This window comes from Mizuhopecten yessoensis, unplaced genomic scaffold (assembly GCF_002113885.1).
Source record: "Mizuhopecten yessoensis strain PY_sf001 unplaced genomic scaffold, ASM211388v2 scaffold10985, whole genome shotgun sequence".
In the NCBI taxonomy this organism is placed as follows: Eukaryota; Metazoa; Mollusca; class Bivalvia; order Pectinida; family Pectinidae; genus Mizuhopecten; species Mizuhopecten yessoensis.
The window spans coordinates 1774828-1841626 of NW_018408820.1; the positions used below are offsets into that span (position 1 = coordinate 1774828).

At 35.7% G+C, this 66799-nt stretch overlaps 4 protein-coding genes and 1 long non-coding RNA gene across 5 annotated transcripts in view; 3 read left to right on the forward strand and 2 right to left on the reverse strand.

The window, feature by feature from the left end:
- LOC110464338 overlaps positions 1-4286 on the reverse strand; it is a 5635-nt gene extending 1349 nt beyond the window's left edge. The window contains exons 1-3 of the mRNA XM_021519517.1: positions 4193-4286; positions 1124-1600; positions 1-117 (exon numbers count right to left, since the gene is read on the reverse strand). The exon at positions 1-117 is cut by the window's left edge and continues 1349 nt beyond it. Coding sequence (XP_021375192.1) covers positions 1-117; positions 1124-1598 — 592 coding nt within the window. The 5' untranslated portion in view covers positions 1599-1600; positions 4193-4286. The remainder of the gene's footprint in view (positions 118-1123; positions 1601-4192) is intronic.
- A 2534-nt stretch (positions 4287-6820) lies between these two features.
- LOC110464360 lies at positions 6821-9736 on the forward strand. The gene is made up of 3 exons (XR_002464491.1): positions 6821-6924; positions 7969-8059; positions 9484-9736. It is a non-coding gene; the product is annotated as an uncharacterized LOC110464360 (long non-coding RNA).
- A 3532-nt stretch (positions 9737-13268) lies between these two features.
- On the forward strand, positions 13269-19959 carry LOC110464346 (wolframin-like). Its single transcript, XM_021519524.1, has 5 exons — positions 13269-13412; positions 14629-14844; positions 15924-16127; positions 17035-17174; positions 18104-19959. Exons 1-5 carry the CDS (start codon positions 13406-13408, stop codon positions 19874-19876), a joined length of 2340 nt encoding a protein of 779 aa, XP_021375199.1. The 5' UTR covers positions 13269-13405; the 3' UTR covers positions 19877-19959.
- A 2192-nt stretch (positions 19960-22151) lies between these two features.
- On the forward strand, positions 22152-33343 carry LOC110464351 (wolframin-like). Its single transcript, XM_021519533.1, has 5 exons — positions 22152-22228; positions 27903-28109; positions 29657-29860; positions 30816-30955; positions 31250-33343. The coding sequence occupies exons 1-5, from the start codon at positions 22162-22164 to the stop codon at positions 33008-33010; spliced, it is 2379 nt and encodes a 792-aa protein (XP_021375208.1). The 5' UTR covers positions 22152-22161; the 3' UTR covers positions 33011-33343.
- An 8147-nt stretch (positions 33344-41490) lies between these two features.
- LOC110464309 (lactoperoxidase-like) lies at positions 41491-59451 on the reverse strand. Its single transcript, XM_021519458.1, has 14 exons — positions 59285-59451; positions 56602-56778; positions 55222-55336; positions 54029-54243; positions 53352-53528; positions 51755-51803; positions 50407-50513; positions 49269-49370; positions 48568-48666; positions 46589-47075; positions 45671-45883; positions 44311-44477; positions 42359-42461; positions 41491-41889 (listed from the first exon to the last, which is right to left on the reverse strand). The coding sequence occupies exons 2-14, from the start codon at positions 56774-56776 to the stop codon at positions 41829-41831; spliced, it is 2070 nt and encodes a 689-aa protein (XP_021375133.1). The 5' UTR covers positions 56777-56778; positions 59285-59451; the 3' UTR covers positions 41491-41828.
- Positions 59452-66799: the final 7348 nt, after the last annotated feature.

Genomic DNA, 66799 nt, shown 5'->3' on the forward strand with positions numbered 1-66799 from the left:
GGCCTATATCATGCTTGCGTACATCGTGCTCTTGTTCTTCCGAACTTATGGCTAAGTTCAAATGTTCACGTTTACTGGCAATGGTGGGTGGGATTGTTTGCGGTGCACCATTCGTACCTGAAAAAGATCAACAGTATCAAATTACATAGAATTGTTCATTTTACAAGTCTTAACCACTTATACCACCCACAACCCCATCTCAAGAGATATTCTAGTATGTTAATTAATAATCCTTTTTTGTAACGTGAATGAAAAATAAGACCATAACTGCCAAATCTGTCTAGAATTTAACACCCGGAAGTATTAATTATTAGTAGGTGACAACCTAGCTATATGATCAATTCCACTATTTAATGGCAAATGTATAATTAAGCCGGTTATTTTCGCTGGGATGATATATTTGCTAATTCAAGGGGTCATGCACTTGATCGAAAAAATAATGAATATCTGTTATATTAACTGCAATACTACCATAACGGTATCGATAATACCAAGCATATAAATAGGCTCTCAAACGGTCGAGAAGCTGGCAAGTAAGATTCTGTAAAAGATTGGATGCTTTGTAACTCGTGTACTGAACGTTGAAATCAGTTCTAAGTTAGGTACCTGTGATACATGTATGTATATAAATAAAATGAAATCAGTTAAGTAGTATATATACCGGTTATGATGGTTCTTTTACTGAACATCAGGGGAATGTTTAAATTTTGACATCGACGCCAATATTTTATAAACCATACATTCATTAGATTGTGACAGTGCCCTGAGAATACGTATTACTGTCACCCGAGGCAAATTTATTTTATTATACCGAAAAAAACATGGTGGCTAATTGAACCGAACACGCATCTTCTTTGTGTTTTCACTATTTTGCACTGTCACATATCCACTGCCACTCTTTGCTAGGGCGTTTGGAAGCGCCTTTCCATTGACTCAATATTAAATCTTTGACAGTTTGGAATGAACAATTTGTCTCCACCAATCAGATTACAGCATTTACACTAGAGTTATAATCAAAGATAATGTCACATCTCTAGATAACAGAAGGTAACCCTGTAAAAACACGAAGAAATAAATTTCATAAATCATGCAAAACTGACCTGCCTTTACAGTGTACTCGTACCTTTACTTTGTGGTGTTGGCTCGTTATTACTGGATATTGGTACATTTCCTTCACTATGTGATGATGAGGATCCACTTGGATGCATGGAGGATGCTGTCCTGGCCTCTTTTCCATTTTGTCTTTCCTGTTCTGCGGAACCGGCTGCTGACGAGATCTTCCTTTTTCTGTTTGACTGATCAGATATGGATGGGTTGATCCGATCAGTTAATGGCAGATCTACTGGGGACTGAACAAAGCTTGGTGAATTGATCATTTCCTGTTCGGTCATCAGCTGATCTACGATCATCTGAGTAGACAACTGTAAAGTAGATGGATGGCATTCTGAGTTCTGACCAGACATTGACTGACCGGAAGTGGGATCAGCCTGATCAGATATGGCCTGAAAAGCTTGACCAGTATTTGATTGGTCAGCTGGTTCTTTAGTGGAATCGTAGTGTGACCCTTCATATATTTTTGGCTTCGTTTTCTTCCTCATACCTGTAATAAATAATGACATCCGTGATATACATATACCGGAAAATTTCGCCCTTCGCCCATAAATCCATTTTCGCCCAGTGTTAATTTAGTCCTTTACATTTAATTACTATTTTTATTATGCTGTTTACTTATATGTACAGTATATTGGATGTAGTGATAATAAATTCGCCCTCATTAGGGACGGCGATAAAAACTAAAATGAAACTGCAGCGAAAATTGCCCAGTATACAGTATGCTAGTAACCTATTCAACCAGTAATGCAAGTGTCAATTACAGATTAATTTTCACCTGGACACAACATATTTTACCATACATACAGGTGTAAGTAACAATTTTTACCTTAAATACAGATGTCAGTAAACAAAAATGCTACTTTAGATACAGGTGACATTAATAGATGTTACTTCAAATACAGGTGTCAGTAAAAAAACTGCTACTTTAATTACAGGTGTCATTTACAGATGTTACTTTCAAGACAGGTGTTAGTAACACATGCTAATTTAAATACCGGCGTTATTAACATATTTTACTTTAAATACAGGTATCAGTTACATGTTACCTTAAATACACTCGTCAGTAATTTCTGTTACTTTAAACAGTGTTAGCAACAGATATGACTTTAAATACATGTGTCAGTATTAGATGCTACTTTTAATACAGGTGTCAGAAACAAATGCTACTTTAAATTAAGATTTTATAAGCAGATGTTCCTTTGAATACAGGTATTAGTAACATATGTTACTTTCAATACAGGTATCAGTAACAGTTGCTACTTGAGATACAGGTGTCAGTTACATGTCATGTTAAATACTTTCCACGGTAACTGCTGTTACTTTAAACAGTGTTAGTAACAGATATAACTTTAAATACATGTGGCAGTATTAGATGTTACATGTTCTTTACTAGATGTCATAACAGATACTATTTTAAATAACACTTTTCAGTAATAGATGGTAGGCTAAACACACGTGGCAGCTACATATGTTACTTTCAATACAGGTTTTAGTAACAGATGTTACTTTAAATACAGGCGTCAGTTACAGATGTTACTTTAAATACAGGCGTCAGTTACAGATGTTACTTTAAATACACGTGTCAGTTACAGATGTAACTTTTCATACCGCTATGAGCAACATATATTACTTTAAAAACATGTGTCAGTAACAGACGTTACTTTGAAAAAAGGTGTCAGTAACAAATGTTACTTTAAGTACAAGTGTCAGTATCAGATGTTACTTTAAATACAGGTATAAGTTAAATATGCTACTTAAAATACAGTGTCAGTAACAGGTGTTACTTTAAGTACAGGTGTCAGAAACAAATGCTACTTTAAATACAGGTGTAATTAACAGACGTTAATTTAAATACATGTGTCAGTATCAGATGTTACTTTAAATACAGTGTCAGTAACATGTGTTACTTTCAGTACAGGTGTCAGTAACAGATGTAAGTTTAAAAACACGTGTCAGTAACATATGTTACTTCAAATACATGTGTCAGCTACAGATGTTACTTTAAATACAAGTGTCAGTAACAGGTGTTACTTTAAGTACAGGTGTCAGAAAAACAAATGCTATTTTAAATACAGGTGTAATTAACAGATGTTACTTTAAATACAGGTGTCAGTATCAGATGTTACTTTAAATACAGTGTCAGTAACATGTGTTACTTTCAGTACAGGTGTCAGTAACAGATGTAAGTTTAAAAACACGTGTCAGTAACATATGTTACTTTAAGTACAGGTGTCAGCTACAGATGTTACTTTAAATACAAGTGTCAGTAACAGGTGTTACTTTAAGTACAGGTGTCAGAAAAACACATGCTATTTTAAATACAGGTGTAATTAACAGATGTTACTTTAAATACAGGTGTCTGTAACAGGTGTTACTTTAAGTACAGGTGTCAGAAAAACAAATGCTATTTTAAATACAGGTGTAATTAACAGATGTTACTTTCAGTACAGGTGTCAGCTACAGATGTTACTTTAAATACAAGTGTCAGTAACAGTTGTAACTTTTAATACAGATGGCAGTCACAGATGTAACCGACAATACATGTATCAGTAACAGATGTTACTTGGAGTATAGGTGAGATTAGAAATAATATGCTTTTTTGAATACAGGTGTTAGTAACATATTTTACCTGTAATGCAGGTGTCAGTTACATATTTTATTAGTTATACAGGTGTAAGATGTCTTGAAACTTTTACGTTTTATGTTTTTTTGCACCAGTAAGATGTATTTTTACACATTCAACATTGCTAGTCAAAAGGATCTTGGTTCTGCGCTTATATTAAAATATAAAGACTTTTCAACATTCATGAAAGAGTTGTATCCCTTGGTTCAAGGTTCCGTAGGATATGGCGTATTTACAGAATAGAGACACGTATAATACACAAACACTACGTGATCCAGTGCCTGAAAATCGAACTAAGTCAATAACATAGTAATACGTGCTTACATATGCATATTGAGTAACTGAAAGTATAACAAAATCAATAATATTTGTAGGTTCGTACCCCTGTGGGTGACACTATCTTTTGACATACATTCGATTTATCTAAAACGTAACCCAAAACACAACTTGTCCTACCTGTTTTTTAAAGTTTCATATTGATGAAGAGTTCTTTCCAATGTCTTTTAACAAACAGTAGATCGCCTGTAGCTAGGTATGAGCAGGATTAACCTTCCTGTTGGGAATTCTAATATAGTTATTTATAGGATTTCTAAAAATAAGTCGTATGAAATGAAGGTTTTCCTCCATATCTTTAAATAAATACAGCGAGAATGACGGGTAACTGCCACAGCGTAACAGAAACCTGTATACAGTGACATCTAATGAAAACAGAAACCTGTATGCAATGACAATTAAATGATTAACAGAAACCTGTATACAATGACAGTTAAATGACTAACAGAAACCTGTATACAATGACAGTTAAATGACTAACAGAAACCTGTATACAATGACAGTTAAATGGTTAACAGAAACATGTATAAAATGACAATGAAATGATTAACAGAAATCTGTATACAATGAAAATCTAAATGATTAACAGAAACCTGTATACAATGACAATTAAATGATTAGCAGAAACATGTATAAAATGACAATGAAATGATTGACAGAAACCTGTATACAATGACAATTAAATGATGAACAGAAACATGTATAAAATGACAATTGAATGATTAACAGAAACATGTATACAATGACAACTAAATAATTAACAGAAACCTGTATAAAATAACAATTGAATGATTAACAGAAACCTGTATACAATGACAGTTAAATGATTAACAGAAACCTGTATACCATGACATATTATGGAAAAAGAAACCCGTATACAAGAACGTCTAATAAAAAACATAAACCTGTAAACACTGACAATCAAATGATAAACAGAAACCTGTATAAAATGACATATAAATGATAACGGAAACCTGTATACAATGATACTGTATGAAAAACAGAAACTTTTTTACAATGAAACATGTATGCAATGATATGGAAAACAGAAACCTGAATAAAATGACAATTAATGAAAAATAGAAACCTGCATACCATGACATATTATGGAAACAAGAAACCTGTATACAAGAACGTCTAATGAAAAACATAAACCTGTAAACACTGACAATCAAATGATAAACCGAAATATGTATTAAATGACAATGATATGAAAAATAGAAATCTGTATACAATGATATGAAAAAAAGAAACTTGTATACAATGATATGAAAAACAGAAACATGTATACAATGATACTGTATGAAAAACAGAAACCTATATACAATAAAACATGTATACAAAGATATGGAAAACAGAAACCTGTATACAATATCATCTTACGGAAAACAGAAAAAAATATCTACAACGACATCTAATGACGAAAAGAGACCTGCATTGAAAGTGAGAAATCTGTATAAAATGATCATCCTGTGGAAAAGAGAAACCTGTATATAATGTACGTTATATAAACAAATACATTAACAATCATCATCATTATTCCCACATGAAAAACATTCTTAAATGACCTCGGTTGTTAATAACCATGCCAAGAAACATACGTATGAATTACGTTACCCGTAAATTTACGCACGTCTCGTGAACTGGTAGCTAGGTTTAAGCACAAGTCCTTTGGTCGGAAGTTTTACCGTTTCCATATTTCCATTTTTGGTTGATCACCCTACCGACCGATATTGGTCGTACTTACTGCCTTACCTAACTCCCTGAGCCATAACATGAAAACATTTGAGATTCACCACCTATAACCATATATACAGATTAAAGACATAAATAGACGAATACACTAATGCTACTAGGATTGGCTCAGAGGTCCAGCCCCACCCATGGGGACTAACTCCATGGTGTACCTCATGGAAACATTTGAGATTCACAACCTACAACCATATATACAATTTCTAGACATCAACAAATGAAAACACTAATGCTACTAGGATTGGCTCAGAGGTCCAGCCCCACCAATGGGGGCATACTCCATAGTATATCACATGAAAACATGGATCTCTACCGTAAAGGCATATACATGAACACTGCTGTGTAAGAAAATTTGAACTAGAAATATTTAGGATTTCCATCCTATAATCACATATATAAAACTGTTTAGGCTGAAGAAACGAATGAAATCTATGTCCTTGGTGTCTTGTCCAATCCTGCGTATTCAGTCATTGTTATAGCTTATATTTCTGGTACACTTTGACAAACGTACGATATTCAACAGAACATAAAAAGAAGATAGACTTCAAGGTGAGATATTGAGGCACATTGGGCCTCTTGTTATAAATCATTAGCTTACTTGAAATCTTCAATTTTGTTTTATGAAGAATTCATGTAAAAAAACATTATGTTCTTGCATGGACGTATAGTGAAGTATATACTGTCCTGGTTCTTGAAACTCTAATTGTGCTTAAAAACGTGTTTTAATATTTTTTGCAGATTACTGTAAACACGGAACTACGCGAGTGAGCGCAATTATTAATTATCGCGGGTCAGTAATAATAGGTGCCACAATGGTAATGGAGTAAATTATAATGGAAATTGTAAAAATGTCATCATTGTGATAGTGCACGGTTTCGTATTTATTGTCATGGACGCAGTTCCTCATCTAATTGTCATGGCCAGCTGTTATTTAATATAAATAGGGATAATTAGATAAGCTGGACACGTGGATAGTATCGTCACCGTGAACAGTATTGGTCAACAGCTGACCGTTCGCTCAGGTATATATAAAATTCGAACCGTTAACGGTATAAACATTCCGAAAATATTTCAAGCTACTTGGAACTAAATTCCACGCAAAGGTAAGTTATATTTCTATAATACATCTGTACTTACATTGTTATTTACGATAAATAATATATGCGTTTATCACTAAAAGATAATAGAAAGATAACGTTGTAGACAGTTTTAGAAGACATTTATTCAGACAATTGATTTCCATAACACTGACAAAAACTGTAACCATTCCTCAGAATCCTCATTTCACGTATAACTACAGCTTTGTTAAATCATTAATGAAAAGAAAATCATACTTGCAAAATACTTATGATGTAATGATAAAAATGAAATAAACAAAAAAATAAACAACAGTGTTCTGATGGTACAAAATAAAATGCAACGGGACTAGACCAGGATTCGAACCCTGGACCTCTGATCACTATCCTGTCGCTCTATCTGCTGTACGAGTTACGTACTGATATGGAAAAAAAGAAATTAAGGGGCGGCAACAGTTCACTTATGTAGGAAAAAACTACAGCGCAACTTCTCGAGTGTTTTGTTTGCAACGAGACAGAGATCATTAGGCACGAAGTTCATTGATCGCCAAGTTAAGCAGTATTGAACGGCTAATTTTGAGTGAATGTTCACGCATTATATCCAACTCTCGGCCAACTCTCGTTCGGATATAATGTTACATTTATATCAAATACTGCTTCCGCATCAGAATATTGCTTTTAAAAACTAGTAAACCTCCACAAATTTAAAATGTATATAAAAAATATATTACCAATAAATGTAATGTATGATATTTATATTGAAGAAATTCTTTTGAGATTTTTTTTGCAAGAGTAGAATGACTAAGCGTAGACTCATACGGTGGCTAATTTCATTGTTTTTAATTCTATTTGTCTCATCTTTATGCCATTTCGTAACTTTTATTCTCGTATTTTCGTCTTCAATCTCGTCTTTTCAGGGTTAAAGAGGAAAGAACGAGAACTTATGCTTGTTGTCTTTTCGGGACAAAAAAGGACAAAACAATGAAATGACGCAAATCAGCCACCGTAGCACGTGCAAATTTGTTTTGGGTATTTGATTAATAAAAAGCTAATTTGACTTTTCACTTCCAGATGAAGCTGTCGGCAGTAGTGCTTCTTGTGACGTTGTTTTCCTGTTACGTCACCAGAACTGATGGAGTGTCTCTACTGCGAGCTAGCAATGGTGAGTCGAAACAGCTAACTGAATCCTTCCGAAAAAAAAGAAAGAAAAAAATCCCGCAATTTCCGTGCCACGAGAATCTAAACCTGATAACCAAAAACCAGTTCATTCTATTGTTCAATATGTCTTTACCGACGTTAAGAAGGATTGGTTATTTTGGTCGGATTAGAGTCAGTTTATCGGTTGAATCGCGTCTACAATGTTTTGTATACAAATAAATATGAAATTTGCATGTAGCCAGAGGGTAAAACAATATAGACATGTTAATGGTTATCCCATTAATAACAACTGTTTGGGTTATATCATTTGCCCTGGTACATTGCCGACATGCCCACACGACATATTCCTGGTAACTGCTGGTTTGCATAAGTACTGAATCCAAGTTATATACATATGTATACACTGCAGGTGTATTGATATACAGGTAATACATTTGAACAGATGATTTACGGTTTCATATTTACAATATAATTGTTCCATTAATCATACTTATACAGTGTTGCAATACACAAACGGAAGGTATATATGTTAACGACGAAGATCCGCATTGGTTCAGACAGGTGGGTAACTCTCGTTAGTACAGACAAGTGGGTAACTCTCGTTAGTACAGACACATGGGTAACTCTCGTTAGTACAGACACATGGGTAACTCTCGTTAGTACAGACACCTGGGTAACTCTCGTTAGTACAGACATGTGGGTAACTCTCGTTAGTACAGACATGTGGGTAACTCTCGTTAGTACAGACAGGTGGGTAACTCTCGTTAGTACAGACACGTGGGTAACTCTCGTTAGTACAGACATGTGGGTAACTCTCGTTAGTTCAGACACATGGGTAACTCTCTTTAGTTCAGACACGTGGGTAACTCTCGTTAGTACAGACACGTGGGTAACTCTCGTTAGTACAGACACATGGGTAACTCTCGTTAGTACAGACACATGGGTAACGCTCTTTACTTTTAGACACGTGGGTAACTCTAGTTAGTCAAGGCAAATGGGTTAATCTCGTTAGTTCAGACACGTGGGTAACTCTCGTTAGTTAAACACGTGGGTACTTCTCGTTAGTTAAACACGTGGGTAACTATCGTTAGTTCAACACGTGGGCAAATCTCGTTTGTTCAGCACGTAGGTAATTTTCGTTATTTCAACATGTGGGTAAATATCGTTAGTCCAGACACGTGGGTAAGTCTGGTGGGTTTAGATAGGCGGGTAACTCTCGTTAGTTTATCAGTCGTTAGTTTGACAAGTTGGCGTTTGAAAAAAAAAATCGGGTTGTAGTACCTTCATTTTTTTTAAATCTCTGATAAAACAAGTTTGGATAATCCGATAAATAGACGATATTCAAGACTTTTTCGGAAATCAAAATTATCCTATGAAATTAGTTCCATTACATACACACTTTTTTATTATTATTATTTTCTTTTTCAGGAGAGTGTATCCAAGATGGTGTTCGTTATCCGGATGGGGCGGATATCGAAGGGGACAAATGTGACGGTTGTAAATGTACTTCCGGTACAATCACGTGTACGTACGTCATGTGTCCTAGCCTGATGTGTGACGTAGTTGACCGGTACGTCCCACCAGGTCAATGCTGCCAGGAGTGCCTGTAATTGTGGAACCAATATCGGAGTGCATTATATCCGGATGCTATTTAATCCGCAAATTTTAATAATAAATACGAATCAAGTTAAATAAAAAATGTATTTATTTATGAACGTAAGATGTCATTGTGCTATAGAACTTTATAATGTACGTCCGGAAAAAAAATAATGAAGTTAATGACTGGATTTATTTTTATTCGGACTTCAACCCATTCTAGTTGGTTGGTGCAGTCTTACAGAGTCAATAGGCCACAGGGGCTTGCACATTTAGAACAGTATATATGTGTGGAACTCTCATATGGTGTGTATGGAGTATTATGACCAATATTAATGATTTACTTGATCACCTGCTGAAAAAAAAGTAAATGTAGAAAAGATGAGTGCTCTCGAAGTCTAGAAATGAATCCAACATAACTTTCGTTCTACAGAAATCACTTTTCAATAAGAAACACAAAAAACTCTTAATCATAGTTGGAAAGCTGGATATGGTTTTTTTCCTGATTCTATATCCATGCAAAATTGATCTTGACATCAGCATAATCTCTTCAATAAACCGTGGCATGCCACAATTCATCATAAAATAATAACTCGATCAGCAAGTTTTCCAAACGTTGAGTCCAAGTACAAACATTTTTCTACGTTAAGGATCCCTGTCCCACCTAGTCCGGTTTATTCTGACGTTTTATCGACTTTTTTAATATCGGTCTGTCGTCGATTAACGTCAGAACTCCAACCCTCTATAATAAACGGGAAATATGCGACCCGCGCCCTGAGCGCACTTCAAACTGATATTTTAGAAACAAATCGTCACCTTCACACACATGTCGCACATGGATCGAAATATCAATTCTTTATGCACAAGATGCACATAAATTACATGCCTCAAACAACCAATACAATCACTAAAAACATATATTTCAAACTTACTCTGTTTTACTCTAGTTTTTTATAGCCTCGCCTTCCAATGCAACGTGACTAAAATCTCGCCGGCGTACGTCATAACGTTGGGAAATACCTTCGGTAACGCGAGATCTCGTCACATCATATGACATTGCTCATGCCCTAATTTCCATTAAAACATGGGTTGGTTTAGAAAACGTTGGAAAATACTTTTCGTAATGATCTTTGAAACATGCTATTGATACCACCTAGTGCATAAAGAATAGATCTGTCGATCCATGTGCGACATGTGTGTGAAAGTGACGATTTGTTTCTAAAATATCAGTTTGAAGTGCGCTCCGGGCGCGGCTCGCATATTTCCCGCATATCATAGAGGGCCGGAGTTTTGACGTTAATCGACGACAGACCGATATGAAAAAAGTTGATAAAACGTCAGAATAATTCGGACTATGTCCCACCGTACTTATCCTCGATACCTGGAATACTTCATAGCAAAATTGAGGGTTCAGTGCGCGCACCTTGTTTATGAGACAGGTTTTTTATCCTTTCATGTCCATAAAAAGAATATCGCGGTCGCGTAACTGTGAAAATTAACTGGCTTTGAAGTCGGGTGTCGCTCCTGTGTAATCTTCAAAGGCCATGTATCAGCCCGATCGGGAACCGTCGGCACTTTCCGTAAACGAGAAAATACTGTTTTTTCTCGTTTACGGAAAGTGCCGACGGCTCCCGATTGGTATCTTTACCCGAGACAAATCAAGCAGCTTTCTTTGTGTCTTCAATTTTGCTTTGACATATTCCTGGGGTGCAGAAAGCGTACGTGAGCGTACTTACTCCCTGGAGTATCGAGGATGCACTATGCTCTGCTTTTCCTATATACAGTAACCTTACCTTAATTTCCGCTTGGATATATCGGCAAGCACACTTCCGTTGATCAGGTACCTTAATCGGATAAAACGATGGTATAAAACTCTGAAGTCCAGGTATGGCTAGAAACCGGGTCTTAGTTAGGTTAGCACTTAGTTACAGCTTTGGCAGTGGTACAAGGACCCTTAAAATTGCACGTAGTTGTATATTATTCAAAAGTGGTTAATTCAATATATCGATATTTAGGAAAAGAGTATATTTTCTTTGAGGCTGTAGGTACCATTTAATTATTTATAGTATCATTTAAAGTAACATTAACATTTATGGTAACATACACATTTATAGTAACATAAACATTTATAGTAACATAAACATTTATAGTAACATAACCATTTATAGTAACAAACATTTATAGTAAAATTAACATTTATAGTAAAATTAACATTTATAGTAATATAAATATTCATAGTAACATTAATATTTATAGTAACATAAACATTTATAGTAACATAAACATTTATAGTAACATTAACATTTATTGTAACATTTTCATTTATGGTATCATAAACATTTATAGTAAAATAAACATTTATAGTAACATAAATAGTAACATTAACATTTATAGTAACATTTACGGTATCAAAAACATTTATGGTAACATAAACATTTATAGTAACATAAATAGTAACATAAACATTTATAGGAACATAAACGTTTATAGTAACATTAACATTTATAGTAACATTTACATTTATGGTAACATAAACATTTATAGTAACATAAACATTTATAGTAACATAAACATTAAGTAACATTTATAGTAACATTTACATTTATAGTAACATTGAGAATAATCGGTGAAAGGTGGCGCTGTACCGTAATTACATGAAAATGATATGAAAACAAATTTGTCATTTCATGTACATTTGGCCCATTTTATCCAAACCGAAAGTCTTCCAGAAGAGTTTTTTGAGGACTAGTGACTTGAAAATATAATACCTGTGTGTTTAGATAATTTTGATAGGGCCGAGTTTTCTTTTTAAAACAATCAGTCTGAGCAGAGATCGCACCAGTTATTTCACACTATTAAGTCCGTCCTTCAAAAAAATATTAAAGATGAATTTGTCAATTGTTTAGCCATTCGTTGACTGTCTTTAAAACTATTCTTTTGTCCGCGTTGTCTATATTGTATCATAAGGCTGATAAATATATATTGAGCATGATAATCAACAGTAGCGTAAGCAACGCTTTATATACATATATATATATACAGGTAGTCAGCCGCCTACGGATGATGTCAATCACAGGGACCTGAAAATTCGTGACAGCTATATGTATGGACCCAAACTGAGGTGTTGCTAATATTCGCGGGGATTTAATTTCACGGTCACCAGAGATAACGCGAAATTAAATACTCAGCTAACATTAATACCATGTATTATAAACTCTGTGAATGCACATTTATATACGTATAACACACAAAATACCTGTTTACTGACCAGTAACGAAGAAAAAAACAAGAATTCAATATCGTATTTAACTTAATTTTTACAAAAAAATCCTCAAAAAAAAAATCCATCACCAAAATATAAATATATATTCTTGTGGTTTAATTTCTTTACCTGGCAATGTTGCGCGAAATGTAATTCCCGCAAAATAGATCTGGTCGGGCCAACCGCGAAATGTTATGGAGTTCAATAAACGTCCAGTAAATAGGGGGACACTTTTTACCGAAAGTTGATCTAAACCAATAAAACCTGTGATATTACTCTGGACACCTCAGTTTAGGTTAACCGAATTCTCAGGACCCTGTGATGTGTATAAGATAGTACATGTCGAAGGTCGGTAGTGTACACAAGTACTGAAATACAAAGTGCATTTTACAAGCCCGTGTCCATTAGCCATTGGAATACATAATACATCTATATAACAGGTTCTCGGGAGTCAAATCTACTTGGGGAACGTTAAAAAGGACATTCCAAGTTATGGCAGGTAAGAAGTATTTGTATATATATAATTATTGATGTACTTAATAACATCAGTAAATTTGACGATGAACAATAGCTTAACTTTACATTTGATCGAGATAACACCGGTACAATACAGTCATACACAAGCACCTTAATCTTAAGTCTCGTCTTAACAGGGATTTATATAGCTGTTTAGCGATTACTCACCATCACGGTGAGAAATGGAATATACCCACCCACTAATGATCCATCATTTATGATGAAAGGATGTGAATACCTCCATATCGCCTCTATAGCAGAGGAAAAACTAGAGGCGCCCCAATTATCCGTGCTGGTTTAAATATGTTCACTATACCATAAACAGATCAAAATGTATGTACATGTATTGTTGTTTCAAGTAGAGGGGTACGTGGCTGTTGCTGGGGTTGTTTTCTAGCACTAAAAAATGGATGATATATTTCATGCCGAAATTTTATCAATGTTACTCTAGTCCTGTATAGTGATATAGATATGGGATGTATGAATAGGTTATTTAGTGTGAACAGGTTGCGGGTATATCATTATTACAGAGCTTCAAAGTAGGGTTTTATGTATGTAGCTTGTTTTGCAAGATATGTGCATTTTTATTGCTGACAAATTTTTACTTTTATATCATACGAAATATACAACAGTTGTCAAATGCATGTATAAAACCGACGTGCAATATACCACTACACTGTACCAGTAATAGAGGAGGCGTACCCTTGTAACTTCCGGGGTACTTAAAATTTGGCAGTTTGCCTATTCCGTCTTTTCGTATTGCAGAGTTATCTGCTCTTGTGAGCAGGCATTGATTGATACGTCAGTAACGTTTTTTGAGAAAACGGCGTAATTTTATCACACAAACTAATGACGTACCAATCATTTAAAGCCTACCAGGCGATTATTTATATTGGCTAAGCCTGCTTCCCAATCCCGTTATTTTCAAAATAAGATAAGATGAAATTGTTAACAACTTAAATTATCGCGGTCTTTGAACCTGTTACAAATGGAATTGAGAAAATAAGCTCGTTGGTTAGTATGCTCGTAAGTAATTAGTTAATTGGTTTCTCGATTTTGTTGGTTGGATTGTTGATTTCGTTGGTCAGTTTATTGATTTGTCGATTTCGTTGGTTAGTTTGTTGGTAGGTCGATTCCGTTGATTAGATCAGTGGTAAGTAAGCTCGTTGTACAATTATTGTATCTTATCTGTACACCAGAACACCCTGATCAACAAAAACAACTGGAAGCGGCGGTAGAAGATGGAGACGAAACAAAGCAGTTAGAATACGCCACGTATTTACTGAAATTAGTAAAATCAGATACCGATGCAGAGGAAAACGGGAAGAAAGCTGTTGATTTTCTAGTCAGTCTTTCACAAAAAGCCAACGACGATGCCACAGTTTTACTTCGTGAATGTGTCAAGGGCCAAACAGGTAAGAATGAAAACAAATGCTACGTTAAAAATTACCAAACAATTCATAGTCCCTTGATATTAATCTAGACATCCGTCGCCAAATGTCCTTTGACACTCACCATCATCACATGGTGGGCTGTTCAAATCACCCTTCGCCTGTGGTCTGGCCATCCGTCTGTTTTGTTTGCGCTATTTCTAAGAAAGTACTGTCGGGTTCTTTCTTTAACTACACATGCACGTTCCCCCATGACCTAAGTTATGCATGTAATAATTTTGGAACTGATTGAGAAAATAAAGATGGCCAACTTGCGGCCATCTTGAATTTAGAGAATGAAATATTGTTAGCGCTATTTCTCATAAAGGACTGAAGGGGTCTTTCTCACATTTCACATCAAGGTATCCCATTGTCTCTTTTTATGCATATTGATTTTTGGGACTGATCAGAAAAACAAAATGGTTACAAAGAAACCATCTTTGATTTTGGTTGTCCCAAGGTTTATTATCACTAATTCCTCAGAAGTACTTGACAGATCTTTCAAATTTTAAATTTAGGTTCCCTTGCTACACTTTAAGTACTGTGCTACTAACTAGGTCAAACCACAACATCACTTTGAAAGAACAATATCATGTAAATACAGCATATAGATATACAGCAATATCGCGGGGTTTTTATGTATCAAAGTTACCAGAAGGTGCATCTACTTTTTACGAGACTCTTTCCAATAGACAACATTAAAGAACAGAAAATAGAAAGCTTGCGTAAAAAGAACCTATGAACATGTAACGAAGATTGGCGTCAAGAACCCTCTGGGATCTCTTAGTATATGTTAACTGCGACGTCAGTCCAAACCGTCAAACAAACATATCTGCAATGCCGGCACGCTGCATTCAATTGTTCATGACGTTTATGAGTTATTGCAACAAATGCTTGCTGTGAATTTGTTTTACTTTTGTCCTTCCTTCTGTTTGCGTTGTCATGTCCTCAGAACAGCCAAGAGCATTATTAATCTTTTCAAATCATGCAGCGGAATAGAACAGGTCTATGTTCCCATAAACCCACACAGTATTTTCGAATGCATTCTTTCACTCGTGCTTCAGGTATCACGGAGGCGAACAAAGCAGCTGTAAAATGGTGCTTGGAAACCAGCGACCAGGAAAAGAGGATTCGGGAATCCGCAAGACAGCTTTTCAAGACAATCCACAGAGACGACAGTGATGGTCCTCTGTCGTTTAAGGATTACGTCACAGCAGTGAAGGCAATGGAAGCGAATATGCGTGTTAAAAGAATGCTCGTGTTGGCAGGTGCGCCATTTCCTACTTTTACCATATTGATATTTTCTATTTTGCTTTTGTAAGATATATTTCTTTGTATGATGCTACAGAGAACCATTCGTTGCCATTGTAACCACAGGGACCTGCAAATATATTACAGCTATAGTTGTAACAGAGCACAGGTACTAGCCTCGTCTGTCAATACACCCATGATTATATTATGGGTGTATTGACAGACGAAGCTTGTACCTGTGTTTAGAGTAATCCAACAATGGGAGAGTCATTTTACCGCAAATTGATATAAACCCTTAAAACGAGTAAAATTACTATGAATACCTCAGTTTAAGTCCAAATATTGTTGTAACAAGTTGTCGGGTCCATGTGATTGAAACGTGCGGGTGGGCACACTTCAAGTGAACAATGTAGCTTGTACGTGTGACAGTATTTCCCCGTCTTATTCCTTGGCTGTTCTATAACAAAAAATCGCCTGGGTAGTAACAACTGTTTAAGGGGTCGATTCTTTAGAACACCATGGCTGAAAATCACTGGCACTTTAGAGTTTACCCAGTAAAAATAGATAAATAAATAAATAAATAAGATTGAAACAAATAATTGGTCAAAAATATACAAAATTTAGTCCTCTTTAAACGTAACGTATATTTAAAAACAATGACATGTAATAACTTATCTGAATACATGTTTGATAAAACTCGGTTTTTCTCATTTATTGATTTGTTTACAGTTGTATTTACTTGCAGTTAAATCTAGATTTTTATTCATTCCTGCTTGTTCAGTAAAATTTGAAGAGTATAGGTAGACCGGCTCGTAACCCTTGACTAGCGAAGATGTAAAATTTGTTGAAATGAAATATATCAACAAATTGTTAAGTTTAAGACTTCTGGAAGATATTTATTCCTTATATTTTACTGGATTGTAGGCAAGGAAGCTGGAGATGACGTCACCGAGGAGAAACTATCAAGAATATTATCAGAGCAGATTCAGGGGACACTTAACATGACGTCATCGGAACGAGAAAGCCAATCAAATGAATTCAAATCAGCTGATATGTTTACAAGGGTAAGACTTGCTATCTTTTTAATTTGTTGCGACAAATCTATACTGTATAATATTACGTAATTCGGTTGAAAATATTGCAGACTCTTTACATTTTCGGAATACTTCAATCTCCCTATGTATCATCAGTAGAGTGAATTAAGGGAAAGAATACCACTGAACAAGCTCAAGTCGCGAAGAAGAGCTCCACTCTGAACTGTTTTATCGAATTGGAACATTCTCTCTTATATATAGCAAATAAAGCAACATAAGATATCTTTTCCTCTTACTACCCTTTGTAAGGTATTAGTCTAGATCTCATATTTTGATACCGAGCATTTCCAAACTCCTGGGTAGCAGCACTGGTAAAGTGTAGAATCGGACGGGTCCCCAGCTCGACCCCTAGAACCTTTTGTTTTCATTTTTGATTCTTTTCGTTCTCAAATACTCGAGATTCAAACGGCAGTAATTCTTAAAATTGCATCGCAGGTTGTTTTTTTTTAAATGCAACGCATCTCTAGAAAATGGCATATTGGTAATTCTTCCAAAAAAGTGTCAATGATCATTTGATGGTACATAGAATTCATGTTGATGAAGGCTAGGTACATATTTTATTGTCGCAATCGTGATGTGGAAAGATACTTTTTCATTTATGATATGAAGGTCGATGTTTTTGGTTATTCTCATGAGTATGCCTTGTTGTTTCGTTGGGACTCCCCCGGTTCTCGTAAAGAGGACGTGACATTATTTTAATTTGAACTTAATTTACATGGTAGTCCCTATTAAGGTTGCCCATGTTAATCTTCCCTTTGTTCATATTTTGCCCTAGTTTTATCGATATTAACTCAGCATTCTTTTTTGTTTTGTAGCATTCCACATACAGTTATTTTAAGATGAATAAACAATGAGACACAAATGAGAAACTTATCTGATGACTATATTGTGTTTACCAGGTCACAAAGTACCCGATGGAGACACTGAAAGTGGGTCTTCAGGAAGTCCAGGATATGGTTTCAGCAGAAGGCATGTCGTGGGTCGGTAATCTGCTGCCTACAAATCAGCTCTACATGATATCAGCCTTCTTCCTCTATAGCTTCCTGTCCGCAAGTCTCCTCCTCTTCGTCATTCCTCTTCTTGTATTCTACGTCACTCTTGCTGTGTTGCTAGTGGCAACGTTGCAGATCGTCGTCAACAGGCAGAGTCTGAGGAAGAGCGAAGACCTTGCAAATACTCTACATAAATTTGACAAGGATTTAGACATGGAAGCAGCCAGGTCGAAATTCATCAGAAATAAATTAACGCCATATTGGATATTTCTTGCAGTTCTGCCACTTTTTGTTGCTGGACTGTCGTTAGTGAACAAAAAGTACATCCCCTGTTCTGATCTGGCGGTTTTATCGTGTATTATAACGGGGATAACTTTCTTCTTTTTTATTGAAACTCCATTGGAACTGACACGTTGGCTTGCAATGCTTTTGAATCTGTTCTCTTCACTTCCAACAATTCTACGAAATTTTCCAGACATTCCTGTCATTTCAAAAATTGTAGGTTTTGTCACAAAGTCGTTTTACACATTTGATACTATTTTTGGTCTGAAGATAAACATTAGTCTCCCGTCAATTTCCTATTCTTTGCTACCTTTAATCTTTGTTATCATGGCGTTGCGTCATTCGGGCGCCGGAAGTTACCGAGTTTTACTTCCGTTTTTTATCACACAGGTGTGGTTCAGCGTTGCCACCACTTTGTACCCGTACACCATGTGGTTCGGGTTGGTGAGAGCATCTGTAGGAAACGCCCTTTTGCCTGTTCTTCTCCCCACGTCAATTGTAGTTGGTATATTATACAGTATCTACCAGGCCTTCCAAACAAATCTTTTCATCCAAATTGCCATTGCTGCTGTTCTTGGACTTGTTCCTTTAATTCTATCACAAACAACAGCCCTTTTTGGATCTAACGATGGAAAGAAAACTAGTTCAACCAAGAAGTATGTAATGCTTATGTTTGGTGTAATGGGATTTCTGCCTTTAACTTCTGTTTTCAGCTTTATTCCAACGGAAAATTCTGTACCGTTTAAATTTGAATTGGGATGGACGGAGTATAAAAACCTATGTACATCCGGGGATGGAAACATGATCCCGCAGCAAAATCTTTGCCGCAATTTCATTGGACAAAAAGTCGTATGGAACGGAACATTCGAGGAAGCTCAAATCACACAAGTTTTAAATAGCATCGAACCTATGCTGACAGGACTGCCTTCTCTTGTCGTCAATAAAATTCGCTGTAACTTTGGATCCCCGTATGGTGACTGTAACTCGACGGAAATGTCAGCAGACGAACAAACAGTGTGCAAGCTGAAGGCAGCTTCAGGTCAAACTTGTCATTTTAACGAATATGACACATTTTCGTTCAAAATGACAGTATCGATGCCAAAATTCAAAGGAAAACTAACATTAGATGCGGGAGAAACATTTAAGAATATTCTGGAAATTCTAAAGACGGGAGATTCCTTAGAATTCGTTGCCGTTCTTGGTGAAAACCAAGGTACAGCAATGCCAAGTTTTCAACTTAAGGACATCCGCTGCACTAGTCGGATACTTCCGGTGGTTTTAGAAAAACCGGAAGAAGATGATGATGTTCTTCTAGCACGGGCAACAAATGAAGCAATAGCAACTACTGTTAATTTCTTCTTGTTTCCTGCTTTAGAATATTCTCCAAAAATGACCTGAAACGTCTAGATCATCCTCGATATCCCGGTGTTACGCTCACTTTCGCTCTCTACACCCCTGGAATATGTCATAGCAAAATTGAAGGCACGAAGGTAGCTGTTTGATTGGTGTCGGGTTAAAAAAACCTGACCAATCGCTAGGCTGATACCTGTCATTTGAAGATTACAAAGGAGAGACGCCCGACTTCAAAGCGTGTCAATTGTTACCGTTACGTGACCGCGAGATTCTTTTGATGCACATCAGAGGATCGAACTAGTCTTCTTGTCTCATCAACAATGAAGTGACGCACACTGAGCCTTCAATGCTACGACATATTCCAGGGGTGTAGAGAGCTAAAGTGAGCGTAACCCCTAGGGGGGATATTCAACTTCATAAGTGACTAATTAAACAGATGAGAAAGATGAACACGTGTCAATGATCAAAAGGAATTATCATTTGAGATGAAAAATACTGATGAATTTCGTGTGTATGCTTATTTATGAATAGAGGTGGGGAAAACTGAATACATTCAAGATTGATATTAAAAAATAAAGGCGTGAAATATACTACATATATTAATCACAATTTTTATTGTTGAAAATAGATTTGAGAAGTGGCTTTAAACCTGAATATCTGAAGCAAATTGAAACGAGTTAAGCTTCATATTTGCAAAATCTTATTTATTTCACACTTTCAGGCACATTTTCCATATTTTTCCAGTCCACTATGTAAGGAAAAGGAGCACACCTCTTAATTAACTCGGTGCTTCATCTTTTCACTTTTTCGACTCTTTTTAAATAAAAGACAGAGTACCGTTAGTTTGTTACTTGTTATTGTTCTTGTGAAATAGCGAAATTTGTCTCCTTAACGAAGCTGAACAGAGGAAAATATGAAACGTTAATGGTATAATTCAGCTAGAATGATACGACATTAATTATAAAAGCAACATGAAATTAGATGAAAGCGGTTTAATGTAACGTAATTGTTAAATCAAGTTTACGTAGTTCATTGAAGCTAGTCCAGACGCTGAATAGTCCGACACATGTTTTCCTAGCTTGTATCGGGGATCAAACACCGAAAATTTCTTATCTACGACCTATGCTCCTCTCCTCTGAAATATAATCAACGTAAAATTTACATTTAAAAATCCACATGGACATCCCGATGTAAAATCCCATATTGTTCAAACTCAAAACAGGCACAAATAACGCAGAGCTAAATATATATAGCGCGTAACGAAAAATAATGAAAGTATGAGTTAAACTAATTGAAATAAAGACAGACGATATTCTTAGTTAATTTTCCAAAATCCTCTCAACTTTCATACGTTTGATAAATTTGACTCTGCGTTATTTGTGCCTGTTCCGATTCATTGCACTGTGAAGACGGTTCCCCCGGAAGACATCACGAAAATAAAGAGAATGTGGGAAATAAACGAAAAGATTAAGTTTTCGAGTATTGCGATGATGGCTGCAGATAATTTGTTTCTTCGATATCCCCTATAGGAGAAAACAGAAGAAAACACCCAATTGTGCCGTAGGCGCCACGTTAGTCGCCTCATGCGTGCACTCAATGGCATGTCGTTAGTCATTCTCGAAAGTCCATGGGTTACACTCAGTTGACATGAAAAGTTGAAAACTCTGAATGTGCCACCTTGCGAATGACATGTACATCAAAAGAATTGCACGGCAGCGGCATAACAGTCAAATTGACCGGCTTGGCGTCGGGTGTTCCTTCTCTGTATTTTTCGAAGGGCATGTTTCAACCTAGAGATTGGTCAGTTCTTATACATGAAACAAATGAAAAATCTTATTTCGTGCCTATATGTAACCCTAGAAAGTTCGAGACTGACTTCTTCTTTAAAATATGCCATTTATTGAAAAAAATGATCGACGCCTTTTCTGGTCAATACATATTCTACTACATCTCCTGTTCTTTATAAATATCAAGTAAATATCTTAAACAACAATTGCATCATGAATTACAAAAAAAAAACACTTCCATCATCACACAAGGTTCTGCATCTACATGAGGGTTTAATTATCAATATATTCGCATGCGCATCCCTCCACATGCAGGCACAGTCTTATTGACGTTCAAAAAAGTTATGATAAGTGTAATACTTATTTTTTCGCTTAGTTTTTAACTATATTGTTAACCATTTATCTGTCCGTATGTTTTGTTTTTAGACCCCCTTAGAGAGTATGTCCTTATTAGGTCGTGTACGGTAACATGTTGACGTCACATGTGTATATTCGCCAAGTGATCATGTGACCACCTGAAATACGACTTCCGCAACAAACAAAATGGCGGATCTGAAGTCACCGTCTGCTGCACCGTCAAAACCAACTGAAGTTCCTGAAGTTTCTAAAGGTTTGTAACTGATATTAATCAACACATCGCCTTTTTAATGTGAAATTCTGCGATATTTTATAGATAACCGCGTCTTGCATACATAGAGCATGCATGTTGGCGATGCCAAAATAACTTCGAAGTTCGATTCGTAAAAACCTGTTCCTGACTTGTATGATCGGATTATGATCACTAAAGCGTGAAATAAACCATGACATGTTTTAAACTGAGTCAGCAATAACGTGTGTTGTGTGTCAAGTATACGACAAGCCACTGTAATTCATCTAAGTGTCATTTATACAGATAATTACTTAATGACATAGTATTAAAACATTATTTGACCAAGTACTTACAAAAATAAGATTATCAGCTCATAGTCTATATATATATTGAGACAGGTCGATATGAAAATATAGGGATAGAACTGAAAGGCTATGTAAAATCTGTCAATCTCAACACAATATTGAAGATGAGTACCATTTTATTTTTGTATGTCCTATTTATCAGGAAATTGGAAGGAGATTTATATAAAGAATTGAATATGTTAAGCAAATATTATGTTATTTAGTTATGATGCTACCAATTTGAGAAAATCATTAATGTAAAGTGTACTGATGTCCATTCTCCACAGCACTATGTGCAGTGTCCCCCACATCATGTAATTGTTTTGTAATATTTGTATGTGTATGTCATACAGATGAGCTGTAAAGCTCAATGAAATAAAAGAATTTGAATTTGAATTTGAATAGCACTATACATATATGACTAAGTGCGCTAGGTAGACACTGTCTACACACATAGATTGCCAAACGTTCAATTTTTTTTTTCATATATCTCAACACCTGTGATATACAGAGATATATTTATGTATCATGTTTACAATAATAAGCAAGCATATAGCTATACTGAGGGATAAAGTATCATAGTGACAGAGTTGTACTAGTTATAAATAATAAAAAATTTCATTGCGTAAAAATTGGTCTGGAGGAGGGAGTGGGGTAACTCGCCTCATCTCGGAGTAAATCGAGACTGTGAACACCAGTATCTAGTTCCGACAGATCCAAACCACCAAAGGCTGTACCAGATTTTCTGTCTACCCTCAGACTGTAATCGGTAACGGGTTATTTCGCCCTAAGTCCAGTTTGCACTAAGGGTTGTTTCGCCCTCAGACTCCCGTTTGCCATAGGTTGTTTCTTCCCATTTTTTTTTTTTTTAATTTGTACGCTAACATGATAATTAAAATTTTAAAAATATCAACTCAACTTATTGTTAACTTTCTACATTGGTTTTAGGTATATTTCATGTAGCAGCTGTGTGAGTGCAGAGTCAGCTTTTCACAGCTGCCGTTCGTGATACTCGCTTAAAAACAACACAAACACATTTTTTTATAAAATTGATTTTAATGATATGGAAGACTAAGAAGACTTAAGTTGTCACTTAAAACTACTAAAATTGATAGAAACTACCAAACAATGTTTCGCCCTAAAATTTTTGTTTTAGCGCGAAACAACCTAGGGCTCTCTCTTCTTGGTTTCAGCTTTTCTCTCCTTCTTGTCTTCCCTGTCTATACATTCCCATTTTCCTAAGCTTTCGATCAAACATATCATTCTTTATCTTTTTCCCTTTCGGGGACCTGGTGATGATCTTCGGATGAAGGACTACCAGTCAACCAGCAAAAGCATAAAAAGGAATTTGTACGTCACCTCGCATCCTCCAAAGTCAGAGGATGAAAGGCGAAAATGCTGTTTTATGTTTGCTTATTTGTTTTTGAAAGAAACTATGACTAATCTGATGACAAATGTGTTTGAGTTGGGAGGATTTTTATCTTCTGACTTTAGAGCAAGCATGGAGTATGTTCTATTGCACCCTCTGAAGTATAACGTCCTGGGTCAAGGATGTTTTCAACCTGTAAAGCATCCATCTAAGAGTTCGTAGGGTCCTAGGTTTGAACCCTGATCTGGCCGTGCATTTTCCCTCTAATAGCTGTTACAAAATGCAAAGAAGGATTTTTAGGTCACCTGAGCTTTAGCTCAAGTGACCTATTGCTATCCGTTTTCGTCCGTCGTCGTCCGTCGTCGTCCGTCGTACGTCGTCTGTCGTCCGTCGTCCGTCGTCCGTTAACATTTTACATTTCAAACTTAAAGTCAAGTTCTGCTGGGCCGATTGAACTGAAAGTTGATAGGAATGATCGCCTCATGGTCCTGACAAAGTGTTGTTATTTTTCGGGTCGATCAGAAATCCAATATGGCCGCCACGGCCGCCATTTTGAAAACCTATTTCAAACTTAAAGTCAAGTTCTGCTGGACCGATTGAACTGAAAGTTGGTAGGAATGATCGCCTCATGGTCCTGACAAAGTGTTGTTATTTTTCGGGTCGATCAGAAATCCAATATGGCCGCCACGGCCGCCATTTTGAAAACCTATTTCAAACTTAAAGTCAAGTTCTGCTGGACCGATTGAACTGAAAGTTGGTAGGAATGATCGCCTCATGGTCCTGACAAAGTGTTGTTATTTTTCGGGTCAATCAGAAATACAATTTGGCTGCCATGGCCGCTATTTTGCTACTAAGTTCTAATAGGCCGATCTCACTTAAAATTGGTCTAGGAATGATCAGCTCATGGTCCTGACAAAGTTAAGTTAACATTATACTATTTTTTACTCAAATTGGTACATATTTCAACAACAAAAATAAATACTATAGACTCAGGTGACCGTTAAGGCCCATGGGCCTCTTGTTATGTTTGCAATTTCTACTTAACGATACGTCTATGATTATTAATCAGTATATCAGCCTTATCGGTTGCTGATTATGGTTACACGGACAGTTTAAAGTTAAAAAAATAATGATGAAAAAAACAAAACTTTCTTAAGATCTTTGCCATGTGACAGTATTTATTTGGATATAATTTTAAGAAGTCTGTTTTTTCAAAAGAATAGCTGGTTTGGAGAAGATTTTTTTCATAATCTGTGTGTGATTATTGCCCCTGGCTCTGAAATATTTCAATGTGTAATTTTCTGCTTATATTGATCGTTCATCACCCAGTATCAGCCAGAAATACCAAAGAGTCCCTTTCTGGGTAAAGTTACCCCTGTTCAAGAGACTACCACACCCTGAGAGTATTTTGCCTTCCATAACACATGTCAAAAATATCATCTCAACTTGTAATTTAGAAAAGAAAAGTGGATGGTATCATTTATGGAATTGATAAATACTATGGTATGAAATACATTGATATTTAACTAAAACATGTCATGGTTTGTGTACATTACACTGATGTTAGACTAATTGCACAGTAAACAACATCCTAAATGAGAGCTGCACGTAGATAGACATAATTTACTGATGATGCATGCAATCTGCAGTCAGGATACAATTTTACCAACATATATCTTCGTCGTTCGATTATGTATACCTGCAGGCTGCAGTCTTAAAATATTTTCGTCTCTTGCCACAAAAGTAAGAACTCATGAAAATTAACGGTGTACAATTTAATAGTAAAAAATACACTACAGGTGTAACCATGTGTATCATGTACCATGGTACCAATTACCTTAAATAATGAACAATTTCTGCCCGAAAGTAGTGGAAAATTTGCAATCTTCGTCCCGCCTGGGCAACTTTGATCAGTTCAAAGTGGTATCGTAACTCAGAAGTTACAGTGTATGTCTACTGTATCATCAGATAGAGAACAGTAAGTTTGTGTACTTTTAGGAATTTTCTGAAAGTCTGATTTTGGGAATTATTCTAAATGAAATAACCCAATTTTGCGGAAATTATTCTCTTTTTCTTTTCATTGGGTAATAGAGGGATATACCCATAATTTTACTATAAGTTCAAATTAAATATTGAATCTGCTTCAGGTGCTCAATGTAAATTAAATTTTGCTAAGTTCATATGATAATGTATATATATATAACAAGTCAAAACATTTTTAGCCCACCATCATCTGATGGTGGGCTATTCAAATCACCCTGCGTCCGTGGTCCGTGGTCCGTACTTAAACAATTCATATTATCAGTATTTCTCGAGAAGTACCAGAATGATCTTTCTCAAATTTTATATGTAGGTTCCCCTTGGTCCTTAGCTGTGCAGGGCAACTTTTGAGACTGATCGGATAAACAACAGGGCCGACAGGCAGCCATCTTGGATTTTGATAGTGAAAGTTTGTTATCAGTATTTCTCAAGAAGTACCAGAGGGACCATCTCAAATTTTAAATGTAGGTTCCCCTTGGTCCTTAGCTGTGCAGGGCAACGTTTGAGACTGGTCGGATAAACAACATGGCCGACAGGCAGCCATCTTGGATTTTGATAGTGAAAGTTTGTTATCGCTATTTCTCAAAAAGTACCAGAGGGATCTTTCTCAATTTTTTTTCTGATTTTCTATATAAATACTGTCAGGGTGTCTTCTTTGAGGTGCAAGTTTTGTGTATTTCTTTTTGGGAAGACCTGAATGGAGTGGATCATGTCAGGTTTTAACTAGGGTTGAAGAATTAAAAATATAATGTTTTATTCTGTTTTACATATTACAAACATTGTCATGTTATATTTAATTTAAATGTGCTGAAGCATTGTGTTAAATGCTGTGGAAATATTTCTTCCCAAAATTATTTGGTCCACCAATATGTCATTTAGGCCAGTGCTTCAAATTTTTTACTCGCCCAAAAAAAATATTTGGGGCCAGCCAATGCAGGTTCCCCACTATCCTTTATTGTTCATGTTTACTTTTGAAACTGATCAGTTAAACAAAATGGCCTACCGACAGCCATCTTTGATTTTTGACATTGAAGGTTTGCATGTTGGTACTATTTCTCAGGGATAACTTTCTCAAATTTGATATGTAGGTTCCCCTTGATCCCTCACTGTGCATGTTATATTTTGAGACTGATCATAAAAACAAAATTGCTAAAGGAAGAACTAAACAGATCTTTCTCATATTGCAATGATCGATTCTATTTCTTTCACATTAAGTACTGTACTAGTAAATATGTGAAATGACAAACTCACTTTGAAGGTTGGCTTTCATACACATCAGTATTAAGTTTAGATCAAAAGTTACCTCAAGGTGCATTTACTGTTAACATGACTCGATCAAACAGATTAGAGGAAAGAAGCGAAAAGATCGAACTGACAAAGAACTAATGAAGATGGTAAAATTGTGGGCGCCAAGATCCCTCTGGGATCTCTTGTTTTTTTAAAAAGGGTGACAAAAATTTGGCTCAGGATTTATATTTTTCATTTTATATTAACTTTTATTCACCGAAAATTTAATTTAACCTTACCTGTTCTTCTGTTTGAGAGGGAACATGTGTTAATTAAAGAACTTTATAGGGACATAATCAGCAATTAGAAAAGTAAACCTTCCTAGTCTTTAGATGAATGAAAGTCTTCATTTTTGAAAGATGATTTCTATCAAAATTTTGTAATAATAAACATGCATATCTTCAAAACAAAATTGAATGGGTTTTTTCTTGCCAGCAGAAAAAAAACATCTGGTTGGGTGTAAAATGTATATAATTTGGGACAGAGCTCTTTAATTAGAATTTATAGAGAAAAGCGAACATGACTTAAATTTATTGAAAGTTATTTGCTATCAAAAATATGTAATTTTAAACAGGTAAATCTACAAAACTAAAAGTAAAATTTTGTATTTTTTGTGCAAGCATACAAAAACATCTTGCTTCTTACACCTTCACAGAAACTTTACAACAATGGGAGGCTGAAGCCAACGATGATAAGGACGACAGTCAGGTGAAACTGGGCGGGTATCTTCTGAAGCTTGCCGATTCTGACGTAGACAGAGAGGAAAATTCCCAGAAGGCTATTCATTGGCTGGTGCAGGCTTCTAAACAAGGCAACGACGATGCCACCAAACAGCTGGGGAAATGTCTCAAAACAAAAACAGGTAGGTAATTTGGGTTTTGGTTAACTCCCCTTAACATTGTGGTTAACTCCCCTTAACATTGTGGTTAACTCTCCTTAACATTGTTGTTACTCCCCTTAACATTGTGGTTTACTCTCCTTAACATTGTGGTTAACTCCCCTTAACATTGTGGTTAACTCCCCATAACATTGTGGTTAACTCCCCTTAACATTGTGGTTTACTCCCCTTAACATTGTGGTTATACTCCATATGCAGGCCTCAGACCACAATAAATTCTTCTATATGATACTACCAAAGGAAAAAGAAAATTAAAATATTTCAAACTTTTGTGCAGGGTCTGGTTCCTATTTCATATTGTACCGGTAGGTCTATTCAAACTGAACATATGGTGATCTGAAAAGTACCTCATGACCGGCATTTAAGAAAGATGATTTCATTAATTAGAACTTCACTACTCTGTATGTGTAGGGGAAAATATCAAAAATCACATAACATCAATGCACAAGCCTCATCACTCACTGTGTCCTATGCTGTGAATACATGCTTGAAAACTGTGTAAAAAAAATATGTACAAATCTATCATAGATCAGACAGGAAAAACTATTTAGTAACTGACCTGGAATGTCCTTATGCATTACATTTGTGTTCAATGACCCGGAGGTGTATTTGTGGTCTGAGGCCATAGGGCTCCATAGCAAGATCCCCATCCTAATCAATAGAGCGTGCACTGGACTAGTTACCTGTAGTCCAGGGTTAGATCCCTAGCAGAGATACTGGGGAGATCTTTGTTGGGTTGCTTAATGTCATGAAGGAAATCGTCACAAGCAAATTAAGTGAAGCAGTCTATGTAATATATCTTGAAACTCAAGCCAGAAAATAGTGTTTGTTGTGGCATTGTTTGTTTGTTTGTATGTCGTTTAACTCATTCACCCCTGAAGTTTCATAATGAACTATTCCATCCTTTGAATTTGAAGAGTTCAAATGTGTCTTCAGTGGTGAATGTGTTAAGGTCCTCACAACAGCATTGGTTATTTGAAGACAGATGCCTAGGAAAAACGAAAATTGTGAGAAAAGAAAAGATATGCATGTACAAATCCAAAGTACAGTAAACCTCTAAACAATGCCCCTTGTTTTAATAGCCAACTCACTTACAATTACTGCCAACATATTTCAAGGTCTTCCCCCCCCCCCCCCCCTTGTTAAGAATTACTTTATATGTTTACCTCATTTATTGCCAAACCCCTTTATAATGCCAATTTTTTCCTTGACAAATGGTGACAGTATAATGAAGTTTTACTGTATTGCCATAGGGGCAGCAGATCAGTTTTGGTTTCTTTGCTGTCCTCTTAGCAAGAGACACCCAAGAAAAAACCCTTATTCAGCTGAGGGCCCTACAATAAGGGGCTTGTTACAATAGCATGCAGTCGGATACAGCAGGTCTATTTTTCCCTGGCCCTACAGGAAGACAAACAGATGCTGAAATTGTTACTCTATACACTATCAACAAATGGTACAGGATCTTTCTCTTCATGTATTGATTTTACGAATGTTTTCTTTTTCATTTCAAGGTATCACATCCGAGAATCGAGAAGACGTTCAGTGGTGCGTGGACACAAGTAATTTTGAGAAGAAGGTTCGGTCAGCCTCCCGAGGTCTTTTCAACACGCTGTCGGGGACACATCAAAAAGTAATGTCTTTAGAGGAATACATCACAGCGGTCAAGAAAGTGTCTGGAGGAGATGTTTTGGAGGAAAAATTACTGATAGCTGCAGGTAGAGAGATCTCATTAATATTATAAATCATAGGTGTCAACCACTGAAACCTCCAATGAGGGAGATCTCCCTCATTCCACATATCCAATAAGGGAGAAAGTGTGCGAATCTCTACTGAGACACCTTTGCTCAATTTATCTTTCCCTTTTTATGTATCAAAATAAATTTAAAAAAACATTCATTTAACTGAGACACACCTGTTATGATCATTACGCAACACCCTGCAGTAACTAGGAGATCATTTGACTACAGGATGTAGATTCTGAGTTTGTGTGAGTTTGGACTTGAATGAGAGAGTTTCGAGGGAGATTGGTAAATTTCGGTCAAAATGAGGGAGTCTCCCTCTTCATGAGGGAGGTTTGACAGCTATCCAGTCTGAAAATATAGAGGAATACTGTTTCAATCATACAGGTACAAATGTTTGTGCTAAACAGAATTTTGTTGTCCGGCGTTGCATTGACAAAGAAGGCTTAGACCTTCTCAATCTTTTTTGCTTGTTACTTGGTACTCAGGCAAATTTTCAAATTCTCTGAAATTAAGGCTTTTCAAATATTGAAGTAAGTATAAACAAAATTTGATAGGCAATGATCAGAACAAGAACTTTAAAAGTTTTCTTTAAAATCTGTGTATTATGAAAATGGATGTTAGGTGTATTAATATTTTTCCCCAATGAAAATGACATTGACCTTCTTATAAACAAAAATTTGAAAAACAGTTATTGATATATCTGTTCAATTTTTTAGGGAAAAATTGTCATTTAAAAGAAAACAATAGAACAGAAAATGAAAAAAATACTTTTCATATATCTTTATCTCAAATTCTGTTGGGTGATGTTGATGTTGAAATTATATGAAAACAAATGTATCTGTAAAATGTAGTTACTGATGTGTTAATAATTTCTCTTTAAACTGCTGTGCATTTGATTATAAACTTATTCAAAACTACTTCATTCCAGGTAAAAAAATTGGCGACAACATCAGCGAAACAGAATTTGCAAAAGTTTTATCGAAGAAAATTCAAGGAAAGATAACTCTAACCTCCTCGGAAAAAGACTCCCAATCTGCGGAATACAAATCTGCTGGAATTATTACTAAGGTAAAGTTGTGGTGGATATTGAATGATTGTGGGAGAACTCTTCACCTATAAAAGCACAAAAGTCTAACTTTAGACATTCCACTTATCATCCCCTGTACTGTAAATGGTGTTCAGAACTCGCCTAAAAAAAAAAGGGACTGACCGTGGTAATTTTCTCAGGAAATGTTAGTGGTACAGAAACTAATTGCAATATAATACATATCTTACTCTATAAAATATTATGTCATGATTCCAATATGAAGTTTTACGGACCTATCTAACAGATTTATCAACATTGCATTGTTTCATCCGCAGGTCATTAAACACCCGAAAGCGACAGCCATGGTTCTGTTTGACGAAGGATTGGAATGGGTTTCCGACGAAGGTTTGAAATTTGGCATGTCGCTGATTCCGACCAATCAGCTTTACCTGCTTGGCGTGTTCTTCCTGTACAGTTTCATATCAACGAAGCTCCTGTTTCTCGTCGTCCCACTCATTGTATTTTATATTGCGATTGCCATCATGGTAATCTCGACCTTACAAATGTTTTACAAGAGCAAGAAACTAAGGGATGCTACAGCAATGGCAAATGTTCTCAAGAATTACGATGTCGGAGTCAACGTCGACGATACGAAATCACAGTACACGTGGAATTCCCTTACCCCTTATTTGATATATTTTGGTGCCTTGCCCTTTCTCATCGTAAGCTTCTCATTGGCTAATAAATTATTCATACCGTGCTCCGAGTTGATGATCCTTTCTGGTGCTTTGTCTGCCGTATGTTTCTCTGCCTTGAGTGACAGCCACGATCTTATCACTCTGATGGCGTTGGGTTGTAACTTTCTTGCCTCACTTCCGACGTTTTTCCATGCGTTCCCGGATATCCCTGTCATTACTCCAATCTTGCACCTCGTAACAGGGTCCTTTTTCTCTATTGAGCTTGGTTACGGGTTTTCGCTGAATTTCGGAATTCCATCACTGTCACATATTGTTATTGGGATATTTTTCATCGTCATGGCGATGCAGAAGTCCTTCTCTGGTGTGTATAGGGTATTGGTACCACATCTCATCTGCTACTTCTGGTGGAACTTCATGACCTCACTGTTTCCCTTCACAAGTTGGACAGGTTTGGCACGTGCTAGTATAGGATATTTGTTTCTCCCTCTGCTCTTTCCATTCATTTTGTTGGCAGTTATAGGCGGCTTCCTATATTGTCTTTACTATCTTTTCCGAACAGAACTTTTTGGAAAGGTCATAATCACGCTCCTTATGCTTGCTGTTCCGGTTCTCTTGACACAGACAAAAGCTCTTTTCGGGAAGAAGACTGATAAACAATATAAATCGGTCAAGACTATTGTCATGGTGGTCTTCGGAGTTTTAGCATTCATCCCTCTTGCTTTCATTCGACTACCAAGTTTCAAGGTGAAAGGAAAATTAAATCTGTCTTGGGAGGACTACAGCAGTATTTGTGTGAATAGATTGGCAAACAACACAGCCCCGAGTCAAATGCAATGCAGCCATTTCATTGGCCAGAAAGTTGTATGGGAAGGAACATTCGTAGGGGCCAAGGTTACGAAAATTGAGAACAGTGTCGCACCATTATTGAGTAGTTTACCTGGTTTCATTGCCGATCAACTTCGCTGCATTTATGGAGAAGACTTTGGAGACTGCGATTCAGATGAAATAACAGAAAACGAAAAGCATGTTTGTCAGCTGATGAAAGCCGCAGGGCGGGACTGTCACCTAAAGAAACACGATACATTTTCATTTTCGGCCAACGTAGAAATGCCAGACTCGGTGATGCTTAGTTTGGATGTCGGTGATGCATTCAAGGCAGTAATCGCTGCTTTAGAAGAAGGAGACAAAGTCAAAGTTACCGCAACTCTTCACGACGGCTTGGGGACGAAATCGTTGCATATGAAGTTGAAAAACATTAACTGTGTGAGCAGAGAACTGCCAGTCATGGAATTGATTGATGAAGAAGATGATGATGAAATAATTGAAAAAGCCATGAATGAAGCTGTAACTGTTGCTTTTAACTTCTTCTGGTATCCGCTGGTGGAATATGCTCCCTAGAGGTTTAAAGGTCAAGGGTCAAAGGTTAAGCGCTCAAGTGAACATGATGTCTCTCTCTTTTAAAGAGAGTCTCTGTATATGTTACCTTCAGAATCTAAAACTCTCAGTATAAAATCAGAATCTCCCTACATTTGGTTGTGATATTGATGTAAGCAATTTAATATATAACTTGTTTAAAATGTGTCTAAAACACCAATAAGTAATTATCTTTTATTTAGGCCTATGCGGGTCATTTGCCAGATACTGCATGCCACAAGTCAGTGGTTTTTCTCTGGGAACTCCAGGTTTTCTCGTCCACCAAAACCTGGCACGTCCTTAAAAGACCAAAGCTGTTAAAAGGACGTCAAACACAAACATACCAAACCAATTAGAAAGAATTGAATTTATTAATGTAATTTGTTATTACAAAATTGCTTCTCTGATTATTTTGTATGTGTTTGAGGCTACAGGACTTCAGGTGTGCGACTTTAATTCACCCAACTATATAGCTTTTGTTTAAAAAGTATCATTTGATTTTTTAAGAACATTAATTTTATGAATTTGGCCATGTCAGGTGTCACAAACTTTTTTTTCCAATTTACTTTGTACAATTTGATTATAAACAAGAGCTGCCCAGTGTTGAAGAGACATTTCCCTTCCAGAAAAAAATGTGACTTTTCCTTGATATACATTTTATATATATATATTTTTGATTGGAAGATATTTACCATGCAATAGAATTAAGATTTTTTGTTGTTTTGATATTTCAGAATATTTTACAAAATCTTTACAAGAGGGTGATTTACTGATTAGTTGTTTATTGAAATTTCGTTAGTCTATTAATTTTATTAATATGAAATATTTCAAGGTTGATTATAAATAATCTGTATGTTCTAATGTATGGATAGAAAAAGAGGGTGGGCTTATCACTGGACACTAGTACCCATGTAAAAGAGGGTGATTTTATTACAGGAAACTTGCCTTATGTTCTTGAATTCTCAAAAATCGTTATGTTCCTATTTATAGATAGAATAGAGGGTGGGCTTATCACCAGACACTAGATCCGATAGTCACTAGAATTGTGTAAAAGTAGTTGATCTCATTACAGCTATCTGGAAGTTTCTGGAATCCTCAAAAAGAAGGTAAGCTTATACGATGGTAAAGGTTTATTTGTATTATTCCTTTAAACATGTAGTTGTAACTGTGTAGTTTAAAAACCTGGGTTGTATTATTGTAGTGAGGTTATTAGTTTATATATGTAAGAATCATCACTAGTCATGAAATTCCTCTGTTAGTGTATAGTAATCATGAACTACCTAAGCTGTAGCACATATAATTGTAAAAGATGTGCATTAATTGGGTTGCCTTACAAGCGTCAGCTGGTGGGAATTTCCATTTGGCTCAGCGGTAGAGCATCGGGCTGGAGAGCCAAGGGTCGCGGGTTCAAGGCCCAGTGACGGCACTATCTTTATCACTATTCCTCGTCCTTTTACAAATTGGTGCCATTGACCCTCCCCGTTCAAGGTAGGAGAACCCTTTGCGGGGAGTCAAATAACCTGGGTTGGTGTTTGAAAAAAGGGGGGAATAGTGTAAAATATGTGGATTAATTAGGTCGCGGGTTCCTATGTACAATTAATTAAACCTGCCACATAATGAAGAACACGGTACATGCATCAATACACAATCTTTGATCTTCTATTCAAAACAGGATTTCATGTTTAGGTAGAGAGATTTTAATAATCATTGGACATGGTGGCTACCTTGTTCCAGGCCATTTGTGAGATATGCTTTAACAAAGTTGTGACTACCAAAATGAACTGAAAGGATTTTATGGAAAATCATATTTAGTTGAGATATTTTCTAGAAAAGCTGACTGTTAATTTAAGTGTAAATTTAATTTCTACGCACTTATTTAAGACAATTTAATTTGAATGCAAGACCACCGTGAGGTTGGAATCCATCCCTTGTCTTTCCTAACACCATGCCTCTTGTAAACTTTTTGTTGAAATTCGACTTCAGACAAAATTATTATTAAAGTACTAAAATACAAAATCTCTCAAATATTTCATTCAGTTGAAAGTATACACATTTTTATACAGGTTTAAAAAAAATATTGTTTTCAGTAGTCTCAAATAGATTTACTTATGTCTCATACATCCATATATATGTGGGACCCCGTTGTCTTCGACCCCATCTTAATTTTTCTTAGGATAGTAATTTATACTCTTGAGTATATATATAAAAAGGGACCCAATGTCACATTTTTTTGTTATCAGGAACTTATGTCAGAATAATCTCATATTTTAGGAACTAAATTACAAATAATTCTTGTTTTCTTATATATTTGATTAACTCATTCACTCCTATATATCTAAACTGGACTTGCCCAATCTTTGATTTGGTAAGGTTCAAATGTGACTTTAGGGGTGAATGGGTTAAAGATATTACAATGTATACATTATTTTGCAAGAGTTACCTACCTTGAACTTATGAAGAGAGCTATAATAATACATTCTTGTGCTGAATGTTTTGGCAATCACAAACCAAGTCAAATTTTACAGGGGCCTGTACGTTTATGCGAAACATCTGGAACATTTTCGGAAATCCTTGCAGACCTGCAAAAGTTTATACAGGCCTTACAAGGCTTTGTCAAGCAACAGTTTGGATCACAATAAACGAAAGCAGACCTGGTTTCTCATCCAAAGCCTGGAACTTTATTTAAAGATATTACACTTCACATTGTTAATTAAGTCATTTATTCTAAGGGTTTAATAAAGGTGGGTGGAATTTTTTTTCATTCATGTTGGTGAATAAGAAAGGGAAGTAACTCTAAATTGCCACCAGGGACCTTTACAGTTGTCAAATAATTTTACAACTTGGTACCAAGTATTACAGATTTCAGCAAAGCAGGATCATAAAAAGTAAGCTACTTCAATGATTCATTAATGAGATAGGACTGAATGATATTTTTGAATATCTGTCTTTTAATTTGTCAAATAAATTGTCTAGTTGTATTCAACTTTTTCCCTAAATTTGTGAAACATTTTTTTTTGTGATATTTTCTTTTATTTTCCTTAATATAAAATGTTATTACCGGTAATGTAAAAAAAAAAAAAAATGTAAAGATGAACAAAGTTGGTCTGCATGTATAAAATACATCTGTTGTAAATATAATAAAAACCTATCTATGCAATATATTTTATAGTTTTATGATAAAAATGAATCTCTTAAAGAAATATGTCAGGTGGGACTTTAAAGTTGATAAATATTATAGGTTTAATTATTAAATATCAATATCTATATAAAATTGGAATAATTATATCGATGCAACATATAAAAAAATGTAAGATACATTTATGAAATACTCTTACAGTGGATAAAAGTTTAAAAGCGTAATAAGCATTCTTTAAAAAGAAATATTTAAATATATGGTGCTTTGAGATATATATATGCATTAAATTACCTTGTGAACATTATCATAATATGGATACCATACAGTTAATGTATATTAATTGTTTGTAACAAGAGTCTGGTGTTGTGTAAAAATAGAAAGGCGACTGTTCAAACTGATTTTTTGTCTGTTCAGTTTTCGTTCTTAAAAGATAACTGAATTTTTGAGGAACAACGGGTCGCCATTCTTTTGAGATTAGCAATTTGTTCCTAATTGGGCTTTAAGTTCTGAAGACTTGTGTCGATAACATGACATTAATTAGCTTACATTGACAAAGGTCACGCTGTTAGTAGGTAACAGTGCGACCTTTGTCAATGTATACTAATTCATTTCATGTTATCAACACATGCCAATATTAACATGGTTTCTGTGCTTAAACAAGCTTCGTTTCTTGTAATTCAATTAAATCATGTCAAGCGTCCGGCTTTAAGTCTCTTAATTTTTTTTCCAAATCATTGACAAAGATTTTTTATTAATTTATAACCAAAACACGAAATCGGGCGCAAGCCCAAAATCCATGCTTAAGCACAAGAATGGTTTCAGGACTACGGGCCCTAGTCCTTAGACTGATAAAATCAGCTTTGTGGGCACAATTTGCTTTAACAAATTATAAATAAAAAAAATCATGTTTAAGGTGGGTTTTCATTAATTTTCAATATTTTATTGATATTCTTTGAAATCCCATTCTTTTTGGTTGTAATTTTTACAAGAGCCATCCATTTTCCTTGCATGGATACAGGTCAGAATGAAAAACTTTTTGAATAAACATATACATTGAAGAGTAGAATGAATTAAATGATCAAATGAAACTCAAACATTTGCGGGTTCAAGGTAGAGTCCTATCATTTTACTTTTTTATACCTGTACAGGCTTTTGAAAAGGATTTTTTTTGCTAAACTAAGGTTATTTCCTTACCATTTATGCATGGACAATTACAGGTTGCAGGCGTTTAGGGAATCTGAACATTAATATAACAGATATCAACCCCAGACTGGTGGATAAGCTCCCAGCTTCATAATCAAAGACGTCTGCTGATCAAATATTAGTAGCAGAATCAAAAAAATTTGTATGTAAAAAGGAGATCATTTCTTTGGTATTTATCATGTAGGTATTTACTTAGAAAAAACACAAAAATAACAGATTGGAACTCTCCTTTATTGGAGATGCAAAACAGCACCATGACTCTACCTTACAAGTTTGTAACCTGTTACAAGTTTTATATGGGCTGGTGTTGCGTTTAAAAGTTTATATTATTCTATACCTTTTTTACCTTTTGAATTTTATTTTTCCGATACATGTATTACAAAACTTGGAATCTGAAAAAAAATACACTCGACACTTTAAACAAATACATTTCTAGCGAAATATCCTCGAAAATGAGTTGGATCCACTCTCAATATTTCACTTCAATATTTGATAATAATTCCCGATTTATTTACATTTTTATTTGTTAAGACGAACTGTGAAAATGTTTGTTATCAGTTTTGTTTTGTATCTGCACTTTTCATTTTTGGTAAAGGCAAGAAATTATATTATATTTACATTTTGTTTTCCGTTTATTGTTTATATATAGTTTTAATCTTTACTTTTTCACACATATCATACAATATAAATTCATATGCAAGATGTATATAATCTTATATATATATTGAATAACTTATACATGCTGTTACAAGTTACCATATTTATCCAACAATAAGCCCATGCCTGGTAATAAGCCCACCCACATCTGTTGTAGTCCAGTTGGAAGCCAACAAGTGCTATTTTATTGTCCTATTAGTCATCACACGGACTTTGATAACCAAATTCAATGCCCTGGTCATCACTTCACTCGAAATAATTTAAAGTTCCTAAATTATTATGTGTTGGACCCTGGGCTTACTGCAGGATAATTAAGGTAGCTTGTTTTTATTAATACTTGTGTACTGATATTAGACACCATGTTTTGTTACCAAATACCATATTCTTGCTAATAAATGCACATGGATAAAAAGTGCTGGAATAAAAATTGGAGCAATTTTCAAATTAATTATTTCAAAATATGGTGTACACTAGAAGTCTTGGAAGTTTTGAACGGATTGTTTTTGATTGTATATTGTTATCCAATAACTTTAATATTTAATTTCTTTTATGACAACACTTACCCAAAATCGTCATGTGTATAATGCTTGCAGTCTATTCTCCAACTGTAATGCTCATAATTAGCTATTATCAAACCTTTTTGCTACTTTATCCGAACTATTGTTGCTCATTAATTACCGTCTTGCAATTTTTCGATGATCATATTCGTATACTACATGGAGATAGTTATGTTTTATATTCTGTTAAATATATTATAGTTATAGAAATACTCATTGTTAAACACGGCCGTCTTTCCATTCTAACCATTAATACTGCTACAATACTAATTATCTGTTGTAAACAAAATTATTAAAATTCATAATTAGTTATGTTATTAAAGTTATTTCCCAGAAAATAAACCAGTTTGGAAGCTTTAAAATTGACTTATCTTATTTATATCGCTCCAAATATAACTGAGGGGATAGGATCGATATCACAGTCAAATAATACTGCTGTAAAACTTAACAAGAGGCCCAGGGGCCTTAATAGCTCACCTGGTATTCTATTTTTCAATTTAAAACCAGCTGAGTACCATTCAGGTTTATCAAAGGTGTACAAGTAACAAAGTTCCATCTTCCATTTATAAATATTCAATTCCCTTTGCCCAAAGATTCTCTAAAACAAGTTTGGTTAGGTTAAAATCCCTTCACTTGTATAGCAGGAGAAAAAAAATCCTCTATTTCCCCTAATGGGCCCCACCAATCTGCCCTTAGAAGGAGGCCCACACACCTCAGTTTATACAAAATTGATTCTTTTGTCTCTAATCATGGTTCAGACTGCATTTGGTTAAAATCCCTTCACTTGTATAGTAGGAGAAAAATAATCCTCTATTTCCCCTAATGGGCCCCACTAATCTGCCCCAAAGAAGGGGAATCCACACACCTCAGTTTAAACAAAATTGTTTCTTTTCTCCCTAAGCATGCTTCAGACTGCATTTGGTTTAAATCCCTTCACTTGTATAGTAGGAGAAAAATAATCCTCTATTTCCCCTATTGGGCCCCGCCCCTTCGCCCCCAGAGGGGCCACACCCTCCGTTTATACAAACTTGAGGCTTCTTTGTCCAAAGATGATCTAGGACAAATTTGGTCAAAATCCTTCTATTGGTTGAGAAGAAGATTTTTAAAGATTTACCTATTGTCCCCCTATTTGGCCCCACCCCTCTGCCCCCAGTGGGGTTATACCCTCCGTTTATACAAACTTGAGTCTCCTTTGTCCAAAGATGATCTAGGACAAATTTGGTCAAAATCCTTTTATTGGTTGAGAAGAAGAAGATTTTCAAAGATTTACCTATTGTCCCCCTATTTGGCCCCGTCCCTCTGCCCCCAGACGGACCATACCCTCCGTTCATACAAAACTGAGAAACCTTTGGCCAATGATGCTCCTGACCAAATTTGGTCAAAATCCTCTCAGCCATTCAGGACAAGTAGCATTTTAAAGGAAAAAGTTGACCGACGACGGACGCTGCACCATGGGATAAGCTCACTTGGCCCTTCGGGCCAGGTGAGCTAAAAATATGAGTCATGATTTGTTTTTTCAGAAAATAAACCGAATTGAAGCTTTAAAATTGACTTCTCATTTTTATCCCTCCGAAAAAAAAAATAGGGGAGAAAAAGGTCATGCAGCGCGTCTTTCTATACGCCTATTCATAATGCCCGAACTAATGGTCATACAAAGTTCTAACTTGGAAGCCAGTTTGCAAACATCTGCTCTTGTGAGCAGGTATTAACCGTTACGTCATTAGTATGTGCGAGAAAATTACGTCGTTTTCCCAAAAATGTATGACGTTCCTCTCACAAACGTAACAATCCATACCTGCTCACAAGAGCAGATAACTTGATCTGCAATATGAAAAGACGTTATTGAATTAATAGTCATGGCCCATGAGGGAAAAGTCACCGTTTTGGTTGTGCTTCTGCGGATGATAAGATCAAACTTGGGTGTAATGGATTGACCAAATAGATGCGAATAACCCAATTTTAGGCGTTTTCTGCCAGAGGCAAGAGTTACTGTTGCTTAAAAGGTACTATTTCTTGGTTTTCGTCTGGTTAAGTTGAGAATAAATTACCAAACAAAGTTTAAACTCATTTGTCTGTGGGGTGCCCAGCAGCTTCCGATTGCCATGCAATAATGATATCCCTGTTGAATTTGGGCGTGGCTCATCAGTAGTCAAGATCACCGTTGCTGAAAACAGAATGTTGCTTCAGTGCTGTCGTCTGGATGGAATCTCGACAACGAATGACCAAACCAAGATCCAACTTCCTGTTTAGGTTGCCCAAATTGATGCAGAAAACCTATTTTGGGTATAGTCAGCCAGTGGTCAAGGTCACCATTGCTCAATAATTTCTTAATTTGTTGGGATAATAATTTAAGCATAAAGCGTTGTGTGCCCTTCCGATTGCAAACAAGCCTATTGATTTTTTGCATAGGTCAAAGTAATTTTTTAAGAAAAAAGTTTAACGAGATTCAGTGTGGTAAGCATATATATAATACTGTAAATGGTAAGTTTGTAAATGCTGGTCAAAGTGATTCAATTTTTATCTTCCGAATACCTTTGGTATGTCCTTTGTCAAGCAAAGAATAAAACTTATTTTGTGAGTTTTTGCCGACAAAGGAAACTAATAATATCAAAAGCTTGCAAAACAAGTTTTCAATTACTGTTTGTGTTAATTTTTTTTTTTAGCATTTATGACAAAAATGGTAATTTATTTAAAATCTTTCGCCTAAACAGTGGCAGTTTAATGGGGCAATCGGGTAACATTAAACTATGGCTGGATTAACGAGGCTCGAATGTATTCTTAAACAAGTCTGTTATCCCTTTAATTTTATTTGGATAAATTTCAAGACTTCATACATCAGAGACTTTATGTGAAAGTCTGGAAGTTTGAAATCAATGGATGCTAAATATCTAGAAAAAGAACAAAAGTTCGTAAACATTTCAACAATTTATTCAAACTCGACAAGATATAAATGCATAACAGAACAATTCATTCGTTAGGTTTTTTAAAAAGTTTTTAAAAAATGACCAATAACAACACTACGGAAGATATTAACATCTAAAAACATGTGGAAACTACCGAAATCTGGTAGGTTGATGTTTTCTCTGCATTTCTCAAAGCAATAACATCATCACTTGATTAATTAGTCAAGATGTGGAAATATGCTTCACAGTTACTTCAATAAACAAGAACTGTTTATATGCTTGTGGCATAATATAGTTCAGAATTTTTACAGTTCCGTTACGTTGTATTTCGATATTGTCGAGTTCTATTACTCCTTCCACAGCGTCAGGTCTATATCTGGAATACTGTTACACGTTGTGAGTGGATTACTGAAAGTAAATATAAATAAAATTGTTAAAGGTAAACCTTGCTTCTACTGTAAAAAAGTTTGTTTTCTTTATAAATTTATTTCGTCTTTATTCAAACAAAAGACATTTATAGAATGCAAACTTCTCAAAGGAGTCAGAAAACATTCTGAAGTTGCTCTGTAATTTTGCAGAAAAATATTATTACAAAATTGACCAGTAGCATAATGGACAAACTAGAAAAGCATTATTACAAAATTGACCAGTAGCATAATGGACAAGCTAGAAAAGTATTATTACAAAATTGTAGCATAATGGACAAGCTAGAAAAGTATTATTACAAAATTGACCAGTAGCATAATGGACAAGCTTATAATCTACTTTTAAAATTAATAGGTCTAGGAATCAAATCCCTGTAGCAAAGGTGCTTCTGTGAAAAAAGAAACCATATTTAATTCCGATTGTAAAAACTCATTGTACAGTAGTGACTTACATTGTGCTCTGTATATGGAAGACGTCCTTTGTTACAAGGTCCATACCAAAGTTGGTACACATGACTTTGGCAAGGGTCATCTTCCTGATCTCGTCACGTTGTGCTGTGAAAAAAAGAATTTTCACACGTAGGTGTCAACCTCCGAAACCTCCAATGGAGGGACTCGTACCTCTCTCATTCCACATTTCCAATGAGTGAGAATGTGCATGAAATGTAACTGAAACAGCATTTCTCAATTAATCTTTCCCTTTTATACATGATCATTACACCCACCCTGCATGCAGTAACTATATCATTTGACCACAGGATGTAGATGTTGAGTTTGTGTGAAATTGGACTTGAATGAGGGAGTTGACAGGGAGATTGGTAAATTTTGGTCAAAATGATTGACATCCTTGATATATACAGGAGTTACGCTCAATTTCACACTCTACACTCCTGGAATATGTCATAGCAAAATTGAAGGCACGAACGAAGCTGTTTGATTGGTCTCGGGTAAAAAAACCTGACCAATCGCTAGGCTGATACATGTCGATTGAAGATTACAAAAGAGAGACGCCCGACTTCAAAGCGCGTCATTTTTACCTTACCGCAACATTCTTTTGATGTAGACATCAAAGGGTCGAACTAGTCTTGTCTCATCAACAAGGTGGCATACACAGAGCCTTCAATTTTGCTATGACCTATTCCAGGGGTGTAGAGAGCGAAAGTGAGCGCAACCCATGGATAACAAGGATGAATGAGGGAGTATCCCTTCTAATGAGGGAGGGTTGACAGTTATGTCTTATCATAATTCTGCTACAGCATTGACATTAAGGATGTATGCTAACCTCCCACTATGTGATCAGTAGTAGAGTTATATATCCCAATTAATATGGTTCAATGATAAATTAAAGTGATTTTTCTAGAGTTATCTCCCTTCATATGCTACATTTGATAAAATCCCCACAATTTGTACATGTTTTCTTCTTTTTTCTTCAAGAGTTAAGCCCATATAAACATGTTGTCTGGACACTAGATCATGTACATGGTAGTTTTAGTGGCAATTTTATTTTAGCAAAATAGGGGTTATTTGGCCATATTGCTTTAAGCGACTTCTCTGGAACTAAGGGATGGATATAAACCATATTTGATTAAAAGCATCCCTAGGAAGTGGAGATTAAAAATTGTACAAATGGTGGGGCTGACCCCCCTGGAGGCCGAGGGGTGGGGCCAAAAGGGTTATTCGGCTATATTGCTTTAAGCGACATCTTCTCTGGAAGTTGAGATGGATATAAACCATATTTTACTGGAAGCATCCATTGGAGGCAGTGATTAAAAATTGTACAAATGGTGGGGCCAAGCCCCCGGGCTAAGGGGCCAACATTTATTTATTACTTTGAAATGGTCGAGTTCCCCACCGTATAACCATACATACAATTGCTGAGTATTAAGAGAAGAATGTGCATTTGCTTCTGGGATGGCCCCACCCATGGCGACAGTCCCTTGGTCAAAACCTTTTGAAACGGTAGAGATCCCCACCCCAAAACTATATATACAAATGCTGGGCATTAAGAGACAAATGGCTGTCATGATATTAGAATTGATCCTGGGGTCTGGCCACAACCCTAGGGACCTAGTTTCAGCTTAGAAACAGTTGAGATCCCCATCCCATAACCATACATAAAATTGCTGGGCATGAAAAATCTAATACAGATATGCTACAAGGATTGGCCTTGGGGTCTGGCTTCTTCCATTGGATCTCATTTGGAGAATATTTTGCCACGATTGCTTGGATATACAGGTGAGCGATACATGCCCTCTGGGCCTCTTGTTTTTTTAAGATCTTAATACGTTATATTACAAGGGTTCTTCATTGTACAAAAATATCAAACATGGCCACCGTACGTTACTGTATACTGCTACCTATCAAATCTCTTCAAGTATAGCTTTAATCATGATAAAATTCTTACCAGGTGGAAATCCTTCAGGACTTGGCCTTTCAAACCAAAAGCGGTCACCCAACTTGATATCTCTGAATTGCCTTCCAATCAATTCTGTAAACACGGGTCCAAGATGGCCATTTGGCACTTTCCTCTCCGACATACCACCAGCAAACAGATCAATGTCTTTAACGCTACTGTAAACAGAAGATGTTTTTTTATAAGCTCACCTGGTCCGAATGACCATGGTTAGGTTATACCATAACCGCCGAACGTCGTCTGCTCGTTTTTGCATTAAAACACTACTTAACGGCACAGTAGATTTTGACTAAATTTGGCCTGGAGCATCCTTAGGCCAAGGGCTCTCAATTTTGTATAAATAGTGAATGTGGCATAGGGATAAAGGGATTTCATCTCCATTTGGTCTAGAGCATCCTAAGGCAAAGGGCACTCAATTTTGTAAAAACAGTTGGTGTAGTCCCCCTGGAGGTAGAGGGAGGCAATAGGGGAAATAAAGGCAAAACCTTTGAAATCCTCTTTTTATCCCAATTTTGTCTCGAAGTTGTCTAGTAGTGCTTGTTACAATAAGGGTGTATTCATTTAAATAAGATGGCCACCAGGCAGACATCTTGGATTTTGACATCTGAAGTTTGTTCTGGCTATATCTCAAGAAATACTGGATGGATCGTTCTGAAATTTCATGTGTGCATATACAGTACCTACCATGTAGTGCTATATATTTACCTCATAACAAGTACTTTCACCATATCCCGGTGAGCGATACAGGCCCTCTGGGCCTCGTAGTTAACTTGGGATTGAAATGTTTAGAATTAATCCGATGAAAATGGCCACCAATTCATTTTTGAAAAAATAGCATAAACTTTGAGGGTGCACCAAGCTTTACCCTCGGAATATTTGAGGATCTGGCCGAGGTCAGAAATTCCGAGAGACAGCAGGATCTACCATAACATGCCCGAGAGGTCCATGAAATATCAAAAAGAAAGGTTGTCAATGAACCGATTCTGAAAGTTGCGCTGGCTGGAAATGACAACAGTAGCGCCTGTATTCATGAAACCATTCTCATGCTCAATCTGATTTTGTGCTCGTGCCTAGTGCTGGATCCCGTGATAAATCTATAATAATTCACATTTTGTGAGTAATTTGGAAGAATTTGGAAGAGACTTAAACCAGAACATCGTTTTTAGGGTCTACAACCGACATTAATAAGTTGGTTTTGAGCAGAGAATCCATGCTTGAGCATAAGAACAGTTTCATGAATTCGGGCCGAGTTTGACTAAATCGGGATGCTTAACCCAAAGGTCAAACCCCCAAATCCGAAGGACAAAGAGGGAAACCCACCAACCCCTGTCAAGCAACTACATGTACTTACTCGTAGACATCTTTCAACAAGCCCTTGGCATAACTGTTGTGGTCAGTCAGCTTGTTAAAGCTCTTAGGCTTTTTCAGTCCAAAAAGTTTTCTGTACTCAACGTATGGAGGAACTCCATGGTCTCGTCCTCTCTGGATGTTCAATGATCCCAGGTCAAAGCTGCTCCCGTTACTGTCCAGGAAAAGCAGGTTTCTAACACCTGGCTCAAATATCCTGTATAATAGAAATGATAGAAATAACACTACTAAGTCTGGGGTTGTGCAACATTCCATATTTCTATACGTTTTATAACACTGTTTTGATCAGCTTATTAATATTGATGCAGTCTTGACCTGCACATTGCTTAAATATATACTTCATTCCATCACAAATGCATAACTTCAAAGCTTCACAGTATCCAAAATTTTGGCATGATTTACATGCAGTCTCGTTTCTGCTAATGGAAATGTACCAATATTTTTAGCAATGCATGCATGGCCACATTGGTGTCCAGTCTTCAACTGCTAAAACTGGTAAATATCTGTTCAAATTCATTGATCTGAGAAACCTTAAATGAAAACTTATTTTGCCATCAGCTTTTGAGATTCTTTCATCAAGAAGTGTAAATGACTGGTGTCTAACGGCTAAATTGCTGAACACTCGCCAAGCCTGGAGTGTGCCGAATCGGTAAACTCAGCTCTCAGAAATTATAGAGAAATTTCACCAAAAAGCACTCAAATACTGCATTTAGTCAAGGGGAGGGGCAACATGTTTACCCATTCCATCCCATTATTATTCATACCAAACTGATGAATCTTATTCGCAACATTGAGAAATCTTGTCAAAAGAATTGCCGTAAATTCATCGATACATGCATGTATTTGAAAACAATTTTGCATGGTACTATGTAAACACGAGCTGCGTCGCTCACAATCTTACCTATCTGCCTTCATGGAATTGTTGGCGATCACCCATCTTGCCAGTTTTGGAACGTCCTGTCCAGCATTTTGGATCACTAACGACGGACTGAAAAATGTTTGCTGAATAGGCTTCTCCACTTCCCATGTAACATAGTCACGGAGAAGATAGCACTCATTAGCAGGAATCAGAGAATGTCCGAATCTCATTGCAGCAACTGCAAACCCGTTCCGAATGCTGGGATTGGTACGAGATCGATAGGGGTCCTGATTGGATGACAAAAGATCAAATTTGGACAAATGAAATGGGCTGAGAATGGATGGTAGCCATTCGTAATAACTTATCTGTTGTAAAATCCCCGAGATAATTTTCCTGGTTTCCTGAAATACCCTCTCGTCGTTCCAGCCATTGTTCATAGCCGAGAGGATTGTGGCAATCCGATTGTGCTCCCGGAAAAGGAGAACGTGATTAGCTCCAAGATGAGGAATCACATTTGCCCGTACATCTCCTGTAAAGCAACACATATTTGTACATCAAATATTCGTACATCAAATATGCATTAAATATTCGTACATCAAATATACAACAAATATTTGTACATCAAATATTCAGATAATATGTAATCTAGCTATCCCACTACTTCTTTATTGCACTAGAAAGAATCTCCTAGAATTAAGAATTACTATGACATGTTTTTTCTCAACATTCGTGTTGCTGTTGCAGTCATGTTTAACATAAAAAATACATGTTAACATTGAAACATTTGTAGATGACAATATCAAATCCCTTTTACCATTGTTATTGTTTAGATTTTGGGTGGACTGTTCGAATACACAGGTCTTAATAGATGTAATTGTAATAGGAGAGGAATAGTGATAAAGATTGGGCCGTCGCTGGGGCTCAAACCCACGACCCTTGGCTCGACAGCCCGCTGCTCTACCGCTAAGCTAAAGGAAAATTCCCTACAGCAAACGCTTGTAAGGCAACCTAATTATCCACATATTTTACATAATTACAAAGGGGATAATATTATTTGATAATGTCAGATTATAGAGGGGTCAGATTAGAGAGTCTTAACTGTATGCAATTTACCACACTTTGACCTAGAAATGGCAACATTATGTAGTGGAACTGGACTGGATCAATCGTCGGCGACCAGATAGCTCAATTGTTCGAGCATCCGTCTAAGTTTTGAAGGTCCCGTGTTTGAACCACGGTTTCGCCATGTAATTTTCCTCTCCCGTTACATTTGGCGCCCAACAAAATATACCCACAGTAGGCGGTTTAGGGTCTCGTGTGTGTCTTCAGGGTAGAAGGCTTTGTTAAAGGAGGGCGGAATGTAGCAGAACTGGACTGGGTCGATCGTCGGCGATAGTGTTTTGAAGATCCCAGTTTCAAACCACGGTCACCGTTACAATTGTAAGAATAGAGTCCTTCATCTAAGTCTAGGCAATCCAGTCTCAGTCTGGTAATAATTTGTTTATCAACCGAGCTGTATACATAATATTGTAGGATCTAGTTCACAGATACATGTTAGTCTTGTATTCCACCTCACCATCCAAGACATACTTGCATATCGAATACGAATATACTCCAGGTGAAATAGTGTATCAAGATGGGCCTTAGACAAACTTTTATAATGGTTGGGGTCAAAGGTTAAATCTTAGGTTAGTGACCTACTTTGTCTCGACACTGCCATCCCAAGATGTACATTTATACCAAATCTGGTCACTCCAGCTGAAATAGAAGATGTATGCCCGGGAACTCTATGGACAGACGGACGGATGGAAGGACCAGAGTGTTTTTAAGTCCCCTCCTGCGAACTGCTTCTGGGACTGAAAACCACAGGAGTTAATTTCCAAATTTGACCCCATGTGCAAAAAGGCTTGATTTGATATTGCCCTTCTATATAAAACGAGTGCAAAGGGGACTGGCGCAATACTAAACAATTTCTAAACCAATGAAAAACTTTGAAAAAAAATAATAATAATTTTACTGACCGGCTTTGATGCAGAAGTCCGGATTTGAATTAATCAAACAACTGTGCGGGTCACCAGCTGGGGGGAGGCTCGAGGTAACTGTTGACGTCGCTAGGAGTCCTATACCAAAACAGTATTGCTCAATAATATAAGGAGTGGAGATTTTTTTCGTAATCCAGAATCAACATTTTTCAGAGTTGAGGTTTTGCTAAATATATTGTGATTGAAAAAGACCAAAGGCAAAAAATCTGCACAATTGGGCTATCTTTAAAGTTATGGATTTCTTCCATAGAACAATATTTAAATCTAAGCCTTGTATACCAATAAGTGATTAATTACATCAATTGTGATGAGCAAGATGTTATTTACAAATAAATTTCACCAGGAAATATTAAGGTCAATCGACGTAAATTAAATTTGTTGCTATACATTTCCGCATTATGCATCCCATCTTGTGAATATAATAAATTAAGGTTCGTTCTACTCAATTTTCCTATATATACACACATTGCACTTCATTAATTCTCAAAACTTTGTCAGACTACAATTCTTAAGCCCTAGTCTTTTGTTAATTCATATAGATAAAGTTCTCAAGCTGTCAAATTTACAATACAACTTTTCCTAGATAAACACATTCTTCATAAACTTGAAACAAGAAAAAAAAAAAATTAAATAAAAGAAGGAACTTCAGCCAAACAAGGGTAATATGTTTATGATTTTACCATTCCTGAAAGCCCTCAGTTCATTCATCTGGGCCACCGATGATCCATATACGTTGGAGCCATCAACAAATGCAGTGATGGCGTTGAACTGCTCACGGTGGTCTGAAAAAGAAAAATAATTCACCGACCAACGGGTTACTACTGATCAGGATATATGCCGACTTTGTATGTACATGCAAGAACCATCTCCATTAAGGAACTATGTTACCTTGTTCATCATACCCGTTATTTGTATTCGGTCTCCCTGTATTAATCTTTTAGCACTATAAAGACCTACATGTACTTGTACATTAATCTTTCCGTTTTAATTTCCCGAATGTTTCAAACAATCAAGCGAAGCCGATTTCCAGAGATATCTTACATGTTGCTTAATGATCTTATCAATTCCAAAGCAGGCTAAACAGTAGGGTATTCCAGTGTAGTTTTTCATGCTTACATGCGAGCAACGTCCCCATTAACTCGTGCTAGTTTTAAATGTCGTCTGGCTTGGCCAGGGAACTAGCTTCCACTGATCAGGTAGCCGACTTGGTTAGCACGATTATATCGTGATTGGAGGTAAAGGGTTCAAATTCAATGGCACTCCGTTTTACATGTTTATTTTATCTTAATATTTATCTTAATATTTTTATTCATTAAGCTCTGCAAAGTATTGCGATTATTTTCAGAATTATTTGATATGTAATTAATGTCATGCTCATGTTAATACGTTTCTAATTCACAGTAAGGAGTTTTAGGCAATGGTGCAGGTATCCTTAACCCTTTCATCCCTGTGTAACTATAGTAAACTCTACCATGCATTGATCTGGATGTGTCCATTATGGCCTATAGTGGTGCAGGTATCCTTAACCCTTTCATCCCCGTGTTACTATAGTAGACTCTACCATGCATCGATCTGGATGTGTCCATTATGGCCTATAGTGGTGCAGGTATCCTAAACCCTTTCATCCCCGTGTTACTATAGTAGACTCTACCATGCATTGATCTGGATGTGTCCATTATGGCCTATAGTGGTGCAGGTATCCTTAAACCTTTCATCCCCGTGTAACTATAGTCGACTCTACCATGCGTCGATCTGGATGTGTCCATTAAGGCCTATAGTGGTGCAGGTATCCTCAAGCTTTAATCTTGGTAAACCTACTTGGAGAACAGGCATCGGTGACGGCAGCGGACCGTACGAAATCCATACACTTGGTACGGGTGAAATGGAGGTCATCAGACGGGATAGCAATAGGGAAGCACTCGGGTCTGAAAAACAACAAAGTTTTAAAAGGTCAAAAGATAGCTCCTTTCGGAACAACTTAGAATGTCTAAATAAAAATCGACCTCTTCATTGATAATTTAAAGCGGAGTCCTGCAAATTTTGATCTAGTTAATTAACTCATTCAGCCGTGAAGACGCATTTCAACTCTTCCAGTTCAAATGTTGGAATAGTTCATTAGTAAATTGCAGGGGTGAATGAGTTAAAGCCTCAGTTAAATTTTTAAAAAAAATAACGATCGATCATGAACTGGTTTAAATTATGCAATCAGTTTGAAATAGAAGAGAACAGAGTTGAAGCCTAATAATAGATGAAGCCAATGCTTCAAATACCATAGTATACATTGGCTTCAAATACCATAGTATACGTTGGCTTCAAATACCATAGTATAAGTTGGCTTCAAATACCATAGTATACGTTGGCATCAAATACCATAGTATACGTTGGCTTCAAATACCATAGTATAATACATTGGCTAAGGATGCTAGAGAAGGCACAACGACCACAACAGAGGATGTTTCAAGGTCATTGGAGTGCATTGCTAAACGGAAATAGGAAGTACATCCCTAGTTGAAAATCCAATATAGGGAGACAGTATCACAATTTCCGCATATTCTAATGTTTAATATTAGATTGATGAATATTGTATGTTTATTATTGACAGAACAGTGTGTTCTCTCAATATTAAAGTATTTCAAAGCAATCCAGGCATTAATTCAGTTGTTTTTTAATCAATGAGTCACAGGTGTCCATTTTTCTGAACTTCAGGAAACCGGCTACCTATTTCACTACTGTGAAGTTTTTCAAGAACGATAACTCTTACATGCAATTACTATGCGTATATGGTTTTATTGTAAAATATCAATTTTTAATCGTTTATAGATAATTTTACACAATTTCAGCATTTATGTAATTTATATTAAATAATGCAATACCAATCTATGTCAGTGTCATTTTTATTGACATTATTTTGGAAAAAAATGTGTTTTTTTCTCAAAATTCACTCCTTTTTACATAAATTTCCATTTAAAATCCTTAAAATTCTGACAACCTATATTTTTTGGTGGCAGAACATTTCCTAACTTCAAAGCAATAAACTACAAAATTTGAAGAAATTCTACAGAGAAATGGCCACACAATCTTATTACCTTAATTCAATATTGATGGGAAGAGATTGGACAATTTAGCAAGGGAGCTTACCTAGGAAAAAAACTTATTCGATACTTACAGTGCAGTTGAAACATTGCGACAGCAATCAGTCGCTGAAGTCTCCGATCCTGTAATGAACAAATTCGTGTTTAATGTGTTGGAGGGCATGTTACAGGTTTCTTCTAATAATGATGTAAGCAAAAGTTGTCTCCCTTTAGGTATACAGAATCCCACCTGCTACTGTTTGCAGGCCTGAAGTTTAAAAGTTTCTGCTGTTCAATTCATGTCATAAATCTGAAATAACATTGCCGAATATTACTTTATAAAAATTTCGCCCAGTCAAACTTTGGCCCTTAGCCTGAATAATCTATACTGAACAAAAAAAGAGACGCACAATTAAATTATGCAATCAATAGCCTATGATATTTTGGGAAATTTGTACAATTTTTTTATCAATATGAAGGGACAAGTCTACTCTTTACAATACTGTAGAAGAAAAGTCTTTGACGTCACTCGTGTCATCAGTAGATACATATGTGCCCAGTGTTAATTTAACTTATTCACCCCTGAAATTTCATAATGGACTATTCCAACCTTTGCATTGGAAGAGTTCAGATGTGTCTTTAGGGGTGAATGAGTTTATTACTATATATAGGGCAGGCAAAAAAGGAAAGTATTAAATTGTATTGAAAAATTCTTGGTATAGAGTATTAAAATACCAAATGTCACATGTCAGCTAAAAAGTCTAAAAATAACAAAACAAGAGGCCCATGGGCCTTAACGGTCACCTGACATCCGATTCAAATTAGGACTGTCATCCAGGGGCCAATTCATACTTTTGTCGGTCCGAGTGACCTTGCTGCATCGCCCATTATTTTTTCCTTGTGAACACAATAACTTCAGTAAATATGAACCAATTTTTATGAAACTTTGTATGCAGCTTTGTATCGATGAGATCTTGGGATGAGTTTGAATACCGGACCAATTTGACCATAACTTAGATAGGTATTCCCCTTGGTAATTCTATTATTGTTTGACCCTGTGAACAAGATAATCGAAATAAATGGGTGTGACTCCAATTTTGGCCCAAGGGGTCTGCTTTGAACAAACTTGGTAACTGTATGTCTTCTGTTCTTGGTTAAAAGAAACTAAGTAAAAGCGTAAATCAATAATTTATTAAACAAGGCACAACATTTTAACAGCACCTTGTTAGTAGCAAAAATGTGTCATGAATTTATTGAAGCTATCGTGTTTACAAGGTCCAATAATAAAAATATTACAAAGGCCAATAACTCTGTAAGTTACTGTCAAATAATTCCCAGTTTTGAACTCATCCAAGATCTTGTTTGATATAAGAGTGCATACAAAGTTTCATCAAACTCCGTTAACATTTACTGAAGTTATCGTGTTCACAAGGAAAAGTTAACGCATGACGACGGACAAAAGGTTATCACAATATGTTACCATGACCCATGGCCAGGTAACCTAAAAATTGAAACACAGCTCTGGGAATCTGGATCTTAAACCTACTGTAGTTCAGTCAGCAGCTTCGGAAAACATTTATCGAATTCCAATGTAAGATGACAAATTACACAAGCTGACAGGTGATGAAAGCAAAAGTACATAAAATAGGGTACAATAGCAGGAAAATAGTTTATGGGTCCACAAAAAATTACCCGAGCTTGCTGGTGTAAGTGTGATGTCGTGGTCAAGGAACTGACCCCAGGCCATTACCATCAGTGACAATTCCGTTTCCTTTTTCTCAATTGAAGATTTGAAGACGCTGTTGCTGACTTTTCGAGGACTGGGCAGAGGTTGACCTTTCTTGCCCAAAGTTCTTGGAGAACTAACTCCTGAAAATGCAAAGATACAAGGATGTATGCTACATTAAGTGTGCAAGAGTTGTCTCCCTTGCATAAATGTTCACTTTATCATTAGCCTTAACATTACACTACCAGAACGCTAATTGTTCTTGGAACTCTCCTGATAAAATGTCAGGAGATAGAATAGGCTACAAGAAACAAGTCCATCATCAAGAGCATAGGCCTAACCATAACTCATTCACCCCTGAAGACACATTTGAACTCTTCCAAATCAAAGGTTGGAATAGCTCATTATGAAATTTCAGGGGAGAATGAATTAAGGTCACCAGTCCACTACATCATGGTCAGCAATCCACTGTCAACAGTCCAGGTCACTAGTATGTCAAGGTCATGATCCACAGTCAAGGTTACAAGTCCAATGAATGTCAAAAGCTATATTTCTGTACATGTACGATCGACGAGTTGTAAGCAGAATCTTTTTAAAAATGTTTGGGTAATTCAGGTACAATGGTTGGGCTAACAGTACTTACCATCATCGTAAAGTGGAGGAAGGAATCTTTCTTGTGCAGTAGCAGCTGATCCAAACCATGGCTGAACCAAGTTGTTGCACGATCCATCTGCTGAACGGAATTTATTACTAGCCGAAGAACAATCTACCTGGTGTGTTGGACAAGCAGTGGTCTGCTTTTTCCATTCAGACACTATTTCTTCAGTATCCTGGAGGTCTCTCAGCGACAAACCAGTCCTTTTGTAAATTATATAAGCACAAAGTTAATGAATGCACTAATTTTCATTAGCATTACAGCACATTCTCAAATTCACATGAATTTCAAACAATTCAAGAGTAGGAATTTCAATATGCCAACATTTGCATCAACAGAAATATTTGTAATGATAATTTTAATAATTTTTATGATCATGCACTTTAAATTTTGAACGGTTGAATATTGCTGAAAACCAGCAGAAACTTGTTTCTAAATGTTCAATCAATCCATCATATAAATGTACATACTATAACAGTAAATTAGTCCTTACGGACAAGTAAAAAGAAACAAGAACTGTAGGAGAACAGCTAGCATAGCTCGTCTATTAAAGTTATTTTTGTAAAAAGTGCTTATAGTAATTGGGCCATTACAGGATGTCCCATCTTGGTTAATAGATCAGGAAACTAGAAGTTCATTGTTGATGCCCCACTCCCACTTTAATCCCCCAAAAGTAACCCCTATCACACCCAATTCATTTGTACAATCTTGAATCCCCTTCCACTAAGGATGCTTCCTGCCAAATTTGATTCAAGTAGTTTCAAAAGAACTAGCCCTAAAACTTAACCTATAGAACTTCCCCAAAAACTTCAAGCAATTCCAAAAGACTTTTTGTTTTGGACCAATAATGAGCAAATATGGTCAAATTTGTTGCTTAGGAACCTCCAAGCAATGCTGTAGCCATATTGCAATGTACAATTATTTAAAAGATGACTTAAACACAAAAACACAGCTTGCCCAAAAACTTTAACCAAGTGGGACGCCGACGCCATGGGTACTGCTATAGACCCCCTAATCTTCGAATTGACGAATTAAAAATCTCTTACAACGTGTCATTACTTCATCTCTTCAAGGACATACTTCAGAAACATTCTAATGAAATTTTTCTCTTTGTATTGTACGATATATATTACTCAATTGTTTTACAGAAAGGTTTGAAATAACATTTTCATTATACTAACAAATCCATGAGTTGTTTTGTAGCATCGAGTGATTTAAGGGATGCCTCTTCCTTGGCCCTGATCTCGGGAGTCGACCATTTCATCTTTCGTATCATGCGACGACTCTTCATACTTTCTACAAATCATAAACAATCTTGCCATTCATTTACCTGCTGAAATAAGACCGCATTGCCATGCTAACATGTTCTATAACTCTAGAAAATGTCCAAAACTAATTTACTATAGTTACAAACATAATTAACAACTTGTACCTCGCGACACAACTTATTCTATTGGTAATGCTTATATTTTCATTTAGTTTACTTGCTTCTTCATTAACAAATAAATAGCTTTCAATTTCATGGTTTCACTTTCATTTTGAACAAAAATGAAAAGAAATTTTATCAAGCAAAGCAAATCTGTTTAAAAACCTGCAGTCAAGATGGGTTTTAACTTAGCCATATATTTCCAAGCCTTATGGTACAAAGCTTGAAATAATTCATATGTTTAAACAGGGGTCGACATTAACACTTGTCCCTTAGTCCTGGACTAGTAGATTTCAGCAAGGACTAGTGAATCACCTAACCTAACTGTTCCTTTGGACTTGTGAAAAATATGGGTTATGAAATAAGAACATTTCATTTTAAAAAACTGCTAAAAATAGATGCATTCATTGCATGATTGTCAATTTTCCTAAAACGTTACTGTCAATTACTTTTGATGTTTCGTGCTGTAGATCAATTTTTTCCTCGTCAGGAAATCTTGGGACTAGTTACATTGACCAAGGACTAATAATCTATTCAACTAGTCCTGTGGACTTCCAAACAACAGTTTGTGTCTAACCCTGTTTAAATCCTTTACAAGCTTTGTCTTTTTTATTTACAGATTTTTGAATCAAATGAAAATATCGAAGGACCACGTACAGTATCAAGCAATTTCTGATTTTGTTGTTTTCAGGTTTTTAGCAAATGGCAGTTTGACAAAAAAAACAATATATTGTATAGAATTCAGATTCCACAAAAAATGCTTTTTACATAAAAGGAATTACTTGTTCTAAAATAGCCTTGTTGGTTACTTCCCTAAATGCTATTTGAAGTACCCATTTATACTGCTTGGTAGACTTTAACAGTGTTAACATTAAATGCTTTGATTTATGCAATAAAGGCACTTTTTATGTTTGAATATAATTTTGAAAATGGACAAGGTAGGGTGGATTTTCTGTACAATTACTGTAAACAAGAAAATCTTGATTCAAGAAAATCTTTAATTTCCAATGCAGAAACTGGCACACATGTAACGATACGATTCTTTTAATAAACAATTTTGAAATTGCTCCAAATGAGTTTTGTAGTCCAGTAAAATAAAATGGACCAAATTCACAATATACAGGCTCTAACTAACTTTCAGTGGTGTGGCGTCTTCTCAATTCCTGATTTACTAGGTGGTTTTCGTGGGCATTGTCATTGACGAATCGTACCAGTTGCTCTATAGTCTCTTCCAGACTTGAATCGTCTTCAGGAGAATTTGCATATGCCAAAGAACAGGCTGCAGCCAGCATAAACGCTCTCCAAAACATGACTGAAAATGAGCAAACACAGAATTCAGATCAACTTTCACCAACAAACTGTCGCAGCAATAGAATACAGTCAACCTGCTCATGCAACCACGTGTTAGTAGACCCGTGTTGTTAGTCCCGTGTTGTTAGTAGACCTGTGTTAAGATTCCTTTTCAGTAAAAATGCCACAAATCCCCCAAAAGCTGTAAAACACCTTAACCCATTCACCCCTGAAGACACATTTGAACTCTTCCACTTTAAAGGTTAGAATAGTTCATTTTGAAATTTCAGGGGTGCATGAGTTAATTTAGGTCCAAATAAAGTAGTAACAATTTAAATTCTAAAGATCCCTGTGGAAGCGACCATTACTGTTCTGCCATCTGTTTTAACAATAGATAAGCTACACCTGTTAGCCATCAAAGGGGAGACAAAATCATTTAAACGCTTTTCTTGGAAGACTGTTCTAGGGATATTTTCAGGGGAGTGAATTTTTGGATTTCTATACTAATACAATTAACTGTAGCATGCACAGAGTCCTTATTTTTCAGTATAAACTGCAATTGAAAAAAAAAGTTTTCTGAAAACAATCGCAGTAGGGCGAGATCAGCAAAGAGAAGTTATCAATTGTTATGAAAATCAGGGGATGTAACTGTAGGTAAGGAACACAAAAAGATAATTCTCCAGTGTTTTGTCGCAACCAGGGGGACATGAATAAACTGAAAGATTTTGAGATGTTCCCTGCATTTACTACTCTCAGTGTCAGTCTCTGTCATGCTAGGTCTGCCTCAAAATGAGAAATGTCTAATAGACCAACTGTGTCAAAGACATCAAATGTGCTATGACACCACCTGTTTTAAGAGACCACGTGCATTAAGAGACCACCTGCATTAAGAGGCCACCTGCATTAAGAGATCTTAAGAGAGCCTTGTTAAGAGATCACATGCATCAAGAAATTACCTGTGTGAAAAGATCACCTGTGTCAGAGACCTCTGGTGTCGAGAGGGGCACACTTGATAAAACATGTAGGCCATGAAAATGTATTCAGATTAATTAGAATATCAAAATACCTTGCTCGGGATGACCATCTATATATAGCACAAGTTGAACAAGTGAATCCAGGGGGGGGGGGGGGGGGGGGGGGGGGGGAGTCAGCCGAAATATTGCTGAAATGATGCAGGAATGCTTTCAAAATGAATTTTATTTCTCTTGTAGGATTTAATTTTTATTTCTTTTTAAGGCCAATACAATGCATTTAATTAAAAAAAATCATATTTAATTCACTTGAATCTAAAACTAATCCTGAAACAAAAGGACAATTCTTCAAAATGTACAGAAGTTACATTGTACACAACTACACAAGGTAATGGTCTCTGGTAGCTAAGGAGTTATCCCCCTTTATTGAAAATAATAAAGGGGGATAACTCGTAAAGGTGAAAGTGAAACGGTGGCATGTGCATGACATTAAACCACGGACTTAGATAATCTAATTCCGTGATTAAACTAAGTAGATACTGGTCATGTGTGCATGTTATCAGTGAAATATATACCAGCCAGATGTAGCATTGGAAGATTTGCTGTTTGTTTGCATTGACACGACTCCAAAACTTGGAACCCAAATTTTGTTACAAATGTGCAAAACAACTTGTTCTGAACAATGGCAAATTTGAGCATAATGTAAAATTGACAGGGGACATCAGAAAAGCGTCCGAACAATCTTAAAAGGAGCACAATTTCCACGAAAACTGCCGACGAAAATAAATAGAAATTGTAAACGAAAATCGAAAATGGAGACATAACTCTCGCGAAAAGGGTAAAAAGGTTATGATTATCATAACGCACCGCTTCATATACCGGTACTAATGATCAAGTGATCCAATAATGCAGTAACACGGACGGACGAACTGATTCACCGATACAAGATTGAATTATACCACCGACCGGGTGCTTCCCCACCCTAACCTGGATATGCAAGCATCCAAAACTTGCCTATGCCCGGTTTGCCCCCTACAAGTTCCCGATAAGATTCGAGAAGGTGTTTCACGCCTGGCAATACATACGGTAATTTGACAAAAAATATTCACGTTTAATCACATTTCATTTATTTTATCATTATATATATATATTCCCCGCCAACACTTGGACACCTCTTGACCTGCCATTGCATGTCCAAAATGTGTGCCGACATGAAAACAGACCGTTTAAAGTGCCACGACATTAACAACGAACATTTGTGAACATTATTTTACCGTCTTATCTATTTAATAAACTAAGAGAATCAAAACGCGACTGCTTATTAAAATGTGTGCATTTCATACAAAACGACCATTTTAGAAAGAAAAAAATGGCCGAAACAAATATTTTAAATTTAACTCTTGTTTTGCATTAAAAATAGCCTGTTCCAAACCTGCAAAAAACTCCAATTTTCCATTTCATTGTCAATAAAATAAATATTATTTCAAATTCATAGAATTTCACACAAAAAAATATATGATAGATGCAACATAAAAAAGTATACATGTACGTACGTACCTTATAAAATAGTGTCCAGATCCGAGAAGAAGAAACAAGGTTGTCCTGTGTGTCTGTCCTGGGCCAGCTCTCCTTGTCTGGTCCTTGGTCAAGCTCTCACGGCCTCCTGGTCTTAGCTGACTTCGTACGGCAGACTACTTACGTGCGTAGTCAAGGGCCACGTGCGTCATTCACAAGAAGCAAAATGCACGAGATGTGTGATTTGCGCATGTGTAATCGGCGATAGAAAATGCAAACTTTGCAAAAAATCGATTTCATGTGTATATTATATTGACAAAGTGTTGATCATGCAAATAAAAAAACCCATACGAACTTCTGACCTGTGCTGGGGTACAAACAGATGCGGAAAACAAAATGCATTTAGAAAACGCCACCTCATTATTTACAAATCGAAGCAGGTAGGTTTATAAAAATGTATATAAAAAAATGTCATATAAATTAAACACAACGTAAATAGCACAATATCATAGCAAGCATTGTACCAAAAACAATATAAAAAATCTGTACAAAAAATCGCATCATTTTTAGGATTCGAATTTCGTTTGGTATGTTTTAAATACTAAAAGTATCTCTAAAAAAAATCTTAATTGTGCTAGCTGCTAAGGTTAGCGTAACTCTGAAGTATATTTTGAACGTGAATTTAATTAGTATTTTTACTTAGGACATTTCAATATGGCTGCCACACCAGACTGTATATCAAATTCAATAATGCGTTCCGTTAGCATTAAACATATAAAAACTGATTTTTTTCATCAGTTATTGAAACGGGTTTTTTTCTGAAATTTAGTGTACATGTACCTCAATTATGTTTGGGAAATATTGGAGGAGGATTATTTTTGACAGGGATTGTTTCATGCTAACGGAAAATGCAATATTGAATTTGATATACAGTTTGGTGTGGCAGCCATATTGGAATGTTCTTAATAAGCCTATATAGACAAACCATAACAGCCATTTCAGATAGATTGGTCTACTTATTCCGTCTTTGCGTATTGCAGAGTTGTCTTCTCTTGTGAGCAGGAAATGATTGTTACGTCATTGGTTTGTGTGAGAAAATTACGTCGTTTTCTCAAAAATTGATGACGTTACTCTCACAAACAAATGACGTAACAATCAATACCTGCTCACAAGAGAAGACAACTCTGCAATACGCAAAGACGGAATTGCATCGCGCATAGCGGGCACACCGGATTAGAAAGCGTCTGACGTCATGCTGCAGCGGTGCAAACGCTAATGTTCGAAGTTAAACGCTTTTCCTTTACAAATTTCGTTACAGTTCTGTGACGTTTTGTCTTTTAAAAAAACTAAGCGTGATACACAAAGATAATTCAAAGACGCGTCGAGTTATATTTTCAGAGGTTGTACGTCTCAGGCACGAAAAAAAAACGAAAGAAAAAAAAAGTTGGCAGAAAAAAGAGTTGGGAGGGGGTTAAGGTCTCCGGACTCACTTTAAAAAACATCCAAAATACTCACTAGGCAGTAGTTCTGATAATATAACAGCTCCGATATGTTCACCTTCTATACTGAAAGACTACTAGTTAAGGATCCCCGCCCCACCGCCTAAAAATGTAATGAGGCATTGGTGTTTTTTTTCTACGGCATCGCTATTACATAACCAAATCATTTCTGAACAATAACCCATACCTTGCGGGAGTTTCTTCAGATTTTTTGGGATATTGTGAAATAAAAAAAAATCAATGGAACAAAATGAAACAAAATACATTTTATTTGATGCAACAATGGTGTATTAGAAATATAACACATACAAAATAATAACAATGTCAATATTGATGAACAAAACACAAAAAATACTGAGTAATTTTCTAACAATAATACTAAAACAAACAAAAATGCCCGTTACAAACGCGAAAAACAACAGCGGAATTCTTTAGGGTTTTGCTCTGGCTGGGACCGATTAATCGTGTAATCGATTATCCTTTGGTGTAGCCAATCAATCCTTAGTGTAATAGATTATCCGTTGGTAAACCCAGCAATCCATAGTGTAATAGATTATCATTTGTTGAAACCTATCAGTTCTTAGTGTAAAAGAGTATCCTTTGGTTAAACCAATCAGTTCTAAGTGTAATAGATTATCATTTAGTGTAATCAATCAATTAATTGTTAGTGCAATAGACTATCCTTTGGTAGATTGTCCTTGGGTGTAACCATTCACTTCTTACTGTAATATATTATCAATTGGTGAAATCAATCACTTCTTACTGTATTAGATTATCCTTTTGTGTAACCAATCACTTCTTAGTGTCATAGATTATCCTTTTGTGTAACCAATCACTTCTTAGTGTTATAGATTATTCTTTGGTGTAACCAATCAGTTTTTAGTGTAATAGATTATCCTTTGGTACAACTTGTCAGTTCTTGGTGTAATAGATTATCCTTTGGTGTAACCAATCATTTCTTAGTGTAATAGATTATTCTTTGGTGTAGCCAATCAGTTTTTAGTGTAATATATTACCCGTTGATGTAACCAATCACTTCTTAGTGTAATAGATTAATCTTTGGTGTAACCAATCAGTTTTTAGTGTAATAGATTATCCTTTGGTACAACTTGTCAGTTCTTAGTGTAATAGATTATCCTTTGGTGTAACCAATCACTTCTTAGTGTAATAGATTGTCCTTCGGTGAAACCAATCTTTTCTTAGTGTCATAGATTATCCTTTTGTGTAACCAATCACTTCTTAGTGTTATAGATTATTCTTTGGTGTTACCAATCAGTTTTTAGTGTAATAGATTATCCTTTGGTACAACTTGTCAGTTCTTAGTGTGATAGATGATCATTTGGTGTAACCAATCATTTCTTAGTGTAATAGATTATTCTTTGGTGTAACCAATCAGTTTTTAGTGTAATATATTACCCGTTGATGTAACCAATCACTTCTTAGTGTAATAGATTAATCTTTGGTGTAACCAATCAGTTTTTAGTGTAATAAATTATCCTTTGGTGTAATCAATCACTTCTTACTGTAATAGATTATCATTTGGTGTAACCAATCACTTCTTAGTGTAATAGATTATTCTTTGGTGTAGCCAATCAGTTTTTAGTGTAATATATTACCCGTTGATGCAATCAATCACTTCCTAGTGTGATAAATTATCCTTTGGTGTAACCAATCAGTTATTAGTGTAATAGATTATCATTTAGTGTAATCAATTAACCCTTAGTGTACTAGATTATCGTGTGGTTTAACCAATCAATTGTTAGTGTAATATATTTTCCTATGTTGTAACCAATCACTTCTTAGTGTTATAGATTATCCTTTGATGTAACCAATCAGTTCTTAGTGTAATATATTATCCTTTGGTATAACCCATCATTTCTTCGTGTAATATATTATCATTTGGTGTAATCAATCTATTCTTAGAGTAATATATTATCCTTTGGTGTAACCAATCACCTCTTAGTGTAATAGATCATTTTTTTGGTGAAACCAATTACTTCTTAGTGTAATAGATTATCCTTTGGTATAACTTGTCACTCCTTAGTGAATATATTATCCTGTGGTATTACCAATGAGTTCTTAGTGTAATAGTTTATCCTTTTGTGTACTCAATGTGTTCTTGGTGTAATAGATTATCCTTTGGTGTAACCAATCAGTTTTTAGTGTAATAGATTATCCTTTGATATAACTTGTCAGTTCTTAGTGTAATATATTATCCTTTGGTGTAACCACTCACTTCTTAGTGTAATAGATTATCCTTTGGTACAACTTGTCAGTTCTTAGTGTGATAGATTATCATTTGGTGTAACCAATCATTTCTTAGTGTAATAGATTATTTTTGGTGTAACCAATCAGTTTTTAGTGTAATATATTACCCGTTGATGTAATCAATCACTTCCTAGTGTAATAAATTATCCTTTGGTGTAACCAATCAGTTATTAGTGTAATATATTATCCTTTGGTATAACCAATCAGTTCTAAGTGTAATAGATTATCATTTAGTGTAATCAATTAACCCTTAGTGTACTAGATTATCGTGTGGTTTAACCAATCAATTGTTAGTGTAATATATTTTCCTATGTTGTAACCAATCACTTCTTAGTGTTATAGATTATCCTTTGGTGTAACCAATCAGTTCTTAGTGTAATATATTATCCTTTGGTATAACCCATCATTTCTTCGTGTAATATATTATCATTTGGTGTAATCAATTAATCCTTAGTGTAATATATTATCCTATGGTATAACCAATCAGTTCTTAGTGTACTAGATTATCCATTGGTGTAACCGATCAGTTCTTAGTGTAATTGATTATCCTTTGGCAAAACCAATCTATTCTTAGTGTAATATATTATCCTTTGGTGTAACCAATCACCTCTTAGTGTAATAGATCATTTTTTTTGGTGAAACCAATTACTTATTAGTGTAATAGATTATCCTTTGATATAACTTGTCAGTTCTTAGTGTAATTGATTATCCTTTGGTTTAATCAATCACTCCTTAGTGAATATATTATCCTGTGGTATTACCAGAGTTCTTAGTGTAATAGTTTATCCTTTTGTGTACTCAATGTGTTCTTGGTGTAATAGATTATACTTTGGTGTAACAAATCAGTTCTTAGTGTAATAGATTATCCTGTGGTATTACCAATCAGTTCTTAGTGTAATAGTTTATCCTTTTGTGTAACCAATGTGTTCTTAGTGTAATACATTTTCCTTTGGTGTAATCAATCAATCCTTTGTGTAATATATTATCCTATGGAATAACCAATCAATTTTTAGTGTAATAGATTATCCTTTGGTGTAACCAATCAGTTATTAGTGTGATAGATTATCCTTTGGTGTAACCAATCAGTTATTAGTGTTATATATTTTCCTTTGGTGTAATCAATCAATCCTTAGTGTAATATATTATCCTATGGTATAACCAATCAATTGTTTGTGTAATAGATTATCCTTTGGTGTAACCAATCAGTTATTAGTGTGATAGATTATCCTTTGGTGTAACCAATCAGTTATTAGTGTAATAGATTATCCTTTGGTGTAACCAATCATTTATTAGTGTAATAGATTATCCTTTGGGGTAATCAATCAGTTCTTAGTGTAATAGATTATCCTTTGGTATAACCAACTCATCCTTAGTGTAATAAGTTTCACCCTTGTGTAAATCAGTCCAAAGTCCAAAGTGACCTGAACTCATTTTCAATGTCTCAGGGTCAAATACACAAGTATGTTGCAGTCTTCAAACAACTTCTTCTTAAGAACCATACGATGTTGAGTGAAAACATTTACTTGATACAGTAGGTTGTTGGAATTACTGGCTATCACGATTGATCAACTCCATTACCTTGACCTTCTTTCAAGGTCACAAGGGTTAACTAATAAAAAGAACACTGTGAAGATCGATCCATAAGGATTTAAGATGCAATATTACTTGATTGAAGGGCTATATACATCCACTATCAATGTCGCAGGCATGAAGCAGAGGGTCAAATGTGTAAAAATGTTCAAATAATATTGTCTTGAGATTGGTCTGTATAACATTCTTGACTAAATTGGTCAACTTTCTACGTCACAGGTCCAGGGGTCAAATACAGTAAAAACGTCTTCTTGTTAAATGATCCAAAAAGCCACAATTATTGAAACTTCTCACTATACTTTCTTGAAGAGAGTCGATGATTTCTTTTTTTTCAAAATAGATTATCTTGATCCACTTTCAAGGTCATAGGTGGAAAATGTGTTCAAATTCCCAATCAACGTTTTCTGAAGATCTACAAGGCTTAGAGAAGCGACACTCAGCTTAAATCTGGCCGGTATATTAGGAATATTATGTTCATTAAAATAAATCACATGAACCCACTTTAAAAGTCAAAGAGGTCAAATATGTAAAGGTGAAGAGCATATACCACTGCTTTAGATATAGTCAAAAAGAAGAGTTCCGCTAAGAATAGTATGACTAAGCATTCTTCCTTCTTTATAGATGTGAAAGATGAGGCAACCAAAAGGAGGTCTTCAGGCTTATAACAACTTCCCGTCGAGCTATGTGTTTTTCCAATGCATTAACATTGCTGATTCGAACCCTGAACCTGAGATTGTTTTTCATAGGCTCTGCCGACATTGGACACTCATTTTGAAGCTTTGCATTCATTATGCCTGGATGGCACCATTGGTGAAGAGTGCTAATGGTGAGAAAGTCTGTAGCTCATTCAAAAATAAAATAAAACTTATACATTAAATAGGTAGTGTTTATTTTTCTTTACACACAATAAATAATAACAAATCACAAATAACGAACTCAACATAATATCAAATATCTTCTTATTAAAGGTGTATATTGACTAAATGGGGGAATTTCTTAATCAAAACCTTTTGTGTATATATCTTAAAAAATTATCACAAAATGTATTATATGATGCAGATTATGATTATGCTAGCAATTGATATGAAATATGAATGTTTGTATTTACCATGAATAAGGCTGCTGATATTCATAAAGAGACAATTTGCTTCAAGAAACCATTCAATTATTCAACCAACTTATACAATTTCGTTTTAACCAAGCCCCCCCCCCCCCCATAAACCTTTACATAATTTTCTTTGGGTGAAACATTTAGCATTCTGTAAAGCCCAGCGGACATGAATATCATTTTCATCCCATATTAAGGTAAAGAGTACCAGTGCCGCATTGGCTATAATTACAAAGAAGAGTTCCACATGGACTTTTCTACCTTCTATATAGAAGATGAAGCAGAGTAACTTCCCCTGTCAAGATTTTCATAGGCTATGCAGCCAGCTCATTAATTATCCTTTTATTTTAATTAAGTGCATTTAAATTTCGTGCATGAATGGTAACATTTGTAAATGCAGGCTTTGCAAAGTAAAATTTGCTTAAATTTTTTAAGTGACATTGAACTAAAAAAAAAGATTAAAACATACAACTCTAACTTCCCCACTAGGGCACAGAAAAAACAGAAGAGCTTGGTCACAACCATTAGGTGATATGGGATTGGCGAGATTCATTCAAAAATGTTATTAATGGGAGATAACTACGCTATAATTGTCATAAGCAATTTGTTTCTCTTCTTAAATAATTGACTATGTAAGTAACAATTGAGAAAAAAATTCTTCAAAACCCCCCAAAAAAAAAAAAAAAAAAAAAGATGCATAGTCAAAATATAATTTGAGCACTTTTCAACAAGATGAATATATAAACATCGCAAGATAACTGTAAATGTACTGTATCTATATTAGCTAAAATTCCTTGCATGGAGAAAATTTTCAATTTACACTCATCATGAGTAAAGAAAATCTATTATCCATGAGAGGACAGAAAAAGAATGATTTCATATTTATTTGCTACTATTAGCATCATTTAACGCTTTCCAATTAACACAAAAAGTGCTAAAATAAATTCATTAGAGGGTACATATTAATAACTGAAATATCAAAACATCATATCATTTAATTGAACTTAGTGTTATAATTAATGTTCCTTAAAATAGCCTGAAATTAAACCAAGAAATATATTTGGGGAAAAAATGTGCTAGTTTCCCCCCCCC

Coding starts and splice junctions, on each gene's coding strand:
- LOC110464351 (XM_021519533.1), top strand. CDS start 22,162: ATGGCGGATCTGAAGTCACCGTCTGCTGCACCGTCAAAACCAACTGAA. Junction 22,229..27,902: donor AGTTCCTGAAGTTTCTAAAG/GTTTGTAACTGA, acceptor ACACCTTCACAG/AAACTTTACAACAATGGGAG. Junction 28,110..29,656: donor ATGTCTCAAAACAAAAACAG/GTAGGTAATTTG, acceptor TTTCATTTCAAG/GTATCACATCCGAGAATCGA.
- LOC110464309 (XM_021519458.1), bottom strand. CDS start 56,776: ATGTTTTGGAGAGCGTTTATGCTGGCTGCAGCCTGTTCTTTGGCATAT. Junction 53,529..54,028: donor TCCTCCACTTTACGATGATG/GTAAGTACTGTT, acceptor TTGCATTTTCAG/GAGTTAGTTCTCCAAGAACT. Junction 49,371..50,406: donor CACCGATGCCTGTTCTCCAA/GTAGGTTTACCA, acceptor TTTCTTTTTCAG/ACCACCGTGAGCAGTTCAAC.
- LOC110464346 (XM_021519524.1), top strand. Junction 16,128..17,034: donor AAGAATGCTCGTGTTGGCAG/GTGCGCCATTTC, acceptor ACTGGATTGTAG/GCAAGGAAGCTGGAGATGAC. Junction 17,175..18,103: donor CAGCTGATATGTTTACAAGG/GTAAGACTTGCT, acceptor TGTGTTTACCAG/GTCACAAAGTACCCGATGGA.